The sequence below is a fragment of the Sorghum bicolor genome, chromosome 1, assembly GCF_000003195.3.
Source record: "Sorghum bicolor cultivar BTx623 chromosome 1, Sorghum_bicolor_NCBIv3, whole genome shotgun sequence".
In the NCBI taxonomy this organism is placed as follows: Eukaryota; Viridiplantae; Streptophyta; class Magnoliopsida; order Poales; family Poaceae; genus Sorghum; species Sorghum bicolor.
In genome coordinates, this window is record NC_012870.2 from 27,045,834 (window position 1) to 27,106,781 (window position 60,948).

A 60,948-nucleotide genomic window follows, 5' to 3' on the forward strand; every position below is an offset into this window, starting at 1 on the left:
AATCCATCTAAGAAGGTTGAGAGGCGTGTTCGGTTTCAAGCCACCAAGTATATGCTCCTCGAAGATGAACTATATTATCAAACAATTGATGGAGTTCTTCTCAAGTGCTTAAGCGATGATGAAGCTAAAGGTTTGATGGGGGAGATCCATGAAGGAGTGTGTGGAGCACATCAGTCAGCTTTTAAGATAAAATGGATGATTAGGAGGAATGGGTATTATTGGCCAACCATACTTGAAGATTGCTTTAAATATTTCAAGGGGTGTCAAGGATGTTAGAAATTTGGCAATATTCAAAGGGCACCCGCATCGGCCATGAATCCCATTATTAAACCTTAGCCGTTCCGGAGATGGGCTATTGATTTGATCGGCCAGATTTATCCACCTTCTAGCAAAGGGCACAAGTTCATCTTGGTTGCTATTGATTATTTCACCAAGTGGGTTGAAGCTATTCCTTTGAAGAAAGTCACATCGGCTAATATGATTGATTTTGTAAAGGAGCATATTATTTACCGATTTGGTATTCCTCAAACGATTACTACCGATCAGGGTACTATGTTTACATCGGGCGAGTTTGATGAATTTGCAATCGGTATGGGGATTAAAGTGTTGAATTCTTCTCCTTATTATGCTCAAGCTAATGGGCAGGCCGAGGCATCCAACAAAGGGATTATCAAACTTATTAAACGGAAGATTGAAGAGAATCCTAGGAGGTGGCATACATTGTTAAATGAAGCTTTATGGTCATATCGGATGGCTTGTCATGGATCGACCAAAGTTTCACCTTATCAGTTGGTGTATGGACATAACACAGTGCTACCTTGGGAAATTAAGACTGGATCTAGGCGACTATCTTTTCAAGATCAATTGACTGCCGATGACTATGCTAATTTGATGACAGACGAATGGGATGATTTAGCAGGGCATCAGCTGAGGGCTTTGATAAGCATAGAAGAAAATAAAAAGAGAGTTGCCAGATGGTATGATAAGAAAGTAAAGGCTAAGGAGTTTGCCGATGGAGACTTAGTATGGAAACTAATCTTACCGATCGGGACTAAGAGTTCAAAATTTGGGAAATGGTCTCCCAATTGGGAGGGTCCTTATCGGATAAACCGATCTGCTCCTAGCAATGCCTATATTTTAGAAACTCTCGAAGGAGTTGAATTTCCCAGGGCATTGAATGGCAAATACTTAAAGAAATATTATCCTAGCATATGGCTTGATGCTTGAAATTTTAATTGCCGATAACATTCCTATCGGCTGGATTAAAGTGTATCTGGGGCCGGACTTAATGTTTTAAAAAAGTGTCGATAACAGTCCTATCGGCTAGACCAAGATAATTAGGAGTGTTTAAAAGAAAAGAGCAGGACACGCTGCCGATGAAGAGTTTATATGTTTAGCAGAGCCTGGATCGTCGATATGGCGCGTAGACGAATCTGATCGGCTTCTTCTATCTCCTTCATGTCTTCATCGGCAGAGCCCTCCACTAGCTACAGTTTCTTCTTCATCTGCAGTGCCTTGCGAGCTTGGATGTTTCGCTCCCGTTCAAGGGTCTTGATTGCTTCAGGCAGCTGGCTTTCTTCCTGTTGAGCTTGGGACAGAGCTTCTTCCAGTTGTTTGAGTTCTGCCAACAGGGCTTCTCTCTTTGCCGATAGATCAGAGATCTTTTGCTTCAGCACGTCTCCTGAGGATTTCAGAATGCTGATGCTCTTATGCTTTTCATCGGCAAGGAGCTTTACTTTCATCATCTCTTCTGAGAGCTGGGCGTAAGTAGCTCTATCGGCAAGGTGCTGAACAACCTTTTGATACTGAAGCTATCGACTCTCCAAGTAAGCAGCCTTGAAGAGGATCTCCTCGGCATCGGCAGGAATTTAGCCTCTGAGAGTCTTGAACAGGGCCTTGGCCGGATCGGAGTCATCAACCAATTGGGCCGTGTCTTGATGAAGGAGGGCTGACAAATCTTCCAACTTTGCTCTAATCTCTGCCGATGAGATTCCAACCGCTCGAGAAGAACTTGCCTCCTCGCCTTCATCCTCAGAGATTTCGATGACGAAGGAGAACAAGCTATCGGGAGAATCTTGTTCCTGAAAAGGAAGATAAAATAAGTTATTTATGATCAAGTACTGGTGATGATAAAAATAGAAATCGGGTAACTTACTTGTTTCAGAACTATCTCTCGCCTCTGACTAGTTGAGGCCGATGGAACCACGGGTTGATCGGCTGGAATTGCCGATGGGGCTATGTCAGCTAAAAGATTGACATAAGTGATTAATAAAGTGGAAAGATGGGTCCATCGGCAGTAGTTTCACGGATAGTATTTTACCTTGAGGGGGTGCGGTACTTGTCTGAATCGAGAAAACTACCGATGCTATGATTAGGCTTGCTGGATCGGTGGTTTGCTCGTGTACATCAGCCGATGTTTCTTCTAGATGAGGTTCTTCTAGCTGGGGCTCTTCTTGTGGTTGAGGGGGAGATGGTACTTGCTGTGTCTGGGCTTCTAGAGAAGAAGGGGATGATTCTACTGGGATTGAAGACCTTGGAGGAGGAGGAGGCGTTGCTGTTCTCTGGCGCTTCGCTTGTGATCTGGTACTCTTGGAACCTTTTCTCTTCGGTTGACTGGACTGGGGGTGTGGCAGAACCTCCTGAATTAAGTGGCCCACATGCACCCATCATTGTCTCCAAGACTTCTGATCGGCATGCACGAGTTCCAAATGACTCAAGAAGTCTGTCGGGTACCCTCGGAGGACCCCGAATCATCCACATTTTATCTCATACAGGATCAACATGGAGTTACCACAACATTACAACATTTGTTACAAAAATAACTTAGATCAGAGTGCGGAAGATTTATAACTTAATTTACAACATATGATGAAGTACAAACTTAACTAAATTTCCAAAAGGTGTGTAGAGTAGCGGAAGCAACTTAGGTGAAGCTTCTAAGGTAGAAGAGGTGGATAAATCATGTCGCGCCCACCGACATGACCTCCATTAGCAGTTTAAGTCAGCACCTGCAACAGGGGTTATAAAACCCTGAGTACAAAAGTACTCAACAAGACTTAACCGACTAGAAAAGAGGTGAAGACTCAGGTATGCAGGCTATAGGGATTCAAGGTAAAGCTTTATCAAGATAAAGCATTTCTTTTGCATAAAAGCTTACTAAGAGTAAAACCTACTTTCAAGTTTTAACTCAAGATCATCATTTATGACTAACCAAAACTATTATCAAACTTTCATAAGCATACCACCTCTTTCTCTTACCAAAGATATTCACTTATTACTACGATGATGGTACGAGGATTGAGGCTCCATATCCGAGGAAACACGGCGATTCGAATCGATTAAACCCAGCTGGGGATTCAGTACCACACGACATGACCAGATATTCATACAGACCATATCGGGTAGTGAATGCTGTTTTCGGAACATCTTTTGATTTGATCTTAATTTGATGATACCCAGATCTCAAGTCTATCTTCGAAAATACCTTAGCACCAGTTAGTTGATCAAAGAGAAGATCAATACGGGGCAAAGGATACTTATTCTTGATTGTTACTTCATTCAAAGGACGATAATCCACACATAATCTCAAGGTATTGTCCTTTTTCTTCACAAAGATTGCCGGACAACCCCATGGGGATGAACTAGGTCGAATGAAACCTTTATCCATCAATTCTTGCAACTGAGTTTTTAGTTCTGCTAATTTTTTTGGTGGCATTCTATAAGCTCTTCTAGATATTGGTGCTGTCCCTGGCTTGAGCTCTATTTCAAACTCCACATCACGATCAGGTGGCAGACCAGGTAAATCCTCTGGAAACACATCAGGAAATTCACAGACCACTGGAATGTCCTTGATTTCCTTGACAGAGATGGCACATACTTGCTCAACTGCTCTCTTAAGGGTAGGAAGATGGATAAGAAGTTGAGACTTGCTATTAGGTAAGTTGACCTTGATGGTTCTATTTAAGGTGTCTATAACTGCACCTCTCTGGCTCATCCAGTTCATACCCAAGATCACATCTATACTTGGATCTTTTAACACTATCATGGATGTTGGAAATATATATCCACCCAAGTCTATTGGTACCTGATGTACCATTTCCTTAGTGCATAGTCGACCCCCAGGTGACTGTATAAAGAACTCATCTTTGGTTACACCAATAGGTATATTATGATTTTCCGCAAATGTTCTATTCATGAAAGTATGTGATGCACCAGAATCAAAAAGTGTAAGCGCTGAGTGTTGGGCAACAGGGAACATACCAAGCATCACTGGTTCTCCTTCAGGTATAGCTTCAACTTGAGTGTGGAAAACCCTTCCTGTTTTCTGAGTACCCTTACCCTTCTGCTGATTCTGAGCATTACCTTTGTTTTGATTTGTTTGCTGATTTCCAACTGGTCTTGGTGCATTGACATTTAGAACATTTTGCCTTGGGTATGGACATTCACGAGAAAAATGTCCACTCTTCCCACAATTGTAACAAGGGTTGTTTGCAGCTTGTGGCACTGGCGGACGAATGGCAGGAGCATTCGGCTGTCGTTGAACATTGAACGGCATTGTCGGCCTTGCAAAGCTCCTCTGCATATTCTGCTGCTGAGGCGGCTGATAAGAAGGACGATAAGATGGGCGGAACTGCTGAGCTGGATGATATACGAGCCTCTGGCGCTTCTTGTTGCCGCCAGATGATCCAGACCCTGAGACAAACCCCTTCTTCTTCTTAGCCTCCTTATGTTTGCGGTTCTTTTCTTCACTGGAGATAGCAATGTTCACTGCCTCATGACAAGATATATTGACACATGATGCCATCATCAGTTGAAGCTTTGTATTCAAACCTCTCATGAAACATTCCTTCTTATTTTCATCAGTGTTGACTTGCTCAATTGCATATTGGGACAGATGATTAAACTTTCCAATATACTGCATGACTGGTTCATCCCCCTGACGGAGAGCTAAGAACTCTTCGAGCTTCATTTTCATAACTCCCTTGGGAATGTAATGAGCCCTGAAGGCTTCCTTGAATTCTCCCCAAGTGATTCGGTGGCGGGCTGGTTGAACAGCCAGTAAGTTTTCCCACCAAACCCCTGCTGCTCCTCTCAGCTGCTGAGCGGCGAAAGCTGGCTTCTGGGTTTCAGTACAGTTGATGAGACTGAACTTTTTCTCCATAGTGCGAAGCCAATCCTCAGCTTCAAGAGGTTCATCAGCCTTTGTAAATACTGGGGGACGGGTATCTGTGAAGTCAACATAGGTGGTTTCTTCTCGGTTATTGCGACCACGGCCACGCTGACCAACATTCTAGTTCTGTGCTAACAGAGTTGTTGCATTGACCAATGCTGCAATTGCATCAGCCAAAGAGGGTGGAACTGGTGGTGCATTAGGAAAATCATCCCCACCCTGGGAAGAACTAGCTCCATGGTTGTTAGCAGGCATCTGTTTAAAAACACATCACACTTTAATTAACATGCTTACTTAACCATCATACATCATGACTTACATAACACAAACACGTTCGTCTTATTTATCATACAAGTCCGCTCTTGGGCAGGACTACTGAAACCACTATTTTACACAACTTCCCATACTAGAGGTTTTCTGACTAACTAAGTTACAAAGTCAGAAGATCACACTAGGTTATACTTCTTGCCTACTCAACTGCTGTGGCAGAACCTCCTGAATTAAGTGGCCCACATACACCCATCGTTGTCTCAAAGACTTCCGATCGGCGTGTATGAGTTCCAAATTACTCAAGAAGTCTGTCGGGTGCCCTCGGGAAACCCGAATCATCCACGTTACATTCTTTCCAGGAATTCCCTCATCAAGCATCACAGTATTACAACATTTCATAGATAAGAGAAATCAGAGTAAAAGCGGAAAGGTTACATAACATAGATTGAAACTTAAGTTCAATGGTTACAAACCATAAGTATTTAGTACATAAAAGGTTCGGAACTTATATTACATAAACCATAGATCACACAACAAGTTTTACTTGCCCAAGGTCACACATCAGATTCATCATCATCACTCTCCTCCACAAGAGTGAAGAAACAACGACCATCAAAAGGATTATCAAAGGGCTCACCTGCAACAGGGGTTGATAAACCCTGAGTACAAAAGTACTCAACAAGACTTAACCGACTATAAAAGAGGTGAAAACTCAGGTATGCAGGCTATAGGGATTCAAGGTAAAGCTTTAGCAAGATCAAAGTATTTCTTTTGCATAAAAGCTTACTAAGAGTAAAACCTACTTTCAAGTTTTAACTCAAGGTTATCATTTATGACTAACCAATTATTATCAAGCTTCCAAACCATATCTTTCTTATACCAAAGATTCACTTATTACTACGATGATGGTACGAGGATTGAGGCTCCATATCCGAGGAAACACGGCGATTCGAATCGATTAAACCCAGCTGGGGATTCAGTACCACACGACATATGTAGAACTTAATCTTGCATATGTCAATCTTTTCTATAGATCCTCCCATACAAGAACGGGTCCAGCGTCACCCGAGAGTACAGTACACCACCATCCTACAGCCAATCTAGATGTTTCCCGGTCATCTCAGATCCGTAAGGTGGGTACACGCTACTCTCGCCATCTCTCCACTCCCAGTACGCGGTTAGCCGTTCTCAAGTATCGGAATAGCTATAGGTAAGGCTTACCAGCGCATGTGGGCTGTACTCAAAGGTCTCAATCACAACAGGCCAACAACGGAACGGTCCTTAATCGACACAGTTGGAGACACTACTTTAAGACTCCATTCTTAAAGCAAGTCCGCCGACCGGTCTCAAGTTGAAACATTAATGACCATAAAAGTATTCCACAACAACCCTTCAAACTTTCTCAGTTGAAAACCTATCTAATAAGCAGGGCTAAGCATACTAAGCATTTTCATAAAGCAAGTATCAAGGTTAATATTGAAGTCATCAAGGTAGATAATGCAGCAAATAGGATTCACTCAACTCCTATTCACCTAATGCATCATATTAACTCAAGTGATATAAATAACTTTATGAAAATACAAGGATAGGGTTTAATGTTCGGGGCTTGCCTTGGCCGGAAGGGAAGTTCGGCAACTCAGCAAAACCCGAAGGATCCACAAACTCGGAAGCAACCCACTGAGGATCAGATTCTTCCGGAGCGTATTCTATACGTAAAAGTGCATATGCATGATTATGATATACTCATGGCATGATAAAGACAGGTTACATGTTCTTGGATGATAACAACAAAATATGATTATCTCGAGTACAATTTACCTTCATGGTAAAGAAACAAACTAATCTAGCTATCAAAGCATGGAATATTATTAAACCAATTTTATCATCTTTATTAAACAACGATGTGAAACCATCATACTGTTGACGGTCCTTAAGTACTAAAATTAATAATCAAATAAACATGAAAAAGGATCAAAAAATGAAACAAACATCTAGAATTAGGGTTTTATCTGACAGAATTCCACGAGCTTTGGTGTTTATCTATTTCTGCAGGGGTTTATCAGAAAATAGGGAGAGAAGGCCCACATGTCATGTTTACAACGAGATAATTACGTGCCGCGCAATTTTTCTTGATCTAGAAGGGTCCAGAAGCCACGGGAACGAACGGGAAGCAATTCGGGCTCGGGGGCTGGGCGCCCGCCCACCCCCCTTGGGCGCCTGCCTTGGCCAGGAAGCCAATCAGGACTCTGCTTCGGGACTACGCTCCACCGACCTAAAGGATCAATCTAAACCATACAATCTATGTTGGTTTGATCCAATGGCTCATGTTCACTTGAGGGGACTATAAAACCAGACCCCCTGGCCCCTGGAGGAGAGGAGGAGAAATCATTATTCAGAGGTAGCCATCAAAGTTAGGGTTTAGAGCTTCTCTCCCACAGAGAATTAGAATTAGCTACTCCCTAATCCTTCAAGTTTAGAGGTTTGATTAGATAGCAATTAGAGAAGTAGAGCACTACGCTCTGGATTCGGATCTTCGGTAATAAAGATTGGTATTATTCATATCTTTCTCTAATTCTATTGTTCTAATTGCATTATGTCTCTAATTATTATGTTCTTAGTTTGCTCTAGTTCTATATTTGATATAGTTCTAATTGATAATGAGTTTATGTATAAGTTTGCAAAGCGCTTAGCTCTTGACGCGAGGGAGTTAGGTGATAGATCACATGTGAGCGTGGTGCTTAGATGTTATTTATCTGCAAATGTATCCTATTGGCCGAGTCGTGTGGTAGTTCGCGATAGTGACAGCTTCGTTGATTCTTATATAGTCCACCCTCCGTTGATAGGACAGGCAGAACCGGTATTGTGGAGTAAGTCATGCGATGTTCTGATTTACTTTATCAATGTTCCTTATACATGAATGAAGAGTCTTTTATGCTATATATGATCTTGTAGATAACTAGAGTAGATTATGACTTAGTAGTTAGTAGATGACTTAGAATCCATTCTCTAGCTAATCCGACATCACCTACATATATGAGGAGTAGTCTATTTTCTAATCGTTGTGCTCTTTATCCCATGAACTTATACTTTATTATCAATTATCTTTATGGTTTACCCCCTGCTAGAGTAAGTGACTGTGTGACGAGTTTCTCATTAGTAATCATGTTCTTGCAAGTTTATCTTTAGTCTATGCCTTGATAGATTTTGCCCCTTTGATTTAATTCCATCTTCTTAAGATCCCCTAAGCAAAATTATAAATAACGATACCTGGAATACTTATCCTGGTGAAATGCTACAATGAGGTGTTTTATCTGTGCGCTTGCGGATAGAATAGATTATTTTCTAGAGAGCCTTTACATTTATAAATACCTTTGTACACTCTGGCGCCATGCTAGGGATGACAACCTAGTATCTAAGTGGTGTTAGCTAGTGTCAACAAGCATTTCTGGCGCCGTTGCCGGGGACTTATAGGATCTATAGGACATGTTAGGAATTATAGGATAATATTTAGGAAAGCCAGAAAATCAATCAAGGATTATTCATATAAAATATTAGACTAGACTATAAAGAAATAATTGCATAAAACAGCTACTAAGTGAGAAATCATAACAAGGCACCGCTGCTTTGGCAGGTTCACCCTGTTGTTTTTCTATGTTTATATTTTTATACAGGGTATAACAGGATTGACTTTGGGTACATTCAACTCTACATCATCAGAACCAAAGCAATCAAGAGAAGAAGAAGCTAGCTACCAATTGCTGAAGCTATGGCACACAAGACCTTGCAAGAATTCTCTGCTCCAAGTCTTGACAACATTCCAACCGGTCCAAGATTTGCAGTAGAAGAAGGAATACCCGAGTCTGAGCTCAAGTCAAGCCTCATCAATTTGGTACAAGCTACACAATTCAGTGGAAAGGCACATGAAGATGCCAGTGCACACTTGCAGAATTTCCTAGAGATTGGAAGCACAATCCACATCAACGGAGTTGACAAAGACGTCATACTGCTTCGCCTTTTTCCATTCTCACTAGAAGGAAAAGCGAGGAAGTGGTTCTACACTCATCAAGATAACATCAACAACTGGACGAACTTGTCAGATGCCTTTCTATCAAAGTTTTTCCCTATAGGCAAAACAACTGCCTTAAGAGGAAATATTGTCAGTTTCCAACAGCAGAAGACAGAAGCCATTTTAGAAGCATGGGAGCGTTTTCAAGGATACATATCAGATTGTCCTCACCATGGAATGGCCACATGGTTACTTATGCAGACCTTCTACCATGGATTAACCCAGAAGGCTCGTGAGTGCATAGATGCATCTGCTAAAGGATCATTCTTGGAGCTTACAACTGGAAAAGCAGAGATACTTTTGGATAAGATAGCAGAAAACCAAAGCTGGTTCCAAGATAAAGCTCAACATTGTCATCAAACTGAAGAAATACCAGAAGAAGTAAAAGCATTATCAACTAAGATGGAAAATTTGCTCCATTGGATTGACCAGAGGGCCAAGTTCAAAGAAGATCAAAGGGCCATTGAGACAGCATACAAATATCAACCAACTTCGAGTCAACCCAATAGCAAAGGTATGAATTCAGGTAATACTATCAAGCAACTTTCATTAAAAGAGATAATTGCTCAACAAACCAAAATTAATGATGAAGTTAAACAAAGACTAGATACAAATGAATCATCTCTAAAAGATATACACAATAAAATGGATTTTCTACTAACTGCCTTTGATGAGCAAAACACTCTTAATAAAAGGGTAGAGCTTAAATTAATAAAGATAGCTGCTGCACTGCCTGTTGCTACTAACCTTGAGCAGGTAAAGAATATAACTACTAGAGGAGGTAAAGCTACCAGAGATCTACCATACCCAAAAGAGAAACAAAGATCATCAGCACCAGTGCAACCAGCAGTGATAGAAGAAGAAAGCCCAGTTGAAGCAGAAGATCTGCTACAACCATCAAGAACTAGAGAAATGAGGAAAGATTTTTACGACACCAACTATTTGCCATTTCCCAGAAGAAACAGAGGACTGCAGTCGGATGAGCAGTTTGGTAAGTTTGTAGAGGTCATTCAGAAATTATATGTCAACATACCTCTGCTCGATGCCATACAGGTACCTACATACGCAAAGTACATCAGAGATATTCTTAACAAGAAGAGACCACTGCCCACCACTGAGGTTATCAAGCTGACAGAAGAATGTAGTGCGGCCATCCTCAACAAACCACCAAAGAAGAAGGAAGATCCAGGATGCCCCACTATTGATTGCTCGATCGGAAACCAACACTTCAATAATGCACTTTGTGATCTCGGAGCAAGTGTCAGTGTGATGTCAGCATCAGTCTACAAAAAGCTTGAGCATGCAACTTTAGAACCAACATCAATGTGTCTACAACTAGCGGATCAATCGGTTCGACACCCGTTGGGCATCGCCGAGAACATTGCAGTCAAGATCAGAGATTTCCTGGTACCAGTAGACTTCGTAGTACTGGACATGAGTCCTGACTCAAAAGTGTCCATCATCCTTGGAAGACCATTTGTGAGCACTGCCAATGCCCACATTGATGTCAGGAAGGGAGAAATCAAGTTCAACATAAACGGTCAAGAAGAACACTTCACATTCAAACCCAGACCAGAGAGAGACTCTACAGTGAAGGAAGTTCATGAAGAACCACTGGAGACACCATCTCCGGAGGAAGGTAACTCAGAAGATTAAAAGATTTGGAGGTCCAGCTTGGGGGACCTAAAAATCCCAAACCCTCACCGGGAGGTAAATCGGTATTTACCCGCATTATTAATTTTCTCATATTTAAATTCTTGCATAATTAATTCTTGCATTAGTCATATACATTCATAGCATAATTATAATAATCAAAAAGCCCCATATAAATAATATTCGTGGTGTGTAACAACCCATATTTATTAATTATTGTGGAGGCACAAAAATATTTCCCATTATCATTTTTAATTAAAATTTTCATAGATTTTTCCTGCATTATATTTAATCATATTAATCTTCTAGAAGCATGACCCACACTCTTTGGGTCCCACATGTCATACACTTCACCTCACATACATCCCATCACATAATTTCATCCACCAATATATTTCCACTCACCTGACATCTTTTCACCGTCCAACCACTACCAACACAATATTATTCTGCGTGAGATCAAAGCAAGGAAGCAAGTGGAGGAAGCACACCCAGGATGGACACCAGGGGTGGGCGCCCGCCCACCAACCTTGGGCGCCCGCCCTGTCCCCTGCTCAGCCTATAAAAGGCCACCTCCAGCTCCCCTTCTCTTCACACAAACACTTCAAAAAAACCACACAAATCTCAGTTTCCCGAGAAGGAGCTTTTGTAGTGAAGAGAAGAGAGTAGAGAGAAAGAGGAGAGTGAAAGGGAAGGTTGGAGTTCTTTTGAGAAAGTGATTGTCACCTAGCAAATAGTGATCCCGCTGTCCAAGCGGAAGTAAAAGTTGTTTAGAGGGAGGCTCTACCAAAATAGAAACTTGTCTTGAACGATTAACCCCTGGACTACTAACACTCCGGACAGCTGACCACTAACATTTTATCTCACATTTTCCACCAGTTGTGTTTTTGCCAACTTTTGTTTGCAGGATGTTTAAGAAGGTAAAGAATGCAGGGAAGGCTATCAAGAACATTGGTACAAGGAGTTCATCCCGACACTCCTCACAACCATCAGAGATGAGCGTCGACCCGACACCTACACAAGCTCCGTCATCTTCATCAGGTCAGCAAGTTAAGATCCTTCTCAAGATAGGAGATCTTGGACTGAAGACCCGAAGAGAGAAGGAAGTTTATCAGCAATTGAAGAACAAGGATTTCATTCACACCCCTACTATCGATCCAATCCTACTACGAGAAACAGGTATGGACACTGAATTTGACTTAATTTTTCAAATGATGGGTTGGACAAATTTTTGGAATATAACTGAGCTGGGTTCTCGTCTTCTCACCCTCGAATTTCTTTGCACTTTACAATACTATGAGGGGGGAATTGTTTTTCGGATGTTCAAACAAGAAATTATGTTGTCTTGGAGAGAGCTAAGCGACCATCTTGGTTTCTCTTCAAGATGCATCCTAAACATTGACTCCGATTTACCCAATTTTGAGAGACACCAGTTTTGGAGAGAAATATCTAGAGATAATTTGTATAGTCAAGCCCGAACCAGTGACATGGAACACCCCACTCTTAGGATGTTTCACAAATGGCTTGGGTACAATCTTTTCTATCGTGACGATATTAGGAAAGTAAGAGTAGGAGATTTACAACTTTTATATGCTGCTATTAGTAAAGTACCTACTTCACCTGTTACATTATTAGTTTCACATTGGCTTAGTATACCTAGTCTTCAGGGACCAGTAGGATGTACTTCACTTATCACTCGTCTAGCCACTAATCTTCACTTACTAGAAAACTCATCGTTGGACTTCATAGAAGAATTAAGAATTTATCATGGCTATGACACATTTAGACAAGCTCGGATGTTAAAGAAAGAGGGGAATATAATGTATATGCTGTATGATGATAAAGGCAAGATTCGGTTACCTAACCCGAACCTTGGCCTCTACACTGTGCAAAACTTTTTGATTGAGATTGCAGCAACACCAGTGAACCAGAGAACTCCACAGCGAGTGGCATCTGAAAGGATAACCACTCACAGAGAACGCACTTGGTATGGAGCTGACCCTGGACCAGAAGAAGCAGCGCACCTGCATTATTGCGATTATAATCCACGAGTCCTTCGAGACCCATGGGCTCGTCATGCGCAACCACAAGAGCCAACAGAGGAGACATGGCCGGAGAGCCAAGATCACCAGTGGACAAACCCGCCTTTTCATACGGGCAGGTACTCCACTGATCCATATGGAGCTTCAGGATCCAGACCTCCACCCCAATTTGATGCAGGACGATACTCCGACGCCTCCTACGCCTTCACGAATGACTACTATCAAGAGGCCGGTGCTTTCTTCACTCGTACCGACAACACCCTCCTCGACATCCAGAATACGCAAGCAGAACATGGAAGACTCCTGGAAGAGCAACAAAAATGGAACCAGGACCATGCCGCTGCGTAGAAGAGCTAAGACAAGATACAACAACAATGAACGATAACATCACAACCATGATGCGGTTCTGGAACATCGGGTAAGACCGACGTCAACATCCAGCTTGGGGGAGTTCCTCCCAAATTTATCAAGTAAGTTTTTATTTGCTGTTCTTATTTATTCTATTCTGTCTTAGTATTTAATTTATCTTAAAAGAAAAAAAAACTTAGAAAACCAAATAAATATTTTCTTAATTTACTGCATTCTATAAACATGAAAACAAAATAAAAAGAGTGTGTAGATAAGTGTGCTTTATTTTTCTGCTAAGTTTAATCTCTAAAAAAATAAAAAGACCAAAAATATGCATGATGGAAATGATGAACAGTTGCTCTGTTTGCTTACTTACAAGTACCTAGCTTTTATATTAGAATTCTTCCAGGAATTACTAAAACTAAAATTACTATCTTTAGAAAGCATAAAACTAAAGTCTAGGTAAGAGAAAGACATGATATAAAGTTGAGCTACTGTTTATCTTGTTCCTACTACACTAAGTTCTGGAGATTTATTTTGAAAACTTACGAAGCACATGATGAGTTCCTAGCATAACAAACTACCTACCACAGCCATACTTGCTATAACATCTTTTACTATATTTACATTGAGTTTGATCGAGCTGTGTTGACCCTTAGGAGCTTTTCATGTGGTTAAATTAAGATATTCACTTGCACGCATCTACCACAGCATTCATCATCAATCATTAAAATTGCTAAAAATATTATCACTCACTGTCCCGAATATTGTTATACTCTCTCTCTAAAAAGATTCAATGTAGAAGAGGCATGGGTTATGCAAAAATATATACGAGGAAATAAAAAGGGGCAAGTGCCCGGGAACCTCGAAAAAGAAAGAAAAAGAGTGAGACGAGAGGTAAAAATGGACAAGTGTCCGAAGTAGAATTAGGGGTACAAAGATGCCCACTTGAGCGGAAAAAATGGACAAGTGTCCGACAGTAGAATTAGGGGTATCTATTACCCACCTGAAAAAAAAAGAAAAAAAAAGATAGCCCATGTTCTCCCAAAGCAAAGATCAAAGAGGAGGAGAGATAGCAATATGAGGAGCAATGAGAACTAAGTTTTATTATCACTTATGCATTTTCACCATCACTATCATTTACTCCATCACACATGCACATCTTGATTTAATTATATGCTGAGTTCCTTTGGATCCATGGCTCGATTAGACAACATATGTATGAGCTGTTTTTCACTCCTATGAGCTCCACTTAAATATTTCATTAGCTATAGGTAAGTGACATTATGGTAAGGATCCACAAATACCACATATAGAGAGACTTGAGAGAATCATTGCTAGGAACTCTGAGTTTTATTTTGAAAACTTATGAAAAACTCTAGAACAAAGGTGAAGTATAGACAGGAGGGATAGTGCTTGACTTAACTATTTTGTCTTTCGATTACTTAAGACTTAAGTGCAGGTACTAAACTTCATAACACTTCACTTTAATCTGGAAGAATTTTTATGTAGAAGCATGTGTGCCTGTCAGGAAAGAAAACATCGAAGCAACTTCTGATCCGTCTAAGTTTAGCTATTTGCTCAGGGACGAGCAAAGGGTAAGCTTGGGGGAGTTTGTTGACGGTCCTTAAGTACTAAAATTAATAATCAAATAAACATGAAAAAGGATCAAAAAATGAAACAAACATCTAGAATTAGGGTTTTATCTGACAGAATTCCACGAGCTTTGGTGTTTATCTATTTCTGCAGGGGTTTATCAGAAAATAGGGAGAGAAGGCCCACATGTCATGTTTACAACGAGATAATTACGTGCCGCGCAATTTTTCTTGATCTAGAAGGGTCCAGAAGCCACGGGAACGAACGGGAAGCAATTCGGGCTCGGGGGCTGGGCGCCCGCCCACCCCCCTTGGGCGCCCGCCCTGGCCAGGAAGCCAATCAGGACTCTGCTTCGGGACTACGCTCCACCGACCTAAAGGATCAATCTAAACCATACAATCTATGTCGGTTTGATCCAATGGCTCACGTTCACTTGAGGGGACTATAAAACCAGACCCCCTGGCCCCTGGAGGAGAGGAGGAGAAATCATTATTCAGAGGTAGCCATCAAAGTTAGGGTTTAGAGCTTCTCTCCCACAGAGAATTAGAATTAGCTACTCCCTAATCCTTCAAGTTTAGAGGTTTGATTAGATAGCAATTAGAGAAGTAGAGCACTACGCTCTGGATTCGGATCTTCGGTAATAAAGATTGGTATTATTCATATCTTTCTCTAATTCTATTGTTCTAATTGCATTATGTCTCTAATTATTATGTTCTTAGTTTGCTCTAGTTCTATATTTGATATAGTTCTAACTGATAATGAGTTTATGTATAAGTTTGCAAAGCGCTTAGCTCTTGACGCGAGGGAGTTAGGTGATAGATCACATGTGAGCGTGGTGCTTAGATGTTATTTATCTGCAAATGTATCCTATTGGCCGAGTCGTGTGGTAGTTCGCGATAGTGACAGCTTCGTTGATTCTTATATAGTCCACCCTCCGTTGATAGGACAGGCAGAACCGGTATTGTGGAGTAAGTCATGCGATGTTCTGATTTACTTTATCAATGTTCCTTATACATGAATGAAGAGTCTTTTATGCTATATATGATCTTGTAGATAACTAGAGTAGATTATGACTTAGTAGTTAGTAGATGACTTAGAATCCATTCTCTAGCTAATCCGACATCACCTACATATATGAGGAGTAGTCTATTTTCTAATCGCTGTGCTCTTTATCCCATGAACTTATACTTTATTATCAATTATCTTTATGGTTTACCCCCTGCTAGAGTAAGTGACTGTGTGACGAGTTTCTCATTAGTAATCATGTTCTTGCAAGTTTATCTTTAGTCTATGCCTTGATAGATTTTGCCCCTTTGATTTAATTCCATCTTCTTAAGATCCCCTAAGCAAAATTATAAATAACGATACCTAGAATACTTATCCTGGTGAAATGCTACAATGAGGTGTTTTATCTATGCGCTTGCGGATAGAATAGATTATTTTCTAGAGAGCCTTTACATTTATAAATACCTTTGTACACTCTGGCGCCATGCTAGGGATGACAACCTAGTATCTAAGTGGTGTTAGCTAGTGTCAACACATACCACAAAGATCATTTATATGAAATAAACCATAACCAGGGAGCATATCATGCTAAGTGACCACTGGTTGTCAATCAGTCCAAAATATAACACAAAGCCTAAAGGAATTAATTATTTCTATTTCTTTTATAATTATTTTAAATAGCTTTATTAAGAAACAGAGCATATTTAATCAAACAGAACTGAAATTAATCCTGAAGCTAGATAACAGTAACACAAGTTCACATATTAAATTTCATGATTTTTGGATATATCTATAAATTGTTAAAAATCATGGAATGTTTATTTATTATTAAATAGAGACAATTTAAATATACATGCAAACTCCCATAAAATAAAGTCTAACATTTATCCTGTGTTCTAACAAATTTATGTAACTTACACAAAAATTTTCATCATTTTTGAATTAGCATATAATTTATTATACAAATTCAAACATATATCAAAAACTGCACAAAAAGAAAAAGAAAAAGCTATTGCACAGTGGACGGAAATCGGCCCGCAGGCCGGCCCACTCCACTCGGCCCGCGCGGACGCTGCGCGCGTGCCCTCTCTCCCCACGCGGTCGCTGACGAACGGGTCCCGCTCGTCAGGCGCTGCCTTCCCTTCTCTCTGCGGGACACTAACAGGCAGACCCCACCTGTCAGCTCCGTCCCCTACACGCGCGACGGCACTGCCGCAGCTCCGGCGGCCGATAGCGAGGTTCTCGGCCCCCGCGCGCGCGCGCATCCGCTCCGCCTCACTTCCGCGGACCGATCTCTACCACTCACTCGCGCTCTACCGCCTTCTTTCTATCGCCACCGCGTCACCGGCGGACGGCCGCCATGGCCGACTATCGGCCGGCCACCAGGACCCGATAGAGCGTAAGCCGACGGCCTAGCGAGCTTCCACAGGGGTTGGGGAGGGTGGTGCTCACGCTGCAAGGCTCGGGGAAGCAGCTGAAGTCGCTGGCGACGGAAACAGTGTCGTCGGGCGGGAGCTCCGGCTCCGGCGAGCTCGTTCCGGCGATCCTGTTCGCGTCCAAAGCGAAAGAGCGAGCGCATGAGCTACTAGAACACGAATAGAACTTAAAACAACTGCCAGGGAAGCATGATACCGACTAGAACACCGTGGCCACGAGAAAAGCTCCACGGCGGCAGTTCTGGCCGGAGTTGAAGGAGATGGAGATGTCCCGGCGATTGAGAGGGTTAGAGAGAGAGCTCGGGAATGCGCTGGGTTCGCAAAGAGGTGGCGAACACAGAGGACAGCTCAATTTGGTTGGAAAGACAACGAGCACGATGAATTTCAAGGATAAGCTCGTCGGGTTTCCTTCGGCCGTGGACAGCAAAACGAACGGCGTCGTCCACGTCGGTACGAAAAAGGAGAAGGGAGCGAGCCCAGGGCGCCCACGTCGCCTGGCGACTCTGGCAGCCAAGCAGCTGCGTGCCCACCCGCACGCAGGCGGCGCTGCGCGGGCGGTGGCCGCGCTTGGACAGAGCGTCGAGATGCATATCGGGTACTGTTGCTGTCCCTATCACCTCCTGAATTAAGTGGCCCACATACACCCATCGTTGTCTCAAAGACTTCCGATCGGCGTGTATGAGGGCCACTTAATTCAGGAGGTTCTGCCACAGGGGGGCATCGGCAGTCGTACTCCTGGTCTTTGCCGATGTGCCGGTATACTGATACAACAATGAAAAGTTTATGAGTACAAGTGTAATAGGTATCGATGGAGTTCTGATTAAAATAATAAAAGTTACCGATGAAACTCCCATACTAGTTGATGTGTCCTGAAAATTGTGTAAGTATAAGAATGGAATCGGTATGAGTTAAAGAATTCGAGAGTTTACCTTGAAGGCTTGTGCCAAAGCAGTGGTAGCTACCGACGGGGATGTTTTCGTTCGCTTGGTGGTGACCTTTTTGAGACGCACACCCCGGTGCATTAAAGCAGCCAAGGTTAGAGCGTTGTTGCCGATCAAAGAGATCGGGCCCGATGGAAGGAGTTCGATCGGCTTGCCACTCCTGCTAACTGATGGTGGCGTATCATCGACCTGAATGAAACAAAGAAAATGAGTTGCCGATAGAAAGTGAAAGTGAAAGGATTGAAACATCGGTTAAAGTACTTACAGTATTATCAGGGACCTTGTATTTGGGGTCGATCATACCACGATATGTGAGAGCCGATCTGCAGAACAAATGCTCTTTCCACTCTTCCCACCACTGTTTGTATGCCTGGGTGATGAAGAGAGCTAGGATCCAAGCTGATAAGTCAACATCTGTATCGGCGTTTGGCGAGAGTTGAGCTATTCTGATCCATTCAAGGTTGTTGGTGATGGTCTCCCTCAGCTTTACCACATCGGCGTAGCAAAGTGCAATCGGCAGTTGGCCAAAAGCCAGTTGGCGAGCTAGTGCCGATGGGTTATAAAACTCATAGGTCATGTTGGAAGCCTTCCCACTACCAAAGAAATTCACTGGTATGGCTCTTAAGGTGATAATTGCCATCATTACATCACGGTCATTGTTGAGAGCATCGTTGAAGGGGTGGAAGGTTAGGGGAAATCTGGTGTCTGGATCTTCATAAGGCATCCATGTCCTCTGTTCCCTAGTCAGACCTTCATAGAGAGTCTGAAAGAATCGGCTAACCTGGTCTTCATTACCACCAGTCTACGTTACACGAGTACGGGTACGAGTATCGGATACAATACGTACCGGATACGTGGATACACACTTTCTAAAAACAAAACCCACTAAAATGGTGTATCCGAGTATCCATATCCACGTATCCGACGAGTATCGGATACGGATACGTCACCCCCCTTGGAGTATCCGTGTAACATAGCCACCAGTGCCAGGTAAGACTATGGCAGCTTCGCCAAAGTTCAGAGGGGAGCGAGTTGCCGATTCTTCTTCGTCCAGTTCATAATCCTCGGCTATGTCCCTGGGGAAGCGCTGTGCAAAGAGGTCGAATTCAAGGCGCTTGTGCATGTAGAGACTGAGCCGCATGTTGATGAACCACCAAGGACCCCCTATATTGCCGATGGGTTGGCCGAGCAGAAGTTTCCTGGCTACCTGGTGGAGGAGGTGATAAACAGAGCCGAGCAGGTATCGGCCAAGAGGGAATCGGCCACCATCGGCTAATCTTTCAGCTACCGATAAGTAAACAGAAGTTGGTCCTACCGATCGGCCACAGAATACAAACTTATCCAGCCACATATTCAGGAAAGTAGTCTGTTCCTTTGCATTAACAGGTCCTGTTCTATGGTACTTCTGAATATACCCAGACCAACCGCCGATAGCGCGAGTTTCCACCTTAGCGCTAGGTCTGGTGTCAAATAGATGACTATTATCGGCAGTGGATATATCTAAGTCGGTGAGCATGAGTACATCGGCAAGTGTAGGAGAAGCAGGGCCATGGCCAAACACAAAAGCGTTGAGCGTGTCTAACCAAAAGTATGAGGCAGCGATTAACAGTGACTCATTCCTCTCCATATCGGCAAGGGACAACCTAATGCACTGGTCCAATTTTCGCTCGCCCCATTGAACCTCATTTGAGTGGCTGACTCTCAAGAACCAATCCTTCCATCCCTTGGTAGGACTGGGCCAGGAACGAAAGGCATCTTTCCATAGATCTAGGGAGAAGTTTTCGGCTCTAAAAGGAACTCTATTTGTCTCTGCGTTTATCAGATCGGTGGGATCTGGGTTTCCTAGCGGGCCAGGACATTGGAGGTGGGGTTGATCGGTAGGAATTACAATCTTATCGGCCAAATCCTAGAAATTTTTGAGGATAAAGGGAAGAACAGAAAGAGAAAAAAAAGAGTATTCAATAAAAGGGATTGCGGATGAACAGGAATACAGTAGAGGTGCGGAAAAGAAGGGTAGTGAACTCACCTCAGGCACAACGAAGTTGATGGCCATTTTTCTAGCAAGAAAGAGGATCGAAGACTTGGGAGATTGGTGAAGAAGGCCTTCGTTGAAGTCCTTGGAATCCTCGGGTGGTACCGCCGCTGTGAAAGTGGGGTTTTGGCTGTGGAATGACAAGATGGGGAAGGAGTACTGGAGAAGGAAGTATTTATAGGACAAAACGGGCAAGGGCAAACCTAACTTATCTCTTTGCCGCATCCGTGAAATCCGAGGGTGTTCAGGTGGATATGGTAACTGTTCGCACGATAGTCAAGGGATTGTGCAGGTGATTTGACAGCGAGCGGTCATGATTTTGATAATATTCCGCTATACAAGATCTCCTAGTCGGTCCATCGGCAGTCCCCTCTAACGGTAATATTGCCGATGAGCGCATAAAATGGAAAGATTCGGTTCGGGAGGTTGGGAATTCGAGAAAATCTGCAGGAGAATCGGGCCAAGGTTGTTCGGATTTAACGGCCGTTGGGAGAATTAATTGTGGAAAGGCATCATTGCTACAAATAATTTCGGAGCATTAATGATTTTATACTTCGAAATTGGGGGGCATGTGTTGACACCGTTTTTGGATGCGTACCCGGGGATCAGTGAAGTATAGATCGGCAGATGGAGCAACGGTAACTAGTCTGCAGGGAAGTTGCCGATGAGGGTGGTTGCCGATGAAGAGACGATTGAATGTGACTAAGTCCAGAGGTGGTGACGTGTTCGTGCCGATGATCAGTTTTGGTGTTTGCCGATGGCCATAACAGGAGGTCTGCCGATGACTCTGAAGGAAAGCGTGGAGATTGCCGATTGATCTGCGGCGGTGTCCCGGTCGGTTACAAGGGGATAGTTTTATGTTTTCCTTAGTTGGGATAGTTTTATGTTTTCCTTAGTTATTTCAATTCGTTTTGTATATGGATTCTGTTTAATTTGGAATTTGAGTCCTAGTCGTGTCTGATTGTAGCTCTTTGAGCAGGGTATAAATGTAGACCCTAGGGCCTTGTAATAGACATCTATCAATCAATCAAATACAAGTTTTTACTCATATTCCAGCATCTACTTTTTTGATGACTTCATCATATTTTCCTTTTTTATTACGAGTTCTTAGGGATTCGTCGACTTAAGCTCGGCGTGTTCTCAAGTTCCGCGTGATCACCTCTTGGCCGTGACATCCGGGCGCATCGCTGTTGTCGGGACCAAAGTGGTCGAGTTACCACCTTTGTCGATTGTAAGGTCAAATCGGCTGGAACGCCTTAACGTTTGAATTGGGTATTAGCCCTTTGTGTTTGCAGATCAGTTTTGCACCAACACTTGGGATACCATAATCCAACATCATGAGTGCCCTTGAGATACGTCAATATTCTTTTGGTTGCTTTCAAGTGACTTTCCCTAGGTGAAGCTTGGTATCTTGCACATTTACACACACTAAACATTACATCCGGCCTAGATGCAGTGACATAGAGCAAACTTCCAATCATAGACCGATATAGCTTTTGATCTACCATGTTGCCGCTTGCATCACTACCTAATTGATCATTTGTACCCATAGGTGTGCTCATTGGCTTGGCTTCTTGCAACCCAAACTTCTTGATCATGTCCTTGATGTACTTTCCTTGACTTACAAAAGTGTCATTCTTTATTTGCTTGATTTGTAGTCCAAGGAAGTAACTAAGTTCTCCTATCATGGACATCTCAAACTCATTTGCCATCATTTTTTCAAATTCTTCACAAAAGTATTGATTGGTTGATCCAAAGATAATATCATCAACATAGATTTGCAATACAAACAGTCATTGCCTAGCTTCTTGGTGAAGAGGGTAGTGTCAACCTTTCCCATCTTGAACCCTTTAGAGAGAAGAAAATCTCTCAACCTCTCATACCATGCTCTAGGTGCTTGCTTCAAACCATACAATGCCTTCTTGAGCTTGTAAACATGGTTGGGTTTCTTGTCATCTTCAAAACTGAGAGGTTGTTCAACATAAACCAACTCATTTATGTATCCATTGAGAAATGCACTCTTCACATCCATTTGATAGAGCTTGATGTTGTGGGCACAAGCATAGGCTAATAATATTCTAATTGCCTCCAATCTTGCAACCGGAGCATAAGTTTCTCCAAAGTCAAGACCTTCAACTTGAGTGTAACCTTGTGCTACTAATCTTGCTTTATTTCTTACAACTACACCATCTTGATCTTGCTTGTTTCTAAAGACCCACTTGGTACCAATCACATTATAGTTCTTTGGTCTCTCAACAAGCTCCCACACTTGATTTCTTGTGAAGTTGTTCAATGCCTCATGCATGGCATTTACCCAATCGGAATCCTTCAATGCATCTTCTATTTTCTTTGGTTCCTCAAATGAGACAAATGAGTAGTGTTCACAAAAGGATGCTAGCCTTGATCTTGTTTGTACACCACTTTGAATACCACCAATGACTTGATCTAATGGATGATCTCTTGCTATGCTAGTAGGTTGGAGTATTGGAAGTTGATTGCTTCCACTTGCTTGATTTTGATTTTGATCATCATCATGAGAACCATTAGTACTTGCTTGATTTGTATCAATTTGCACTTCTTGATTGATCATGTGAATGTCATTATCATCATCAATTTGCATCCGCCTTATGTCACCAACATCCATGTTCTTCATTGCATTAGCCAATTGATCTCCTCTCACATCATCAAGATTTTGAGCTTCACTTTGAGATCCCTCGGTTTCATCAAACTCAACATCATGGACTTCTTCCAATGTGCCACTTGCCAAGTTCCAGACTCTATATGCCTTGCTTGTGGTGGAATAACCAAGTAAGAACCCTTCATCACATTTCTTATCAAACTTGCTCAATCTAGTCCTTTCTTGAGAATGTAGCATTTGCAACCAAACACTCTAAAGTATGCAATGTTGGGCTTTCTTCCATTCAATAGCTCATATGTTGTCTTCCCAAGCTTCCCATGGCAATAGAGACGTTTGCTACAATAGCAAGCCGTGTTGATAGCTTCACTCCAAAATGAATGACTAACATTGTATTCACTAAGCATTGATCTAGCCATGTCAATCAAGGTTCTATTCTTTCTTTCAACTACACCATTAGATTGAGGAGTGTATGTTGGAGAAAATTGATGTCCAATGCCAAGATCATCACACAATTCCTCAATTCTTGTGTTCTAGAATTCACTACCATTGTCACTTCTAATCTTCTTGATAGTGGTTTCAAACTCATTTTGCACCCTCTTGACAAAAGACTTTAATAGATCACAAACATCACTCTTGTCATAGAGAAAGAACACCCAAGTGTATCTAGTGTAGTCATCAACTATCACAAAACCATACTTGTTGCCACCAATGCTAGTGTATGTTGTTGGCCCAAATAAATCCATGTGCAATAGCTCAAATGCCTTTGATGTGCTCATTTTACTTTTCTTAGGATGTGCATTTCCAACTTACTTTCCGGCTTGACAAGCACTACATGGTTTATCTTTCTCAAAGGTGACATCCTTCAAGCCTCTAACTAAGTCATGCCTCAATAGTTTGTTCAATTGTTTCATTCCAACATGACCAAGCCTTCTATGCCACAACCAACCCAAACTTGATTTGCTAATTAGGCACGATGTCAATTGAGTGTCACTATCATTGAAATCAACCAAGTATAAGCTACCATGCCTAAATCCTTTGAATATCAAGTTTGATCCATCAACACTAACAACCTCAACATCATCACTTCCAAAGATGCACTTGAAACCAAGGTCACAAAGTTGTGCGATTGACAAGAGGTTGAAATCTTGGCTCTCAACTAGCAACAAATTTGATATGCTCATGTCATTTGAGATAGCAATTTTACCAAGCCCCTTGACCTTGCCTTTCTTGTTGTTACCAAAGGTGATTGAATCAAAGCCATCATTTTGATTTGTATCAATTGATTTGAACATACAAGACTCCCCGGTCATATGTTGAGTGCACCCACTATCAAGCACTCAATGCCTTCCTCCGGCTTTGTAATTGACCTACAAGACAAGATCAATTCTTTTTAGGTACCCAAACTTGATTGGGTCCTCCAAGGTTAGCAACTAAGCTCTTTGGTACCCAAATGGCTTTCTTCTTTGAGCCCATCCATGGTGCACCAATGAACTTAGCATGAACACCTTTTGTATCCTTGGTAAGCATGTAGAAAGAATTAAGCTTAATTGAGGATACATTAGCTTTGGATTTCTTGTTCATGCATTGTTGCTCTAAGTGACCAACTTGCTTGCAAGCTTTGCAATACCGGCCATTGTTCCTCACAAAACATGTCTTGTGAGGAGCAAAAGCGGCCTTGCCTTTCTTGGGGTTATAGCCCAATCCCTCCTTGTAGAGAGAGGCTCTTTGGCTACCCAAGCACATAAGCAAGCGGTCCTCACCACCATAAGCCTTGTCTAAGGTGTGATTGAGCTCTTTCACCTCCTTCTTGAGAGTTTCATTCTCAACTTTTAGTGTGGTGTCACAAGTGAAACCATTGCTACTAGATGAGGATGATGTAGATGTGCTACATGAAGGGTTAGTAGAAGAAATAACAATAGGCTTACTCAAGATATCACATGTTATGCCTATGTTGCAAGTTTGAGCTTTTTCAATTTTAGTTGGCTCATTTTCACATTTGTTAACTAGAGAGGAATGAGCTTCTTCAAGCTTAGTGTGGGCCTTTTGAAGCTTCTTATGGTCTTCCTTTAGACTCTCATAAGATGCTCTAAACTCATCAAGTTCTTGCTCAAGGGTTTTCTTATCCTTAAGCAAGGCCTTGCACTCCTTTCTAGTTTCTTTATAGTGATGAGTGCAATCTTCTAGCATAGTGATTAGTTCATCTTTGTTGGTTCATCATCATCACTATCAATATCACAATCACTAGCATGGTCACTCTCATCATCGGATGATACCTTAGTAGCCTTAGCCATGAAGCATGATGGAGTGTCGAAGATGGAGCTTTTTCCTTGAATTGCAATGCTAGCATGCGCCTTCTTCTTAGTGCTCTCATCATCACTTGAGGAGTCATCACTATCTCAAGTTGCAACATGGGCATCACCCTTCTTCTTTTGCTTCTTTCTTTCCTTCTTGATAGCATCCTCATCGTCACTATCATAGGGACACTTGGCGATGAGATGATCCTTGCTATGGCATCTAAAACACCTCATGGAATGGTCATTCTTCTTGGAGGAGTTCTTCTTCCTTCTTGCCCGATAGCCCTTCTTCTTCATAAACTTGCCAAATCTCTTGACAAGAAGAGCCATCTCCTCATCTTCATCACTATCACAAGAGCTTGCTTCTCCTTCACTTGATGATTCTATCTTGGCTTTGCCCTTGGATGTAGAGGCCTTGAATGCCACACTTTTCTTCTTTTCATCGTCTTTCTTCTCACCATCCTTCTTCTTTTTCTTGACCAACTCCTCCTTCTCATCATCTTCTCGATAAGCATCATCGGTCATCACTTCTTGAAAGACTTGTTGGGGGAGTTGATTCACTAAGAGTTGTCTTGACTAGCACGGTGATCAATGTGTCAAATCTCTTAGGCAAGCTTCTCAAGAACTTCATAGAGAATTGACTATCTTTCACTTCTTTTCCAAGTGCCTTGAGCTCATTCACAATGACTTGCAACCGGTGAAACATCTCCGGCACACTTTCATCTTCTTACATCTTGAAACTAGAGAACTTCTCTTGGAGAATATAAGCTTTGGTGGTCTTGGTACCTTTGGTGCCCTCGAAGGTTTCTTCCAATTTTGCCCAAGCATCATGAGCAATCTCAATGTTCTTGATTTGCTCAAAGGTCTTGTCATCAAGAGCTTCATGAAGATCACTTATTGCAATATCATTGCATTGAAGCTTCTTTTCTTCAACCGGTGTTGGAGCATTGTCATTTGCCACCTCAAATTTGGTTTCGGTCACCTTCCAAACTTCTCTATTGATTGACTTGAGATGGGCGGTCATCTTGACCTTCCAATACGCATAATTTGTGTCATCAAAGTAAGGTGCCTTCTTAGTGTTGTTGATATGCAAACCAAGAGCCATTTCTTCACCGTAGGTTGTTAAGCCTCAAATAAACGGTGCCTCGGCTCCGATACCACTTGAAAGGTCCAAATGGCTAGAGGGCGTGAATAGCCTATTTAAATTTTCTACAAACTTCAACTAGACAAGTTGATTAGTAAAACAAAAGGCGAAGCTATTCTAGCACTAGCACAACTAAGCTATGCAAGCCACCTACACAAGTCTAGCAAGAAAGCTAAACACTAGTTACAACAAGAAAGCACAACTAGAAGCTTGCTACACTCCTAAACAAGAAAGCTAAGCTAAACAAGCTACACAACTAGCAAGTTATGCACATAAGTAAAGGAGAGGGAAGTGATTGTTATACCAACGTTGTAGAGTAGAAATATAGCCAATCAATCAATCACAATTACAAGAGATTTTTTTACCGAGGTTCACTTGCTTCCCGGCAAGCTAGTCCTCGTTGTGGCGATACACCCACTTGATCGATCACGAGCTAATTGGCAATCCAAAGCCAAACCCTCAGCGGGTGCCGCACATCCACTCACAAGATGGGGATCCTCCAAGCCACGAGCAATCCACTAGAGTAGCCAATTGCGATCTCCCACGGGGAAGGCTCAAGAACCCCTCACAAATCACTTGGTGAGGCTCGAAACAATCTCCAATCACGAGCTCAACACCTCCCTTGCACCAAGCCGTCTAGGGCGTCGGGAAACACCCAAGAGTAACAAGAAATCCACACTTGCAATCACCACCTAGTGCCACAAGAATAAAATCACAAATGCACAACACTAGGGTTTCCCAAATCCTCTCACCAAAGAGCACCAAGCTATGGGGATGGAGAGGAGAGGGAAGAGATGCTCTTGAAGCTCTCAGATCTATCACTAGAGCTCAATCTCTCACTTGAAAGGAGCACAAAGCTTAGGGAGTGAGAGAGGAGGAGGGGAGAGCTTTCTCTACTCTTTGGAAGAGCCACCGAAAGTCAGAAAATGTGTTCTATGCGAAGTGCCCGGTTAGAAACAAGGGAAACAAGTATATATAGTGTGGCACCGGAAGTTCCGGTGCCTGGGACCGGAACTTCCGGTCCGACCAGATCTGACCGTTGGAGCCTCGGTCCAAGCAGATCTGACCGTTGTGGCCAACCAGATCTGACCGTTGTGAGAGACTCGGACCCACCGGAACTTCCGGTCAGAGACCGGAAGTGAATCCTGACACGTGAGGCCATGCGCAAAGGCTCCTATGCGGACTTCCATTCATGGACCGGAACTTCCGGTTATGGACCAGAACTTCTAGTCAGTGACCGGAACTTCCAGTCAAACACCGGAAGTGTTTTCTCAAACGCGAGCGCATCTCTCACAGCCCAACCGGAACTTCCTATCAGACTGACCAGAACTTCCGGTCAGGCACCGGAAGTACCACCGGAACTTCCACCGGAGCTTCCGGTCCTGCATTCTCAGCACCATCTCAAACCTTGTTAGGTTGCTAACTTTTAGCTCCGAACTCCGAATTCGATGATCTTGGACATTTTGGAAAGCTTACTCAGAGGGCTATACAATCCATATGAATACTCAATCCAAGTCATAATGGATCAAAGCAGTATTTCAACCTAAAAGCCATCCTAATGTCTAGAGAACACCGAAAAGCCTCTCTCTCTTCTCCAAGTTGATCAAAATCAACTCCAACACATTCTCCTTTGCAAATGTGCCAACACCACCAAGTGTACACCACCATGTGCATGTGTGTTAGCATTTCACAAATATTTTTATAGGCTTTCTCATGCAACTCACCACGTCACTAAGCGCTAGGTATATGCAAATGAGACTCACACTTAGTGGCACTAGATAACCTTTGCAATTAAAGATTTCCTCTCTTTATAGTACGGCTATCTATTCTAAATCCGGTCAATCACTTCTCTACTCATCTTAGACCGGCAAAAGCAAAATCCTATATTTATACCTTTGCCTTGATCACTTTACTCCTTGTCCATCACCATGATCTCTACTTCATGCCTTCTCTCTTTATGACCATGTGTCCACCACTCATGTCACGTTGCTCCTTCTTCAAATGTGTTGCTATGCCTAACTCAAATCACTTGAACACAAAGCATTAGCAACTTGGTGTCATTAATTACCAAAACCAAACTTGGGCTTTCACGTTTGCGCCCAGCCTGCAAGGAGGAAGAAGGGGAGGGCGCCCCTCGGCACGCAGCGCCACCATCTCCTTCGTCCTCACCATGGCCGCGTCGCGACCACGTCCGCGATGCCGAGCTCCTTCGTCGATGCACCGAGCCACCCTCGTCCTCGCCACCGAGCAGCACCTCCGCGACGGCCACGACCATGCATGACCACCTGTGTCGTCCTCGTTTGTGCAGAGTTTGCGTCGCCTCTTCCGAAGACACATATTTGTGTTTCCCCTCAACTCCTACGCATAATGGGTAGTTTGTTTGGGTCGTCTGTTGGAACATGAATTTGGTGACGCAAAACACTGTTCGTGATGTATTTTGTGTTTTGAGGTACCTATTGGAGACAGTCTAAAAGCAGCAAAATAGGAATAGTAACACTTTCGTTTGTATTTGACAAATATTGTCCAATTATGGACTAACTAGGCTCAAAAGATTCGTCTCGTCAATTCCGACCAAACTGTGCAATTAGTTTTAGTTTTCATCTATATTTAATACTCCATGCATACGTCTAAAGATTCAATGTGACGAAGAATCCGAAAAATTTTGCAAAATTTTTGGGGAACTAAACAAGGCCAGAGAAAGAATGTGTGATAATTTTGTAGTCTAAGCCTAGGAACCTATAGTCTTGTAGCCTACATAGATCTAATAATTTATTCTAAGGCATATGTTCCTATTAGCCTGCATTGGGGAAGCCCTTAGTGGTTCTAGTACAAATAAAGTGTTCCACATAGATTAGAAAATGTCGAGACTACTATTCACACAATGCAATCTATCACTACCTGTGATTTGCAAAAAAAAAATCTTTCATCATGTCTCATCTTTATTTTCTCTTCTTTTTTAGCATGGGCCACCTTCTCTCTCCAAGCATATGTAGTTTCTATAAGCTAATATGACAAGTTTTGAGCATCTATTTTTTATCCGATACTCCATGGCACTTGGGGCTATAAGAAAAAGCGTAGCGTTGGGAAAGCCCTTATAATTACCATCTAAAATTATAAACTTCCTTCATTGCCATTTATTTATAATTATGTGTCTTTTCATTATCATTTTTATGGATAATTTGTTTCCTTTGATGGCATTGAGAGAACAAAACATCGTTATCAGATGTTCGGTGCATAGGACTAACTACGTGAACACCTTTGATAATCAAATTTAACCACTTTTTATAGTTTGCTGAGTTTAATAGTATGCTTAGACAATTTTTTCACCGGATTTATTAAATTTAAGTTTAATTAATAGACAAAGGTATGAATTTCATGTTCAAACAACAATGTTCACTAGAGTTATCAAATCAAGAAGAGCATACGGAGCAAGAGTTTTTAGAAAGTACTTAGAGATAGATCACGCTTTAATATGAAAGGATGCATTGTTTTTCTGAACTTTGAATAGTGGAGGAAGCTGATTTTTTTCAAATAGACCTTAGAGATAAAAATAAAAATAAAAAAATATCTAAATAGAGATAATACCAATTAAACTTAAATTGAATTAATTCAGCAAAATAAATTATCTAAGCATACTATCTTGCTCAGACTATAAAGAGTGATCAAATTTGGTTATCAACGGTGGGTGATCAAATTTGGTTATTGAATGTGCTCATGGAGTTAGTCGTGTTTAACAAAACACGCTACAAGATGTTTTGTTCCCTCAATATAATGGTATTAACGAAAACAAATTATTTATATGGATGTCTATTAAGATAATAAGGTTTCTCCATACAACAGTAATCATAATGAGGGTCAAAAAATCTAAAATCTTAAAATGTATTTTAGATCATAACTCTTAAAATATCCAAACTTAATTAACTTAGTGTTATTCAAGTCATAGAACTTGCCATAGTGTATCATTTAAGGCCTTGTTTAGTTCACCCTGAAAATCAAAAAGTTTTCAAGATTCCCCGTCACATCGAATCTTGTAGCACATGCATGAAACATTAAATATAAACGAAAACAAAAACTAATTACACAGTTTAGCTGTAAATCACGAGATGAATCTTTTGATCCTAGTTAGTCTATGATTGGATAATATTTGTCACAAACAAACGAAAGTGCTACAGTACCGAAAACTTTTCACTTTTCGTAACTAAACAAGGCCTAAGTCCTGATAGACCTAATATTTAGTGTCATGATGTCACATGCTATACTATTAGATCCACACCTCATTCTTGTAGACCAAGGAAGAAACATAATGGCAAAGCAATCGTTCACGTACCTTCTCACCTTAGAGCACTAGCTTTGACCACTATTGATGATGTCATAGCATTTGAAGTGGAGGAAGATGAAGGCATGGGATAGGGATCGAGAAATCCATAACAAAATATCAATATTTGGAGATCTAATTAAAGAAGCTATTGGAGAGAGCTTTGTGCCAAATCTCAATTCCTATATAAAAAAGAATATAAAGAGGCTCTTGAAGTTGTTCTAGAAAACAATCATGAATCTATTTCAGTATTTACATATTTGACAATTAGGGTTTAGGATTACTTTCCCTACTAAAATTAATCAACTTTTAATGCCTGTCTAGGTACATAGCCAACAATGATTTATTTTGGTCTAAAAAACAATCATGAACCTATTTTAGTATTTACATCTTGTCAAATATATTAGGTTTAGGAATTACTTCCTCTATTAAAATTTAATCAGCTTTTGATGTTTGTCTAGATACATAGCCAACAATGATTTATTTTGTGAGGAAGGGAGTTGGATTGACCATTCTAAACACTACCATGCAAATGGATTGGATTATATATGACGACCTTCGGGGGAGCAGTGCGAAGAAGGGTTGTTCATGTTATGTACTCTTGCCTCCTATGCATATGATAAGTTAGGCATGGACTATGGAGATATGGACCCCATGACCACACTAACTTCGAGATTGGAGCTATACAAACAGGGGCGGATTCACGGCCCGTGCTACCTGGGCTGCAGCCCGGGGCGAGGCCCAGTAGCAGTGGGATATTGTTTCATAAAAAACATGTTAAAAGGCTTCCAAGCCCAGTAGCCCCCCCTGATAGGGAAGCAGCCCAGTTAGTGCCCTGGCCGAATGACTGACTGCTGCTCGGCTGTTTACTTCTGCACGCAGCGTGCGTCTCCGTCTCCGTGATCTCGCGCCTCTCCGCCTCCCTGGCTGTTCGACTTTCCATCTTGCGAAGTTGCGAGCGCGATCAGGAGCCAACGAGCCACGACGGCGCCTGCTCAATCTCTCTGAGTCCAGCCTCCGCGCGGCCGCGATCTTCGCCCGTCTCCCCACCCGCTATACAGCCGGCTGCCGCCTGCCGGTCGTCCGGCTGTCTCTGCAGACTACAACTGCAGGTGAGAACAACGATCTCCAAATCCCCAATTCCCTAACTCTGATTCATTTGATAATTCTTATTTCTTAATTCATATTCCGGACAGAGCTATATTTACTAGCTAGTAGCTACTAGCATCTTCCGCGACAGCTAGTGGACATATGTATACTACTAGTTGAGCGACTACTACTAGCTGTATTCAATTCCCCTTCAGAAAACGGAGAAAGAGGCTGTAAAATTATTGCTAGTGAATCTTGTCTGGTGGATGCACTAGTTAGTTAAAGATCATCTCATGGCTAATGCATACATACAATCATGAAGATTTCCTGCATGATATGTTGTATTGAGCTGGATTTGTTTGCATCCGTTAAAGATGAAAAAATTTTAAAGCGCTTTCAAGGCATAAGAAACCGCAAGATGAATTTGCCACGCGAGGGTCCAAGGTGCTATTGTTTTAGTACCTTTCATTTTATACTGCTGTCTTGATACATGAAGAAGTATGACATTTTAAAAATTATGTAGCATTGAGCGTGGTGGTTGAAGTGGTGTGAATTCATGAAGACACAAGATATCAGATATGGATTTTTTTTTATTGTGGAAGACTCTTTATATTTGGTACTTTTCTATCCTCATCATAGTACTATGTATCTTTGAGCACTTTAAATCAATATTAATCTTTGCTATATGTATTAGACTACTATGTACTACAGCGAGCAAAAATTTTTTTGCCCTCTGTTATTTAGCCCCCCCTTTGGTCTATTTTTGGATCCAGCTTGCTCAATTGGTTGGAGGTAGAGTTCGCGGTTCTTCCAAAGGTCCTTCAGTCTATAGCGTGTTGTGCCAAATCTGAATCTTGACCGATAAGAAGTGCAGACACTTTGAGATTTGGATATCCCTAATGCAATGGAAAGAAGCGAATGCTCTACAGCTAAAAAATAGCCAAACAGGGGGGGGGGGGGGGAATGGCATTCAACCAAATAAATATTGCCACTCGTAAATCTGCCTCCTGCGTTGCCACGGTACTTATTGCTTCTCGTGTTTTGTTCTGGTTGAAAGCACTGTTCACTAATTTGTTGTGAGCTAATGACGCTAATGACCGACAGATTCAGCATAAGCTCAACCAAACAGGGTATATCAACTCCGGCCAATGATGCAGGTATTGGCCGTTTTGTGCATCGTGCCAATTTCAGAGATACGTATAACCGTACAGGAAATGTGAGCAAACAATGCACACCAAACATCCTCTTGAAGTTTTGCTCTCTCCGCCGTTGACCCCAAGCACTAATCCTCATTACTCATCGCTTATTCAAGTTATGACAAGAGATGACCACAGTTTTCTTGTTTCACCTGTCCTTGTACACAAACATTTTAGTTACCTGCTCTCGTTTCAACTGAGATCATGTGTAGATGTGTATGACAACTTATGGGTGCATTTGGTAAGGATCCAAATTCTCCTAAAAACGTTTCAGATCCATATTATCTCTACAAACGTTTCTCTGCTGAAATGAAATCACTTGACAAGAATCTATGGAACCTTTTGGCTGTTGTCCATATTCTCCTTGAAATGAACTAGAACCATTGTGAAACACCTGTTTAGGTGATTCTCATTCCTAGTTCAAAATTGAAATCACTTGACAAGAATATATGAAACCATCTGGCTATTGTCCATCTTTTGAACATCACTATGGGCAGTTCAGACGACAGAAGTGTGCTAACAGTCAAATATTACAATACTTTTTTCGTTTTTGATGAAAGATCCAATAATCATTGGCTTCTACTCGCTCTGTCCCAAAATGTAGGACTGTAGGTTGTTTTTACTTGTCCTAAGTGGCTAAGTCAATGTAGGAGTACAACTGTAGGTTGTTTTAGTTGTCCTAAGTCAAACTTCACTAGCTTAAGTTTATAGAAAAAAAAAACACTAACATCTACAACACAAAATTAGTTTCATGAATACAAAACAAATATATCTTGGTATTGCAACTATTTCATATTGTACTCCCTCCAATTACAAGTGTAGATTGTTTTAGGATTCTATCAGGTCAAACTTTTTTAGTTTGACCTATCAATGTATGAAAAATTACGAAGATCTATAACACATGGTGACCATGTCAATATATCCAGAACAACCTATGGAATCAGAGGGAGTCAGTAGATTTTTTTTTCTTTTTTTTACCTATAAACTTGGTAACTTGGTCAAACTAGAGGGGTTTGACTTAAGAGAACTAAAATGGCTTATATTCTAGAATGGAGGAAGTATCATATAGCTGAAGAAATTAATTTATATTTTTTAAAAAAGACAATGACTATCGACCATCAGAGCTTATATATGAATAGGAGCAGTAAGAAATTAGAGCATCTTCAGCATCCCCAAGTTCAATCCCCAATGAGAAAAAACTACCACCCGTAAAACCAAAAAAATATAGGTATAGTATAGTTTCCACTCATCTCTTCCAACTGGAGAGCATAATTTTTGCCTATTACAACACATGCACCTTGCTAGGAACAAAAAAAAAAAGTAGTAGAGTACCAAAATCCTCAAGTTTATTTTAACTCAAGATTTCACAAAGCAAAATTCTGATGCAGCAGACAATGCATTGGCTTGGACATTTGGATTGACAAAAATCACCAAACATCCTCTCAAGCTTTGCTCCCTCTCCTTAGCTGCAGAGAGAGAGCTCCCTGACCCTAAACACTAATCCTCACTACTCATCTATTATTAAGTTTCGGCAAGTGATGATCTCGCACCGCATATCTCCAAGAACACGAAAACTGCAAGTAGTTTGGACCACAAGCTAACCGTAATTTCTTGTTTCATCTTTCCTACTAGATCATGCAGGGAAAAAAACATATTACCACCTTTGCCGGATTCAGTCAAGAAAGCCAGTCTGCCGGAGCACGGCGTCGCGAACGCGGCGGAGGTCGCGTCCCTTGAGCGTGCGGCCGACGCCCTCCAGCATCGAGGACGGTTTCCCTGGGGAAGCGTAGCCGGCGCCCGCGGACGCGCGCGCCACCATCTCGTGCGGGGGTAGCATGGCGGCGTCCCCATGAAAGAGCTCCTCATCGTCGTCGTCCCCGTCGGCGAGTTTGTCCCATTTGCGCCCGCGACTCCAGGGCGGAGGGACGGGAACCAGGACGGGAGCCGACTGGTGGTACGGCGCCGCGGGCGGCAGCTCAGGGTCCCTTGGCCTCGGTGCCACCGGTATGGCACGCGAGGCGGACGTCGGGGACAGTGAAGGCGTAACGGAGGAAGCCGACGCCGCGGCCGCGGCCGCGGCGATGGTCGCTTTGCGGCGGAGCAGAGTCCCGGAGGCTCCAGCCGTGGCCGTCGACGCGGCCACAGCAGCAGCTCCGCCGCGCCCACGTACCTTCCTGTCGCCTTCGTGGAGCGCGGCGAGCAGGCCGAGGTGGGGGTTCTTGGAGGCGTCGGGCGGCGGGTCCGTGGAGGAGGGCGGCGCGGGGAAGAGGAGGTCGCCCTCGAGGAGCTCGTCCCCGGCGGAGGGCGAGGAAGCGGCGAGGGAGTGGGACGGGGAGGAGAAGAGGCCGAGGAAACGGTCGGCGGGCGGAGAGCGGCGGGGCCGGCCGGGAGAGTCCATTGGGCGGTCGTCACTCGTCAGGCGAGGGCCGGCGGGGGTCAGGATTCAGGATGGGGGCGGACTCAAAACGGCAAACGGCCCGCCGCGCAGAGCCCACCTCTACTGTAGAGGGGCTGTGAAAATTACCCACACCCGCAGTTGAAAATTACACGCAAATGCCACTGGTGAGGGTACCCTGCGCCTGCGGTCCTGCCTCTGTCGCGCCCGGCTCCCCTCCACCGCACGCTCTCGTTCCTGCGAACCCTAGTAGGGAGGAGAACGCCGCCGGAGCCACCTTGCCGGACCGGAAACAGCGAATCGGATCGCATCAAAGCTGCCTAGTCATCCCCCCCCTCCCCGACCGGAACTCGCTGCAATCCGTCGCAGGTCGCCGGGGCCGTGGACGCCGGGCCGCCGTCGCCAAACGGAAGACGCTGCCTCCTAGCCGCTGCCGCAGGGAGGTACCGTCTCGGGGCCGCAACTGCAGGGGCGAATTGTCGCTCAGCAGGCGGTCAGATTCATGGCGCCCACGGAGGTGAGTTCGACCACCTTAAATTTTAACGGCCCGATTTTTTTTTAATGAAATGTCTTGGCCGTGAGTTCGTCAGATAGATACTGTAGTTTCTGTGGTGAGTTGAGCAAGAACAGTCTGCACCTACATTTCATTTTGAACCATACGATGGTTGTGTTTTAGTTTTACATTTCATATTGGACTTTTAGGATGTCTTTTTATTACTATAGAAAACCATGAGTCTGACTATAGTGCGGTCTTCCCTTATTGTGAGCTACAGTGCCGGACTCAATTTTGCTGATTTGCCTATATCAGCAACAGCCTGCAGTTCCTGGTACACCTATTGCTATGGAAATCAATTTGTGCTTCGAAGTGCAACTAAATTGGTTTTATTAGTTCTTGTAGAGCCAGTACAGAAATGTATGTGTGCTTCATGCACAGATATGAATGTATATCAGTATTATATTATTGTTTTTCATTCCTCTGTTAGAGCTCAATTGATTGGACGGTAGCTGGCAATCTGAGATATTTGTATGTTGTCATTTACCTGTCTGTTGCTTTGTAGTACTCTTTCAATATGTTCTGTAAGATTTTAAGAGGTTTTCTGCTTATCCTTCTATTTACCGCAGACTTATGCAAGGGACGACGATGCAAAACTTGAGGCCACACGTGCAAGGCGTAAGAACCTTTTTTTTCCTGTCCCAACTAACATTATTTTGTGTTGTGAGGAATGCCATAAATCATGTAAAAGTTGTTGTCTTAACTCATTTTTCTATCATTTTGTTTTGCAGTGTCAAACATCCTCAGAAGGCATGAAGATCTGAAAGAGCGCCTTTCACGGTACTCCTTTTACTTCGCAAAAGCTTCCCATGGATGCAGAGCAGCCCGCTGTTTAAGATAATTATTGTTTAGGTACTTTGGCATGTAACAATTTACGATTGTGGAATTTTTGTTTCTCTGTTCAAATTGAGAACTAATTTGCAAGCTGCGAGCTAGTTGTTAAGCTCTTCTGTTCCCATTTCATCTATCCTTCGTTCCTTCGCTGTTAACAGTCGTTCCAAACCTGAATCCAACTGTATTTTTTTCTATATCTGTTCCTAACTGTGTACCTCTTGCGGTGGTGCTCAATTGAAACGGGAAAAGTAATAAAAAATGAATTATAGTGGTTGGTAGAACCATCTGTATTACATTTATGAAATGGATTTGGCATCTTTCTTTGGATTATATGGTTGTCTTCTGTACTGAAGTGTGTTATTGGCTCATTTCAAGAAGTTCATTATCCAAAATCTTTGCATAAAAAAGAACACTACTGTAGTTATGTTATATAAATAAGCCTCGTTTGATTTATAATTCTGCTATGCTAATGCTATTGTATGTTGGTAATTGTTTTTCTCTGTGGTTAATGCTTCTAACATTATTGGCATTTAGCCCAAGGAATGTGATTTTCTGCAGAAAGCTCCCACTACTTCCTGTTTGATATTTCAACATGTCACGTGGCAGCTGTTTTGAAAAAAAAAGTTTTTGTTGAGTTACATTTCTTTAATTCAAATAGATTCGTTGCTTCTACTACTAGAATAGAGTCTAAATTCTTTGTCCTGTCAGATGAGTACTATTGTGCGCTACTCTTAACTCAAAGCGCATACCCTCGAAACTCTGACGTTTGGAGGATATTTATATTAATGTACATCTAGCCATATTCTGGACAGTCTTCTGAAGTGGTAGTTTTTACTGGATATATTTTTTCCTTCATCTTGTTTCCTTTGCTGCTTGTTTTTATACTCACTGCTCATACTCTGAGCAACTTCATGCTTTGTAAAACTACTATTCTACTTCATAATTTTTTTTTATTTTACTTTAGGGATTCTGATAAGCTGATTTTTGAGCGCCTACAGAAAGAATTTGAGGCTGCACGAGCTGCTCAAACCGAAGGTACACTTTGCTATACTACATTGGAATGGATCTTTGTTACCTAGTTATATAAGTAAGCTTGTCAATTCATATATGCTATTTATATATGCACAGAGATATGGATGTAGGGCATGGGTGAAGTAGTAATAATACTCTTCCACATATTTAGTAGTCTCTCGAACTTATGGCAAGACCAAGCTATTAACTATGCTTTGTATTGTTTCCAAAACAAATTGGTTAATTTAGTTCTGAGAGTAAGTGTTAAATCGATGAATTACTTCTAACCTACACAAATCCTGCACAGTTTGGGGAAAGACATCTGTCAATCGTGTGTTGAATATCTGTTTAGTTATAACCTCCGTCACATGTTTCAAGTTTGAACTCATATCACTGACACTGCAATTGAATCTTAAGTCTTTCCTTGTTTGGCTAATTAAGTTATGACAGTGCATCCCTTTGGTGCTGATCAGTTTTTAACTTTTTATCAGTTCAACAGAACAGACTGATAGAAATATTTTTACTGTGCACATATGATGTCATTTTGAATGTTTCTGGGTTTGGGAGGCACATTGCCACTGTTTTGAATTAGATATTTGAGAGTTGTTTACTACAACTGAAGTGGTGCAGGCTGTTGGATGAACAGAATCATCTTTCTGTTATAAATGGAAAGCATAATCTGTTGAACAACTGTGTCAATGTGCTCCAATTGCTAACTTTCTTTAGATGGTTTGGATCCTTCAGTTAGCCAGATTTTATCTGTAGATCACAGGTAAAGACTACAGAGATCAAGAACTATAACATAAATTCTCTATGTACGAATACAAAATTGTGTTTTCCATCCATTCATAAAGCTAAAAGGTATATACTTCCTTTGAACTAGTGCCTGGATATAACATTGCAAGCAAGTGTTACAACTCTTCAAGTTAACTCTGAACATAATTTTGTTGGTTAGGTGTAGCTGTGTTTCTGGGTGTAAGGAAGTGTTAGCAACACATTATAGTGGACAGGGCTAGGGTATATTTGTCATGTTTGTCGCAGGTTTCAGTTTAGTCTGAGCTCTGGTGGAATCACCTCTGCACAGATTCAATGTATCAAAAGATATTACTACCAAAAGGTAGCTCAATAGGATAAGTCGATAATATATGTCGTTTGTTTCCTGAAGTTTCTTGTAATCTCTGAAGAGGTGGAATAATCTTGTGCTTGGTTTTTACTATATGTAGCATTAACATTCTAATGCCAGCATCACAAAATTGTTGTGCTGTGAATCATATTGTTCTCTTGGAGAATTGTCTACACATTCTTTTGGCATTCTGTAGAGATTTCAATAGATGATGATGAGTGGAATGATGGTTTACTGGCAACCATCCGTGAGAAGGTATTTAATGTGTGTTCAGCACCCTTAATTTTCTTGTCACATGAGACAGATATTTGTTCTGTGAATTATGAGTTTTTATTAAGTTTGCTATGTTTCGTAGACCAGGTCCATATGGAGGCTGATAGGAAGGCCATGGCCAACCAAGTAAATGTTCCAGCAGATCTTCCATTTCAATCAAGGACTACATATAGGATTAGAAATAAGGTAGCATTTGCTCCCCAGATCATTGCCTTTTCTAATATAGTTTTGTATATGGTTAGCATGTCTGCTGAGATTGGTGCTGCTTTGGTAGGATTTTTTTTTCTCCTTGTTGATTTGCCTGGTTAACCTTTATTTCCTCTTGCACTAATTGTTCCTTTTGACTTTGATGTTGACTGATATGTGGATTAGTTGGTATTGGGTTGTAGTGGCATATCATATGATTCCTTGTCATTACAATATAGTATACTAACCAGTAACCATTGATTGTGTTGGCTGGTGTGGAAAGTGGTGATTCATGGGCTGATGAAATTTTGTTTTTGTATCTAGAACTTGAGGAACATCTATACTAGTTGCTGCCACAACCAATATATCTGTCAAATCATTATTGCAGACTTTCAGCTTCGTTACTCCAGCTCAAATATGGTTATGATGCCCTTATGAATTAGCATAGATGCATTGTTTGGGGCACCATCATGCTATTATTGTTTTCCAGAATGAGTTTCGTCATTGGTAAAAACTATCCATGCTAGATTTAGTTTTTCTTAATCTGTCAATTAAAGTAAATATCTTCTCTTTAATAGGTTATCTATTGCTTGGATGGAGCGAGGATTGGCATACAGTATGAGACATTCTTTGCTGGTGATTACCTATAATTTTTTTTTGTTGCATTTTAACACAAATATTTGGTTTTTCTCCTATTTGAAACTTTGTTCCTGTTGTACATAGCAGTTTGGAAACCCAGGTTTGTACAAATAGTTTACTATAAACAATAACATAATCTTTTGCACTATGCAGACCTATGATATTGTGAATAATAATTGATAATACAAGCTAAGTGCGGTAGTTTAGCTTAAAAAGGGTGAAAATACATGATATGATATGCCCAAATCTCTGAACACGTGATTTTTTTTTGTAGTATATAACAGTCATTCTATTTTGCAGGCGAGCCTTGTGAAATTTTTCATTGTGTTTTGGAAAGCAAGTCATTCCTGGAAAAGATGATTGTGATTGAACACACCTTGCCTTTCTTTCTGCCCATACGTGAATTAGAAAGTGATCTCTTGTCATCTAATTCCATTGTAAGTTTTCACGCAGCTTGCTATTACCATATGAATTAAATACAAAGTTCCATATGCTAACATAGTTATTTTTCCTTATAGAAATTCATTGATCATCTTGAAGAAATTTTACAGGCTTATATTGACAGGAGAGAGCAGGTTAGTATCAGCTAGTAGGAGTCACTACACAACTTATCTGTGTTTTTTATAATTCGAATTACCTTATCTTCTATTATGTAATGCTAGAAATTAGTTTAACATAATTATTGCTCACCTCTGCTACAGCACTTGACTTGCAGTTAGCTTGTTTTTAAACATTGGTCTAGTTTAGGTGAGACATAATGGATCTGATGTGATGGTCTCCATGTTGCTCAACTGAGTTCGAAGATTTAAGATGTTTCTGTATATTCCTCCAATGTATCATTTAGAAGATGCTCAATAGTGGCTTTTACTGATTATATTTCCATGATCTACTCTAGCCAAACAAAGCCATGATGTTTCATATTGTTATATTGTTATTTTCAGAAGTTAGGTTTGTAACAAGTGAAAAGGTTTATAATCACGAAACCAATCCACCAAAGATGGCATCACAGATGATCAGTTAACTTTCTGTTGCAAAGATCTCTAGTTAGGTGTATTCATCCCAATCTAAAATGCTTGAGACAACTCTAGTTCTAGCACTTTTTGTTCATTTGTCTTTGCCTAAGGCGAACCCTCTAGTCTAATGTCTTACTGCAAACTCTCAGTCAGCCAGAGCAGCGCATGGCAGGAGCTGTGCACATTGCAGTTTTCATTTTCAGAAAAGGAGTTACAATATGATATCTCTTTTCTCCATAGTTGGGAGCATTTTATGTATATTAGGACTTTTTTTTCCTTCTTTTTTTGTTGTTTCTGTTTTGCATATATGTGCATTTAGTAACTTCATGAAGTGTCTTAAATTTTGCTCATATATGACCTCATCCAGAAACTGACCAATCTGTGCTACTGGTTGACTTTGGTTCTGCTCCAGTATCTGAAATTGAAACCCTGAGTATTAGAAAATAATTGATATGAGAATATGCGTTGTGACATTGCCTTCTAGCTTCTACCATTTGGCCAATCAACTGTTGAGGCATTTATAGCTGTAAAGATGGGTCAAGTGTGGAAGGTGGAGACAGATGGGCCATACAGTCTTTGACAGTAGATTGCTAATTTCTATTTCATGTTCAAGGTTCGTCTTATCAAGGAGCTCTACGGGAACCAAATTGGCGAGCTGTTCCATAGTCTTCCTTACAATATGATCGAGTTTGTATTGGAGGATTTTGAGTGGTAAGGATAATATTTAGTTACTGCTAATACTAGGATCTGCATCAATAAGTTCTGTTATGTTGCTAGTGCACTCACTCGTAGTCGTAGAATATGTACACCTAGTGCAGCCATTTATTTTGTTGTCTTGCAGCATGCATGTTGAATATTGCATACTGATTTTAAGCTGCTATATGCGAAGTAGCGCGTTGCACATTTTGTAGAGATTGATCTGTTTGCCACTTATAAGCAGCAAGGTTACAATCAGTATCCGATATTCGGATCTACTGCAGACCCTGCCGAGTCAAGCAAGGGTCTTGGCTTGGCCACTTCGCTCGGCCAAGAGAATATCCACAAGAAGCAGCAGTGCATCAGCTGCGCAACCAGTACCTTTTCACCTTTCATACGCCGAGGAAGCACTCAAGACCTTGTGTCTACCAGAAGGTGCTTCCTTTCACCTTTCCTTACAGCATACATAGCTTTGTGCCGAACTCTGTTCTGATCTATTTTCCCCTCCATATTGTGTGTTTCAGCATACGCAGACATTGTGCTGGAGCTACCTCATGCTCTGAAGAGGATTTTCTCCTCTCGGGACAGTGACTGAATCCTGACCTCAAGGTCTCTGTAAGATTCACATCTCAATCTTGGGAGGTGGGACAGGTGTTTGAAGATATATTGTTGAGAATCTTGTGGTAGTATAGCCTGCAGTTGTGGACTGCAATTCCTGTGAAAGCAAGGCAGACACATTTGCTCCGTTGACCGCTCTAAGGTCCAGCCCGTTGCGAAAAAATTTTCGAGCTACTGTAGCATTTTCGTTTTTATGTGGCAATTATTGTTCAATTATGGACTAACTGGACTCAAAAGATTCGTCTTGTTAATTACAGATAAATTGTGTAATTAGTTATTTTTTTATCTATATTATGCATGTGCTGCAAAATTTGATGTGACGGAATTTTGAAAAGCTTTTGGCTTTTGGGAGGAACTAAACAAGGCCTAAATATTCCAGCTACAATACTGGAAAAAAGTTCAAAATCCTAGGAAGGCCATTGTCGGCGTCTAGACTCGTCGTCTAGACACAAACGTGTATAAGTATGCATGTCACCCTAACCCGGATGGTGATGCAAGTGGAATACAGAGAGTTTATACTGGTTTGGGCTAAGGATGTCCTACGTCCAGAGTGTGAGATCGGGGGTCTGTATTGCCTTGCATCCAAAGGTGCTTGTAGTAGGGATGTACAAGTAGGTTGCGAGAGAGGGCTAAGTCCCAAGTCTTGACTTATCTGTGGTGGACAAAATGCAGGTCTGTGAGTGAACTTGCTTGGGGTAGTGGCGTGTTGATTGCCTTGGTTGTGTGTGTGTATGGTGCACTCTCTGCCGTGGTTGTGAGCCTTGGCTCTCCTTTTATAGTCTCAAGGGGGCACAGGGTTTTACATGTGTGACTGGTGATCTTCCCCTGGCGAGTGGTATTGCCACAGTCCCGACCCTGTAGAGGTTTGCTCATCTCGTCCTTGAAGCATGGCTGACAGCATGGATGCTCCTGTAAAGGGTTACCGAGCCCTGTGGGAGTCGGATTGGTGATACTGCAGCCTGTCCTGTAATAGTAGGAAAAGATGTCCTGTAATAGTAGGAAAAGACAGCTAATAGTGACACTGGTTAATCTCTCTCATTCCTCTTTTACTGTGAGGCGGTACACCACAGTGAAAGAGGTAAGGTGGCATAGTAAAAGAGGTAAGGCTACAGTGGCCGGAGTGGTTGGAATAGTCACCACCATGCCCTGCTGCGATATGGGGGTTGCTGTGTCTGTCACGTCGCAGGTACGGGCGCCGTGTGTTGAAATCCTGGCTCCGAGACGGGGGCTCGAGCGATGCGGCGTTGACGCCCGACCCCCAGAGGGGTCGGGCGAGGCGGAACTCGTACCCGAGGCCGGGGTCGGGCGAGCCGGGGCTTACGCCCGACGCCAAGGGGTCAGGGCGAGTCGGTGTCCGCGCCCGAGCCCTGGTCATCGTGGCTGGTTTGCTTTGCCTTTTGCGATTTTTATTGCTCTGATTTGGGTATCCTTTTTATGGTACCCAACAGCCATATTGTCGAGGCATAATCGTGCCAACTGCTGTCCTTATCCTTGACTAGTATAGTACCCGTGCTAACGCTACGGTTTTATCTCGGAGATGTATATAAAAACATTCAATGATTTTATTTTATAGTTTAATTTTTACACAATTATATTTGAGCATGTATACCATCTGGAAACACTTTTGCATAAAGAATAAAAAGTAATCTAAGTCCTCAACCATATAATGTCCGTGCTAACGCTACGGCTTAATTTTGGGATGCTTCTAAAAACAAAAATTATAGTTTGGAAATATTTTTTCACGCAATACTGTTATTATTTGTCGTGTTATGAGCATCTATGTTACATTTTGTCTAACTCTTTAATCATGTATTGGACATCTTAAGGATGTTGTCGAAACATTCGTTTGCTTTGCTTGCCAAAATGTCCGCAAAAAATTCCATCCTCAGCGAAGTTGAGTGCTGTGCATGGCAAATGATAATTAGTTAATATTATTTTTGTAGTGTAAGATATGTACTGTTATAGGCTATATATGCTTACGCTGTTGATTTGTGGCAATTTTGTGCCGTCCCACAACTTCATGAAGTTGTAAACAAGAAAGCCTCCCAATTTTCTGGACAAGAGCAGTTGTTATTGATGTGTACAATGAATAAAATAACCATTTTACTGACAAATGTGAAATGTATTACAAGTGGTTACCAGTATTTATTATTATCTGTAACCTTTATTACAAGTGGATATTCTTGCTTCTATTTATAAATATTACCGGTCCACTTTGCATTTGTCAGTCCCATGGCGAGACTGAGTCTTCTAGCAATAGTGTGTAATGTAGGTATATATGCCATTTTTTGATTATAACCCTCCAAACATGTCTCATCTTCAAGGGGGTCCATAATATGCACAATTTTGTTTTGCATATCCAATATAAATAAAATGTAAGTTCCGTCCTTATAATATGGTAGTAGAATCTAAAAACAAACATAGAAACTATTAGTGGTAAACAGAATAAATTAATTTTGTAAATCAATACACATAACATAACTTACATGGCTACAATCTGTAATTTTATACTCCATGTTTGGCCAATACTCTAGTACTTTTCTTAATTTTTCATGGTATACCTTATCAATCTTACCACAACATCGCTGATCTCGTCCGAACCTAGTTATTTCCTGATGATTTTGCAAAAAAAATCAAACATCTTAAGTAATTGTACAACTAAATATTGTAAGTATTTGATAAATTATAAATTTTTATTTTAACTTACAGCAAATCTGAGGTCCATGAAGTGATATTTTTGTTTCTTCAGCATCATATCTTGGTTGCACACAGCTTTCTGAATAGCCATATTAAAGCATTCATGATCCATCTCTCGATTCTCATTTAAAATATTTTTAATCTTCCTAAGACTTAAAGAAATTGGGTACGGTCTTGTACTCCGCACCCAGTCTTTGCTAAATAAACAATGACAAAGATTAAATTAATTTTATAGAAAATCTAAGACAGACAGCGGAAATATTTAGAATGACTTACTCAAAAGTTTCGTCACTTCCAATCAAATGGATGATTGTGTAAATTGCTGATAATAGATCTTCTCTACTTTTCCACTTTAATGTGCGTGTTAACTTGATGTCACCTGACATTAAAATATCCAGATCATCGAGCTCTGTGACGTCATCATCCTCAATATTGTTAGTCTCATATTGATATCCATCATCTGGTAAGCCTCTTGCTTCATTTAATGGGGAGTTATACAAGATAGCAGGTAGTTTATACCTGAAGTTACTTATATCTTTCTGAAATTATGAGCAAGTTCTCATATTAACCAATCAAAAAGTAATGACTATGTTTAGAAATTTTTTTTAAAGAATTACCTGGCTGATTTGGTAAGATAAAACAGTTCCTGTCCAATATTCCATGTAATTAATGAGCCATAAACCACAGCTACAACTGTCCATATTCCAAAACAATGTTAAAAAAATATATGAGATACAAATATGAGATATAGACATATTGTAGCTGGTTAGGACACGATAGAAAGATATTTTACCCATCTTTTTGCATTTGTTCGACAATCTTATGTTTAATCTCCCAAGTTGACACTTCGACACCGTGTTTCCATTTTGTTTGGTCCAGTGGTGTAGAGAGCAGTGCATGCTTTATGAGTCTTTCCATTCCTATTAACTGGATTGATCGACACATCAAAATTATTTAAGAAAGAGATACCGAAGAGTTGTAAACAAGTATGTGCGTCAGTCTTTTTTTGTTTACCGTATATTTGAGATCTGTCCAGTTTGTCATATTTTCTCCAAATGAATCCAAAACATGTATTTCACCTTCTGAAGCATTCACGACCGCTAGGTACCAGTGAAACTTTGTAATGTTGATTGGAAGAAAGACCTGCAGTAATATAGATTTATCTAAATTATTTATGTACTTTTGAAAGGGTTTAAAAATTTGCATGACATTTTTTATAGTGAAGCCTACCATATCAACATCTAAATAATTTTGAACCCTTGTCTCAACCACGTCGTCATGAGTATAGCTCAACTTCGTCTCATCTTGCTCTCCGTCACCTCGTAGCAATTGAGAAAACTATGTATTCTCCAAATAAACAGATCCACATTCTCTATGAAGAAGGTGCTCTTCATTCCGCATCAATTGTATATAAAGACTTATAACCTATAAGTTTTTTATTTTGTCATTAATTGATTGGCAGATATTTGACATGGACATTATTAGTTATAATATAGAATCAGGTGTTAAACATGCTTACAGCGCCATTTACTTCCTCATTCCCAGAAAAAAGGCAATCCATGTCATTTCTTTCTCCCCAGCAATCACCAATTCTAACAAGCAGATGCTTTTCACTTTTTTATTTCATATATTGAATTACCTCAAGATCTTGTGCCGTACACTCATAATCTACAGAGATATTAGTAGAGAGTAGAGATAATTAATTAATTCCCAAATTTAAAGAGATTTGTTTGAATTGATGATGAATTACCTTGAGGCATGACTTGTGCCATGTTTGATTTCTTTGGCTTGTTATACTGAGGCAACACCAACAAATTATTTGCAGGACACATGAGCTCTTTGTCTTTTTGTATCCGTGGCGTTTTAACGTCGTTATCATTGACCTGTACCTTATCAGGCTCAATTGTAATGACCTGCATATGCAATATAATAAACATATATATTATTTATATAATATTAGAGATAATAAAGATTTTGTACGCAGTGGTCGACATGGCTCAAATATTTGAGGTTATTTGAGTTGCTGGAGAGATTGTTGCGTACGTCATCCTCGTGAGCACGCTTCCGCTTCTTTTCTCCATCCTTTTCTTGATGAACTATTATTTTGTTCTCGCCTTTTGTTTGGACATCTACGTCACTTATACCCTGCTCTGGTACTTTTTGTTCTGCAATTTTTTTAAAAAATAAACACAGTAACATACATCTAACCGCTCCTTATTTTTATTAAAGTAGCATGAGTGTGTTGTGCTAATATAACTCATCAGAAGTAGGTATTGGATCAATATGGACCGTCCGTTGGCCTCTACATCCTGGAACATAATTATCATTTCTGTGTAGCCAATCTGTGGGCTCAACGGACTCATCTGTATCCACTATTGTCGATATTTCAGCATCATTCTTATTCTGCATTTCTTGGTGGCTTGTTTAGAGGCTGATCGCATTTCCTTCTCGAGAACTATCCGATCATTCTCGACAGGTTCGGTTCTTGCCTCAGTGTCTTCCTCTTTTTTAATAGATTCTGCATTCGGATTGGCAAAACATTAATTAATTTAAATTTGGACCAAACCTATGACTCCTAAACCATGATTAATAATAAATTATTGCAGTGGAGATTCAATGAGACTAATAATTATAGCATTGATTGAAGAGTGGTTCACCTGAGTGCATGGGCATGGTACCTTTTTCTTCGGGTGTTACCTCACTTGTCATCAAGTTTGGACTATTTACCACCTCAGGCACCTCCACAGATTTGTCAACTAAGGCATGATCATCCTCCATTTTTTTCTCCTATGACTCCAAAAAAATATAATTTCCAACTTACAATATAGATAAATCATGGTTTAGGATCTTTAGATTGGTGACCATACCTATTGTTAAAAAAATAAGATTGATGACCATACCTTACGTCGTATTGCAGCTGATGCCTGGACACCGGCCGTGAAGTGAAGCACGTCGTAGTGCTGTTCGAGGTGTCCTCAATCTCGAATGTTCGAGGACTCTAGGTCGGCCGCGCGTTGTTCACTGTTCGTGGCGGTGAGGGCGTGTGAGGATGCACGCAGGTACGCCCACAGCTAGGGCATGCGAGGGCTTTCTAGGAGCAGTCCATGCATGGAACAACGGAGAGAAGAGCAATACCTTGTCGTCCCCGCAGCCGGTGTGGATGTGCGGAGTTTGCCTTGGCCTCGGGTCGTCGTCGTCACAGATTAATCTAAGATCCATAGAACATCGCGCGATGATCAGATAGGTGATACTGTTCACGTGACACCAGTCAACCCCAAATTATTATTCACCAGACAAAGAACTCAGAGAGCTAAACATGAGGACCAAAACCCCAAAGTAGCTATCGATGGTGCAAATAAATGCACACTAATAATAAGAGAAATCAATTAGTAGTAGAATGCAAGAACGGGCGATTTCATGGGGAATAATAAAAAAAGGGAAGCGAAAAAAAATTCAATTTAAAAGCGCACAATTAAAAGGGATGCAACAGATTCGAATCTTCATTAAGTAAGAAAAATAAAGAAAGAGATAGCAAAGAACGGATGCAAAGCGAAGATCCCACCTTGGAGGCAATCCGCACTGGGGTGTTTCAGACTGTTAATAAACCCTAAACACTCGCGCTGTAACCGTACCGTAACCGGCAGCGATTGCACCGGCGAGATAAGAAGAGAGGAGAAGGCAACCGTGCAAGACGAAGGAACAGGACGATCGCGAGGGAGAGCGAGGAGTTTACCGACGCCAATGCTGGAGTCCCGACTCCCGAGCGGAGGAGGCCTACGAGGAGTATGAGTCCTGCAACGCTAGAGCCACGGAAGGGTGGGGGGCGGCGGGGTGCAGTGAAAATGAGTGGGAGGAGGAAAAGAGATAATAAATTATTGTTTTAGATAATAAATTGTTAGGTAACTAACTATTAATAGATAGTGAAAATAAAATGTATACTTGTTTCTTTGTATTTTGTTGCATGTAGTTATTTTTATGTTTTACTTTGTGATCTCATATGTATCGTAGAAATATAAAGTTGAGAATTTTTTTTTGTTTTTACGTGTGTATCGGTTAATGTAAACCTATACTCCCTCAGTCCCTCTATATCCACAAAGAAAATAATTCTGGACAAAGTTTGAGTCAAATATAAAAAATATAAAATCACAAATAACTTTTAAGTTGTTGAGTTAGGAAATATGAAAACCATATGAATAGATTTGTCTTCAAAAATACTTTCGCAAAAATATACATATACCACATTTTGATAAATATTTTTGTAAAAATAAAGAGCCAGAGCTAAGCTTTTGAGACCGTGTCGTTATCCTAAACAACTTTCTTTATAGGTATGGATGAAGTATTATTTACTTTGAACATTATGTATACAAATAACTAAACACAAATAAATCAAACTATAAAAACCTAAATACAAGTTAATTTGGGCATTCAATCAAACAATTTTATACTCGACTATATAGGATCTATGGATGAAAATGGATCTGATACGAATAGATATTGCTCATATTATATTATTTTTATATATCTATCTGGAGTCAGATTTAAATACGGATAGCACTAACCATATCAGATAGAATATAACCTGGATATCAATATGATAAATACATAATTTGATTATTTAAATACGGACCGTGTCTTTCCAACACTCCACCGCAACACTCCAGACCAACCAGCTGCCGTGAGCTTGAGCACCGGGCTTGGCTTCCAGGTGGAGGCGCATCTGGAGACCACTCGATCTGGAGGCACATCCGGCCCCGTGGAGCCCGGGGTTCTACCAGCGGAGTGGCTGCGCGAAGCGAGGCAACGTGCGGTGGCCGGTGGTGGGGGCAGCGAGGGAAGCGAGGCGGGGACGCGGGGCGTCGGCGGACGCCTCCGCTGACTCAGTCGTCGGGAGCGGGAGGTGCGAGGCGCAGGGGAGCTGACTGTCCGTGCACCCAACGGTCGGCACCACGGCGGCCGCGGCGGAGGCCAATGGCGGCAGGGGCGGGGACCACGGGGCCGCGGCGAGGCGGCGCTGGGATCTGCCGTCGGGGAAGTCCATGGCGTGTTCCCAACAGTCAGCTCTGCAGGAACCTCTGGTATATGTATTTGTACCTTTCCTTTTCTACGACAAAACTCGGGAGTCTCGTACTGAAACCTCATCGCACCACAATAATTACAGTCCGGGACTTTGCTCAATATATGCCTTTGTGGTAGGTTCTAGTATATGAATTCATATGGGTCATCATCTGTCATATTATTTGCAAATGGGCCATCCGAAAACATGCGATATGACTCGTAATTATGATCTGTGTGCAAGACATTATAGTATAAATCATATATTATATTAATTTCTTAATACAATAATATGCTCTATATAAAGACTAATTTATTTAAATTGGATCTGTAACATGACTTATAAATGTCATTGTAGTACCTTGCGCATCTCGGTAGATCATATTATATTAATTTTTAATATGATCATATGCTATATGTAAAGACTAATTTATTTAAATTGGATCTACAACATGACTTATAAATGTCTTGGTAGTACCTTGCACATCTCGCTGACTGACTCTATTATCATCGTATAAATTTTCATTGTGCAACCCATGGTCGCCTTCCATTGCATCCTCATCACCATCCCAATCATGTGTTGGTTCGAATAGTTCACGATCAAACTCATCTTCATTGTTTGGGACATCTAAATTGTTGTGACACCGTTTAGGTAAATGAACGTATGCAAATATTTTTTTAAATAAGTACAATAGCATGTACGTAAACATCTTATTTATAAAAATAGCATGAGGATGTTGTGCTCACTTGACTCACCGGAAGTAGGCAATGGACCAGAAGTACGTGGACCTCTAGGTCGTGTGAAAGGTCCTAATATGGCTAGAGGGGGGGTGAATAGCCTATTTAAAAATTCTACAAGACTCACTAGAGTAAGTGGTTAGTAAATAACAAAGCGAAGCTTTTTGCTCTAGCTCTACTGGGGTGTTTGCAAGCCACCTATCCAACAATTCTAGTTGATATGATCACTAGGCACACAAGAGCTATGTCACTATTTACACTAGAGAGCTATCTAAAGTTTCTATACAAGTAAGTAAGCTACTTGTCACACCCTGGCTTTTAAAATAAGACCAGAGTCGTCATATGTGTGCCCAGAAAGTCCACACATACAACAAAGAATAGAAATATCATAAACAATGTTATATATAGCGAAAAACATATTTATAATAACACTTACAAAACATCAGAGTACGCGGAAACAGTAGCTAGAACTTCTTAGGCTCCATTCTTCTCAGGGACGGTTGACTGGGGGCTCCATACGCCAAGCACTTCTGATAAGCTTCTAGAAAACCCTATAGCATCTTTGTTCTTCTTCTGAGCAGCACTTTACTACACACTGGGGGTGTGGGGGGAGAATAGCAAGGGTGAGTTCATATCGAACTCAACAAGCACAGACGGAAAGTAATGACATGCAAGGCTTAAAATAAGGTAAAGCTGACTTGGTTTGACTGCGGTAGCATTTTAGTTGGTCATTTTTAATTATGACTATTATTAGAACAACCTACTACTAATTATGAGTAGCATAAACCCAACCCTTAATTAGTGTAAGTAGTAATTAGCATCTTTTAAATGACTATCCTAATTATTATAGTAGTCCAGGGATTAACCCCAATTATAAACACATGATAGCAATCCTGCCAACACGGAATAGTCATCCCGCCAAAACACGAGGTAGCAACCTCGCCAAGTTCCATCTCCAAGTATCCAGTGAATCCAATTTGCTCATCAAGTGAGGGTCTGGGCCGCTCGTGACCGTGAGCACGGCTGATATATCAGTTTTACACTCTGCAGAGGTGTGCACGTTCACTCCAAGTCGTGATTCCCATTTGCCCGGGGTCATGACTCCCCGAAACACTGCCAAGGTGAGCAGGCAGGGTCTCACTACGAGACCTTTCACAGGGTCCAACTAATAGGATGCCACTCGCAAGTTTTCGCCGGGGCGCTCGACAGTCGATACCCATAGCCATGGCGTACCGATCAACCGACAACTTAATATTCATTACCCAAGTTACTTCCTCACGCCTACCCGGAAAGTAACACCCTACTAGTGGAGGTCCTGCTAATTAGTCAAGCCAGAGCCATATAGCTTGGAGCTGCACTGTATGTCCCAGGGGGCCGCTCCCTGACTAAGTCCTTACGGAGAGCAGAGACGGGTACGCCCGGCAAACCGAACCACCAACAGTACCCGCTCCCCCTGTCGCCACCATCATCACGATGCTCGTAAGCATCCAACATCGCCACCACCGCAGTGACCAAAGGTTCAGCACAGTTTAAGCATCAAGTTAAGTAGAGAGTAATTCTTGTTTAAGCATGTGTATAAGATGAGTAGAGCAGCTAAGCACACCTAGTATAGCCTAGACTACCCATATACATAACCCAGGTGAGCAAGGAATAATAAGTAAAGCTAGTCATGTCCTTAGGGTTTGCATTCATTGGACACATGCATATAAAGTAAATGACATTAATGAGTAGGTTCAAAATGATCAAATGGTGTCTGCACTTGCCTTTATTCCCAGTGTATAACTGCTCAGAATTCTTTGGCTTCTATCCTCTGATATCTATCTTCTGCTTCGACTGTCGGTCCTCAGCTCCTGATCTTCACAGTTGACGAACCACGCTTCTTCTACTCGTAGCAACCAAGCAACACAAATAGACAAACAAACAATCACGACTAAGAACAAGCATCAATCAAAAGAAAAGCTTTGAAAAAGAAGAGCGCAATAAACGACACGGCTTAATGTTATAATCGTGACAACACAAGAACGATTGAGAACGGAGCTAACGTTAATCGGACACGACTTTCGGGGTTCGAAGCGCAACGAAGAAGACCAACTATTCGCTTGATCTATTTTATTTGATGAAGAGAGGTGATAGACTTTTTATAGAAACAACTCAAAAAGTGGAATTAAACAAATTATAATTATAAAAAGATGAAGTATAGTTCTAGTCATACTCTATTTATAAATAATTATAGAAATTATTTAAACTATTTTAGCATTCATAGCTTAGAGAATATAAAACGAGTGATAGCAACTTAATTAGAATCACTATTTATTTTCAAAGTTAAACGGAGCAAGTCATAACTAACAAGGTATTTATGTTGATATTATATAATTAATATGATTTATGAAAGATCAGAGATAAACCTAAACTACTTCAAATTCAAAAAGACATTGAATAACTACTAATTAAATTCATTTAAAACAACTTTATATGATCATATTTGAACAAGGCAAATTAATAATTGATAAATACACATTTAAGTTGACAAGTAATTATAAAAAGGTCAATATTTTCATATGTTACTTTTATTTAGAAACAAATATGTGCAATCATTAATCAAATTATGTTGAATTATAAAAACCAGAGTTAAACTTTAGTTATATTTTAATTGTAGATGATTATATATCATTTAAGCCATTTACGTCTTTGTAATTTTAGAAAACATAAAGCAAGTAAGAGCAGCTAATCAAATCCTAACGTGCGTCGCATTTATATTAAACAAGTTATAACTAATAAAGAACCATTTAAGTTGATATTAATAATGTTAATATTTATTTATTTATAAAAGATCTAAATTATAAACATAGGTTACTTTTAATCCAAAAAGACATTAAATAAATATTAAACAAATTAATTATATACTTTATGTCTAACTAAAAGAATTATAATTAATAAATATTTAAGTTAACTTCAATCAAGTTAATATTAGATTAAAAAAATAGCGAAGTGTAAACCTAAATTGTTTTTTTGTTAATTAAAAATGACATTCCAAAAAATATTAATTAAACTAATTATATTTATAAACATGGGACATGGAAAACAGTATCGCTAATAAGTCATTTACGTTGCCATGGTCATAAAACAATAGAAAACATGATTATAACTCTATATTGCTTTTAATTATAAAATTAGGTGCATATATTAATTAATCTAATATTCGATTAAATATGGAAAAAACATATGACATAATAAAGGTTAACACTACTGCGTAGAACGCGACGTTACGAAACTAACGCAACTGAAACGGAACAAAACGGAGTTAAAACGAATAAACTATTGCTATTTTTATTCAGTGGCAAACTTGTAAATACCCTTTCTCCTACCTCTGTTCATGTTCGTCACGAACGCAACCACCAGGCTGAGTTGCTGCAAGGCGCAGGGAAGAGGAGAGGCTCCAGCAGGGGCCTAGGCGTCCGGTTGAGTGGCACGGGGCTGTGCAGCGCAAGGGCCACGCGGGCTGGGGCAGGGGAGGCTCGACGTCTACTACCATGGCTGAGCAGCGACAGACGGCGGCGGCGTTGCTGCTTGCAGCGTGACGCGTGGGACGAGTGGCGAGACGTGGGGCCATGGGCACAGGGCGGCTTCACGGGGCTAGCTGCAGGCGCAGGGTTGCCGGTGGTAGCGCACAAGGTTACGGTGGGCGGAAACGAAGAAGATGGTTGCGTCCATGGAGCTTTTCACCGGAAAAGAGAAAGAAGAGATTAGGGAAACGAACGGATACGGATTCACGAAAGGAACGGCGTGCCGGTGTAGAGAAGATCGAGACGAACCTCAGGGTGGTGATGGTTTTCGCAGGGGACGACGGAGACGGCCGGAAAAGCTCGCCGAACTTTCACCGGAAAAGTTCGCTGGAAGTGAGATCCAAAACTTCGGCGATGGATCTGCGGGGCTACGAATGGCGGCTCGAGAAAGCGATCGTACTTCTGGAATCAGCGCGTCGAGGGCTACGCCGGCATATATATAGGTCTAGGGTTTGGAAAAGTTTTGGAATTTCTTAATTTCGGGATTTTAAATAAATCATTTTCAGTTCCAAAATAATTCCAGAAAAAGCTGAAATCATTTTAAATCTCTGAAAAATATTTTCAAAATTCTAAAAATTAAAAGAAAACTTTTAGAGATATATTGAGAGTTGATCAATCCAAATAAAGTTTTTTTGTGTCTATGAAAAAGAATTTTAGAGCATATAAAAAATAGATTCTGTTCTAGGAAAAATGGGAAAAAGCTCGAAAAAGTCCAGAAAATTCTCGGAAAGGATCAGACGGCGTCTAAACGTATTTGTAAAATCTTAGCATGCACAAAAACAACAAACCCAAGTAAAGACTAGAGCATAAAGCACACAATAACAAAACAAAACACCCTTCACTTTTCTTTACAAAAATTTTAGAATTTCACATTTTTCTCATTTTATAATGAAAATAATTAATAAAAAAAATCTTGTAATATTTTAGAAAAATTTTAAATCCTTATTTAATTTAGTGTTTTCTAATAACAATCTAAAATTAAAAATTTTGGAGTGTTATACTACTCTAGTTTGCGGGAAAGTAAGAGAGATGGTTTGATCTTTATACCGCCGCGTAGAGGGGATGAACCAATCAATAATATGAAGTCCAATCACCTGGAGAAATCCAATGAACAAACACAATGGAGACGAACAATTTTTCTCCCGAGGTTCACGTGCTTGCCGGCACGCTACGTCCCCGTTGTGTCGACCAACACTTGGTGGTTCGGTGGCTAAGAGGTGTAGCACGAACCTCGTCCTCACTAGGACACCACAAGAACCTACCCACAAGTGAGGTAGCTCAATGACACGAGCAATCCACTAATGTTGCCTTTGGCACTCCGCCGAGGTAGGCACAAACCTCTCACAATCACCGGGAGATGGCCACGAACAATCACCAACTCATGTCAATCCTCCTCCGCTGCTCCAAGCCGTCTAGGTGGCGGCAACCACCAAGAGTAACAAGAAAATCGCAGCTAAAACGATCTCCAAGTGCCACTAGATGCAATCACTCAAGCAAATGCACTTGGAATCACTCCCAATCTCACAAAGATGTATAATCTATGAAGGAGATGAGTGGGAGGTGTTTGCTTAGGCTCACAAGGATGTCAAGTATGTTAGAATGCCAAGAGTGTAAGCCCCAAGCCGGCCAAACACGTATTTATAGCCCCTCAAGCAAATAGAGCCGTTGGCTCTTTTACTGGGCGAAAAACGGGGTCACCGGACGCTCTTAAAGGGGCACCGGACGCTCAGCACCAGCGTCCGGTGCTCCAACGTCAGCCACGCGTCAGAGTTTAACGGTAACCTGCAGAGCACCGGACGCTGAGCAAGTTAGCACCGGACGCGTCCGGTGCACACCGGACTCATGCGCAGAGAGCTCCGCAAACTTGCAGGGTTACCGGACGCGAGCCACCGGACGCACCCTGAGCGTCCGGTGCTCACCGGACTCATGCGCAGAGAGGTTTGCAAAATCTCCTCACACCGGACACACACCACCGGACGCTCCAAGCTGCGTCCGGTGCCTATCGTCCGGTGCCTAACCCTAACCGAGTCAGGCTGCCTGCTCACCGGACGCACAGGAACAGCGTCCGGTGCTTCTGAGTCAGCGCCCGATGAGTGTTCCTCAGCGAGAAACACTCCCGCGACTTCTCCAAATTTCCCACCGGCGCAATAGAAAATATGCACTTCATTTTCTCGAAAAGCGCCGAATCCCGCCTCGCAAGCTCGGCGGGAGGGAGAGAGGAACCCATCCTCTCTCTAGCCTTCAAACTCCACCTCCTTCTCAAAGTGTGCCAACACCACAACGTGTGTACCAACAAGTGCACGTGTGTTAGCATTTTCATAAACATTTTCTTCGAAGGAGTTAAGTTAGCTGACTAGGTTCTAAATGCATGCACAAGAACAATGACACCTAGTGGCACTTGATAACCGCTTAGCCAAAGAATTCCCCTCTTTATAGTACGGCTATCTATCCTAAATGTGATCACACCCTCTATGGTGTCTTGATCACCAAAACCAAAACCCTAAGCAATACCTTTGTCTTGATCTCCATAGGGTTTTGTTTTTCTCTTTCTTCTTTTCCAAGTTGAGCACTTGATTATCTTGTGGTTATCACCATCAACACCATGATCATTACTCGCTCCAACACTTGGCATGTACCAACCTCATTAAGTCTATACACACTTAGCATAGAGGTTAGTACTAGGGTTTCATCAATTATCCAAAACCAAACTAGGGCTTTCATCATGGCACGTAATTATCATTTCTGTGTAGCCAATCTATGGGATCCTCTGTGTCACCATTTTCCAATATAGTTGATAATCCAGTTCCAAAACTCGCACCTTCACATATGGACATCGGTTCAAGATATGTCATATAGATAAGGAAATAAATAAGTTATAGATATTTTTTACCTGTTGTGCTAATATTTTGCAATTCAGCCTTCTTCCTTGCTCGGTATTGACGTTGGTACTCTCGTTGTCTCCTTTTATTCGCTTCTATTTGTTCATCGGTCAACTCAGCTCTCCGTTTCCGTTGTTGTGCACTCCTTTTGTTCTTCTTCATATTAGCAATGTCTGTATGGCAGACATATATATACTTATATATTATAGTAGAGAAGATATAAATTTAGGTATTTTTACACAATATAATGACAAAGTGATTACCATTGGGCACAGATAGTGCACCGCTTGTTGTGGTCGCGGTGCTAGTTCCAACATGGCTTTGATATTCATGAGCATCTGATGGGATATTTTCTTTGTCCAATGTATTTGGTGTGTTTTGGTCCATCTCAGAACATGAATCTGTGGTTGCATTGCCAATGGCAACATGGCTATGATCCTCAAGTGCATGGGGTGGGATATTTTCCTTGTCTAATATAATTGGCATGATTTGGTCCATCTCAGAGTAATTAATACCTGCATAAATTTTTGAGAGATGTACAATAGTTAGTTTCATTGTAGTAGAGAGAACCACTTTTACACTATTCACCGGAATCATATAGTACGGTATATATTATATAAATATATATTCATTTATTCATCCATGTTCTCCAGATTCATATCTTTTGATCCACAATTTGGAAGCTGATTCATTGACTTTTTGCGTTACTGGTTGAATTAAATTGTCACTTTTTGAAATCTCTACACAGAAATGATTCTACACAATAATAACGTCCCTCCCTGATATTCGCGATGTGTATGTACTATATGATTCTCTGTAGTAGAGAGAGAAATAAAAATAAAAACAATCGAAGAGATTAATTACCCGTGGCCGATGTTGCAGGCAAGGTTTCAGCCGAAGCACAGGAATTGCTACTATTTTGGGATGTAGCCTTCTTGCGTGCTCGGTAGTCACGCATGTATTCACGTTTTTTTTCTATTGATCTCTTCTCTTTGTTCGATGGACATCGCGTGTATTCTCGGGCGTAGACATTGCGAAATATCACGAAGATTTCTAGCTGGCTGTCGCTGTGGACAGCAGTCCGGCTTCCTCCTGTCGCGGTCGCAGGCGATCGGCGCGGCGACTGCTCGGAGCCACGCGTGATTCCTCGTGAGGCTGCCGCGGTCGCAGGCGATCGGCGCGGCCTCCACAGCTAGGGCACGACCTCCATAGCTGGGTGATCCGAGGCCGGTTTTCTTTTCTTCGATTCGATGATGCTTCGGAGGTTCAGGTGGGTGATTGGGAGGCCCTTCTGCCGCGTTCGCAGGAGATCGGCACGGCCGGAGGTTCAGCTGGGTGATCGGAGGCCCTTCTGCCGCGTTCGCAGGAGATCGGCGTCCACAGGGAGGGCACGACCTCAGCTAGGGCACGACCTCCATAGCAGGCGATCGGCGCCCAGGCGATCGGCGTCGGTTTTTTTTCTTCTCGATTCGATGATGCTCTGATGACGCTTCGGAGGTCGGCGTGACTGGGTGATCGGAGGCTTCTGCCTGCCGCGGTCGCTGTGACTGGGTGATCGGAGGCCCTTCTGCCTGCCGCGGTCGCAGGAGAATTCGGTGCCGGTTTTTTTTCTTGGACTCGATGGTGCTTCCGAGGTCGGCGTGAGAAGTCACGGTGAATCAATTGACACACGCGTGAGGGAGCTGGGTGAGAAGCTCGGCTTCCCACATCCAATCCTCGCCATTAGATTTAGCAAATGTTTTTTTCTAGCCATTGATTTTAATGATGTAGGATTCCTGTGTACAATTTTCTGGGTACACAGTGGTTGGAGACTCTCAGTGGGGGACGATTTGTTGGGTGGACCAAGTATAATTAAAGAATTCCATTATAGTAGAGATGCGTGCTCCGTTTTTTCTGTGAGAGGATGATGCAGTCAATCATGTAGCTGTCGGAGGCAGAGGAGGCTGTCCTGCTTGAAGATGGACATGTTTGGATGCAAAGTATTTTAGAATTTAGAAGAATACTACGGTTTTGTAAATATTTTGGTTTTAGAGCGACGTGGGGTGTTTGGATGTAATAAATTTTATGGTTTTAGAATTTCATAGTCACTGAAACTTAGGTCTTTTGGAGTCATTCAACTCTAGACTTGTTTTTTCCCCTAAACTATGGTTTTGCGCATCTATAGATACCAAAACTGTACTCTCTCAATACCACCTATATTAATATAGTGTGCAAACAGGGCCGAAATCAGAACGTCGTATGCATCCGTCCACCCCCTCCCCAACCCCATGGATTCCAGTCCCATGCATAAAAGTGGCTGTGGTTGTGCTCCGCTTGTAATACCCATAATGGATTAATGGGTGGACATTAGGAGTAAGAAACACCCAATAGATCACAGTGCTTGTGATTTTTTTCATTAGTGGGCATGTGCATTGGAATCGGTATTCCAAAATGGCGTGTCATTCTAAATGTTAGCAGTTTTCTTCCATCCAAAAGAGAAACGATTTGGCATGTGTGTTTGAGGAAAAAAAGAACAGAAAGTAACTAATGCCTCTCCTTATAATAAGTGTTCTATTTGTGTTGTATCTTAGCTCACCTTATAATAAGTGTTCTATTTGCATTATATCTTAGGCCTTGTTTAGTTTTTCACCCAAAAAATTTTCATCCATCACATTGAATCTTTGGACACATGCATAGAGTATTAAATGTATATGAAAACAAAAAACCAATTGCACAGTTTGGTTGTAAATCACAAGACGAATCTTTTAAGCCCAATTAGCCTATGATTAGCCATAACTGCTACAGTAACCCCACATGTGCTAATGGTGGATTACTTAGGCTTAATAAATTTGTCTCACAGTTTCCAGGCGAACTATATAATTTGTTTTTTTATTAGTATCCAAATACTCTATCCAACATCTTATAAAACATCCGATGTGACACTCAGAAACTTTTCACTCCCCAACTAAACAAGGCGTTAGTGGTTGTGCAATCGATGTGTCATGTCAGTTGTTTGGCTCATTTTTGACTTGTTTATGTTATTGTCCACATGAGTTTCACTTGGACTACAGTTTTGAAAAATATATCGGAAGGCTTTGGATGTCATGTGTTAAGTGATATTATGATCAAGTGTCTTTTATACTTGGAGCATTTAGCCGTATATGTATATTAATCAATTGGAATTGCGCCTCTAGCTAGTGTAGTATAAAGCGCTTAGTTTGAATGAGCTACTGCATCTTGTGTGGTGGTTTTTGTATACTATGTTTCTTCTATCTAAAATAAAAGAATTTTGCTGATTTATTTATTGCTATATCCAATTTATAGAATTGATATACCATTTAATTGATATCATTTAGCAAAATGAAACACAGCGTCTTTATTACTTTATCATGAGTTATTTTCCTTGGTTAACAATACTTGTTGTTTTGCCGATATTTGCAGGTTCATTAATTTTCTTTTTACCT

At 41.4% G+C, this 60,948-nt stretch overlaps 3 protein-coding genes and 1 long non-coding RNA gene across 7 annotated transcripts; 1 reads left to right on the forward strand and 3 right to left on the reverse strand.

Moving 5' to 3' along the window:
• Positions 34,447-35,752, reverse strand: LOC8075873. The gene has a single exon (XM_002467212.2). The coding sequence runs from the start codon at positions 35,631-35,633 to the stop codon at positions 34,908-34,910; it is 726 nt and encodes a 241-aa protein (XP_002467257.1). The 5' UTR covers positions 35,634-35,752; the 3' UTR covers positions 34,447-34,907.
• On the forward strand, positions 35,785-42,931 carry LOC110431602. Of its 3 annotated transcripts, none has more exons than XM_021450738.1 (12): positions 35,791-36,147; positions 36,753-36,801; positions 36,915-36,963; positions 37,982-38,052; positions 39,348-39,415; positions 39,512-39,610; positions 40,189-40,246; positions 40,550-40,686; positions 40,768-40,824; positions 41,876-41,973; positions 42,203-42,393; positions 42,483-42,931. In XM_021450738.1, the coding sequence occupies exons 1-12, from the start codon at positions 36,133-36,135 to the stop codon at positions 42,551-42,553; spliced, it is 963 nt and encodes a 320-aa protein (XP_021306413.1). In that variant the 5' UTR covers positions 35,791-36,132; the 3' UTR covers positions 42,554-42,931. The 3 variants fall into 3 exon arrangements, with proteins under 3 accessions (XP_021306415.1, XP_021306413.1, XP_021306414.1); XM_021450739.1 differs by having other exon boundaries at positions 35,792-36,147; positions 39,348-39,406; XM_021450740.1 differs by lacking the exon at positions 42,483-42,931 and having other exon boundaries at positions 35,785-36,147; positions 42,174-42,254.
• Positions 44,091-51,127, reverse strand: LOC8070618. Of its 2 annotated transcripts, XM_021462312.1 has the most exons (18): positions 51,073-51,127; positions 50,804-50,953; positions 48,409-48,481; positions 48,174-48,294; positions 47,931-48,060; positions 47,317-47,791; positions 47,024-47,186; positions 46,793-46,941; positions 46,504-46,698; positions 46,288-46,416; positions 46,067-46,200; positions 45,891-45,966; positions 45,550-45,812; positions 45,284-45,470; positions 45,063-45,188; positions 44,716-44,984; positions 44,557-44,629; positions 44,091-44,477 (listed from the first exon to the last, which is right to left on the reverse strand). In XM_021462312.1, the coding sequence occupies exons 9-16, from the start codon at positions 46,504-46,506 to the stop codon at positions 44,766-44,768; spliced, it is 1,137 nt and encodes a 378-aa protein (XP_021317987.1). In that variant the 5' UTR covers positions 46,507-46,698; positions 46,793-46,941; positions 47,024-47,186; positions 47,317-47,791; positions 47,931-48,060; positions 48,174-48,294; positions 48,409-48,481; positions 50,804-50,953; positions 51,073-51,127; the 3' UTR covers positions 44,091-44,477; positions 44,557-44,629; positions 44,716-44,765. The 2 variants fall into 2 exon arrangements, with proteins under 2 accessions (XP_021317987.1, XP_002467258.2); XM_002467213.2 differs by lacking the exons at positions 50,804-50,953; positions 51,073-51,127 and adding an exon at positions 49,007-49,381.
• LOC110436110 lies at positions 52,889-55,070 on the reverse strand. The gene is made up of 3 exons (XR_002453784.1): positions 54,876-55,070; positions 54,429-54,778; positions 52,889-52,945 (listed from the first exon to the last, which is right to left on the reverse strand). It is a non-coding gene; the product is annotated as an uncharacterized LOC110436110 (long non-coding RNA).

Excerpts from the sequence above, each read along its gene's own strand:
- LOC8075873 (XM_002467212.2), bottom strand. The coding sequence starts at position 35,633 with ATGGACTCTCCCGGCCGGCCCCGCCGCTCTCCGCCCGCCGACCGTTTC.
- LOC8070618 (XM_021462312.1), bottom strand. Across the intron at positions 45,967-46,066 it reads GAACAAATGCAAAAAGATGG|TTGTAGCTGTGGTTTATGGC; the intron begins GTAAAATATCTT and ends GAATATGGACAG. Across the intron at positions 44,985-45,062 it reads AAATTACAGATTGTAGCCAT|ATTCTACTACCATATTATAA; the intron begins GTAAGTTATGTT and ends GTTTGTTTTTAG.
- LOC110431602 (XM_021450738.1), top strand. Across the intron at positions 40,687-40,767 it reads TCTTGTCATCTAATTCCATT|AAATTCATTGATCATCTTGA; the intron begins GTAAGTTTTCAC and ends TTTTCCTTATAG. Across the intron at positions 42,394-42,482 it reads GACCTTGTGTCTACCAGAAG|CATACGCAGACATTGTGCTG; the intron begins GTGCTTCCTTTC and ends TGTGTGTTTCAG.